Source organism: Gadus chalcogrammus, chromosome 15 (assembly GCF_026213295.1).
Source record: "Gadus chalcogrammus isolate NIFS_2021 chromosome 15, NIFS_Gcha_1.0, whole genome shotgun sequence".
Taxonomy (NCBI): Eukaryota; Metazoa; Chordata; class Actinopteri; order Gadiformes; family Gadidae; genus Gadus; species Gadus chalcogrammus.
The window spans coordinates 25,341,165-25,413,253 of record NC_079426.1 but is presented as its reverse complement, the minus strand read 5'-3'; the positions used below and the strand labels follow the sequence as shown (position 1 = coordinate 25,413,253).

The 72,089-nt window shown below is 42.9% G+C and overlaps 1 protein-coding gene and 1 long non-coding RNA gene across 2 annotated transcripts; one reads left to right on the top strand and one right to left on the bottom strand.

The window, feature by feature from the left end:
- Positions 1-39,627: 39,627 nt before the first annotated feature.
- Positions 39,628-45,208, bottom strand: LOC130404424 (uncharacterized). Its single transcript, XR_008904227.1, has 3 exons — positions 45,063-45,208; positions 43,203-43,287; positions 39,628-41,713 (listed from the first exon to the last, which is right to left on the bottom strand). It is a non-coding gene; the product is annotated as an uncharacterized LOC130404424 (long non-coding RNA).
- LOC130404411 (uncharacterized) lies at positions 42,560-54,773 on the top strand. Its single transcript, XM_056609119.1, has 9 exons — positions 42,560-43,771; positions 47,322-47,428; positions 47,543-47,652; positions 47,767-47,834; positions 51,087-51,291; positions 51,498-52,498; positions 52,621-52,690; positions 53,303-53,468; positions 54,177-54,773. The coding sequence occupies exons 5-9, from the start codon at positions 51,090-51,092 to the stop codon at positions 54,295-54,297; spliced, it is 1,560 nt and encodes a 519-aa protein (XP_056465094.1). The 5' UTR covers positions 42,560-43,771; positions 47,322-47,428; positions 47,543-47,652; positions 47,767-47,834; positions 51,087-51,089; the 3' UTR covers positions 54,298-54,773.
- Positions 54,774-72,089: the final 17,316 nt, after the last annotated feature.

Here is a 72,089-nt window from a genome sequence, read left to right as displayed (position 1 = left end):
GTATTTGCAATGGTATTGAGTAGCATTAGTGTAGTACAAGACATGATGTAATGGCTTGCAGTATTGTCATGCTTGCTCAGAGTATTCATTTAGAATATATTTGTTTGTGAATGCGAGCTTAATTCAAATTGTATTCATGATTGTAATCATATACTCGTGAAAATCTGTTGATTCTTGGTATTGTACGGATAATAAATTGTTGTGTTGGTATATCTATAGTCTCCTGTGTGTACAGGGAAATATGAAAACAGGCAAGAGAGGAGTTTTAACACTGGTTATGTTTGCTGCCATTGTCATCTCTTATTTTACACCACATCAGATATTCTTAGCATTGTTATCAAAATAAACTACTCAATCAATAAATAATCTACACAATTTCTCCTGTATGACTCTGATTAAATAAACCCAATAACCGATAACCAAAATAAACCTTCAAATCAAATCCATTTATCTAATTACATTAATATAAATTTTAAATATAAATGTGACTCTTTACAGATACACTGTAGTAAAAGATAACACTTTCAGTGGTGTTAAATGCTAAGTCTGTAGACCTACCCATTTTAATTACAGTAAATTACCCAAACTAATTAGCAATTCATTATCTCAACTAAAACAATAATAGGTCTACTTTGAGAGTGAATAACAGTATCAAAACACCATCAAAATAGCCTACATTTAAACAACACTTTATCTGTCCTACACCATTATACATTGCTGTTTCAAGTGTTACCTCCACAGCTTCCCTGCTCCGAACCGTAGTTGGGAGCGAGCTGGTTTCAATTCAATTACTTGGCTCGTTGCAGGTAACTTGCTTGTCTAGTGGTCCGGTTAACATAGCCGAAGCAGAAACAGTGAGGCGTTGGTTGGTTGCAGCAATGAATTAGCTCTATTTCTTCAACAATGGTACATTCACAAGCATAAAAGGCTACTATCACGTTCGCACTGTAGACTCCCACTGATTTTCCCGCGCGGTCCTTTGTTTTCACTACCCACAACACACCCGTTCTATTACGTCACACCTAATGCGCCACACAAACGTATTTTCCCCCAACAAAACCACCAGGGGGAAGCAGAGACTGCAACACTACCCCCACTCTGGAGAATGTTTAAACCCTTAACATATCTCCAGCATCACTACACTGTACGCAGAAAAATACCAATTAGACCGTCATTATACAAACATTCAACCATAACATGTGTTTCCCACAGGCCCTGAAGGGGTCCTCTTCCAGTGGAAAGTTAAAGGCCCACTATGCAACTTTTTTAGCCAAAATTACATTAATTATGCTGGTTGAGAGTTATTCTGATGGTTCTTCAACCATTTCTGGGTCGTTTGGGGGGTGTGTCATTGCCCCATGTCACCTCTCCAAGGGAAAAGTGCATATGTAACTTGCTCTGTTCGGACCGACACAATCCGGATGTGACGCAGCGGAAGTATCCAATCGCGCCTCGAAAATGTAGTCAGATTGTAGTTTCGAAAATGCTTTACGGCACAGACACACACCCAAACATGGCACCGGCTAGATATAAACAGCCAGTTGCGAGGCAATTGTTGCATTCATCATGGATCAATCAACTGATAAGGGACCCAAGAGGCGACTGTCGGTGGAACAAAAGAAGAATGGACCAGAAAAGAGATCAGACACGAGTGAAAGGGGAACTATGCAACTTTTTTGGCTTGATTTACCTTAATATAACAGGCTAAGGGTGCGTCCCATTTCTACTTCTTACCCCTCCCCCTTACCCCTCCCCCTTGGTTTGAAGGGGTAAGGGTGTCCCAATTCTCATTTTGGTTAAGGGTTAGGGCGAAGACAAAAGGCTACGTAGCCCTTGAAACGAAGCTATCCAAGGACCACACTTCAAAGGGAGGGCTTCGAGGAAAATCCGTCCGAAAATGCATTTTTACTAGTTGTTATCATTCGGACTCATGATGTAAAGTTGACTGTATATTCAGCTCGAAGTCATACACGGACAATGCGATCTCTGAGCTCGATATAAAACATGACATAACGGTAAATAACCGTTGAACTATACATACAAGATTTTGGCGCTCTCTAGTGGCCAACCGAAATCGCCAAATAAACAAACAGCAGCGATGGCTCAAGCGAAGGACACGCACAAATGTAAGTATTTTCAGCACTTTAATTACGGCAGACTGGTGTAATAATACTATTTTCGAGCGGTTGTGAAGTTAGTTTTGGATCACTAGTCAAGTTTGTTTTGATTCACTAGAAGCCGATGCTAATGTGTTCCGCTATCGCTATTTGTTGAGATAGATATCCGATAACCCTTGACATGACATGTTAAGGTTTCAAGTAAAATTTGTGTGCAGTGGATTTGCTTACTACTACTATTACTTGGTTGATTATACCGGCGCACTGCTTTGATATCGGTAAAGCTGCCACCTAGGCTACGTCCCTCACCTGTCAAACTGAAGATTTCCTTTCCACTTTTACCTCAGGGACACCACAGGAGACCAGACGGCTCATTAATTTCAGGGCGACCAGGGACAATGAGTTCCTAAAATCGAAAATGATCGCCAGAAAACAGTGGGAGTGAGTCTTACGTTGCTCAATCTTTTCATTCTTGCGTCTGTTTTCTGCTTTGGTATTTCTGTGTTGAGCTCAATAGCCCACTGAATGTCTGTGTCGTTATACTGTACGTTGGCTGTGATGTAGGCTTTTTCTGGAAGAAATGGGGGTGGAGGGGAAAGTGACCAGGCAACAGGCTTCTAAGAAGTGGGAGAACCTTAAAAAGAAGTACAAGGTATGTGTCTAGTTTGAAATAAACAATTACCAATTGCCTAATGAATGTATCAACCAAACGAGACCATTGTTTTTGTTGTAATTGAGTATTTGCTGTGTGTGTGTGTGTGTGTGTGTGTGTGTGTGTGTGTGTGTGTGTGTGTGTGTGTGTGTGTGTGTGTGTGTGTGTAAACCTCCATTACTCGACTCCTGTCTTCATCATCCCGAAGGCCCGCTCTATCACAGAACGCACCTTGGATTGGCGGTAATTAAATCGCTGCTGCACCCGCCCAATCACCGGCTCTTTATATAGGGAGTCAACAGACATACGGGCGTCTGGAGGCAGGGGTACCCACCATCACCTAAAAGCATGTAACCCGGCGGTGGATACCTGGCAGTCAAATAAAAATAACTGTTTTTCATTACCCTTGTCCTTTATGTTTCTTGGACGGAATGTAACTGATAATTTCGTTGCTCTGTAACATGTGAAATGACAACAAATAAAATCCTATCCTATCCTATCCTATGGCAATGTTTTGATATGTTGAGGGGAGTGTCTTATGTCTGCATTTATTTGAAAGAGCATATGCACAGAAAAGCAGACGGACGGAGTTACAATGGAGATCCTGCGAGTTTTTAAAGCCATGTGACGCGTCACATCACATAGGGAAGTTAACGCCAGCATTTCTGACGTTTTTATCCACTAATTCATTATGTTATGTGAGGCAACGCAACGCAACGTATGCTTGATCTGAAACATGCCTACTCGTGGCCTCTGTTGACATAGCAGTCAGCTGTCCGCAGTCAGCGACGATGAAGCCACGTAATGGAGGGGCGTCCCATTTCTTAGGGGAACGTTTTACCCCTCTGTATTGAGGGGCAAGGGGAAGGGGTAAGGGGAAGGGGTAAGGGGGAGGGGGAAGGGGAAGGGGTAAGGGCTAGAAATGGGATTGGGCCTAAGAGTCATTGCGATGGTTCTATTATACCTTTATGTTCGATTGTTCGTTGTTTCGACTCCCCCTTGCGCATCTTGGCGGAGAAAAGTAATGTTTCTGCCGGCGACCCGCCGCCCACTCTCGCGGGAGTCTCGGGTCTCGCGAAGTAACGAATTGCTTTACGGCACAGACCCCCAAACACGGAACCGGCTCGATATAAACACAAGTAACTAAGGGATTGTTACATTCATCATAGATCAGCCGACTAAAAAGAGACAGAGAAACTCAATGTCGGAGGAAGAGAAGAAGAGAAAAGGGAGACTGACTGACAGAGAGGCCAGACACGAGTAAACGTTGGGCAAGCTTTTCAGGAATAGCGTGAACTGAAAGAAAAAGAAGACTGCAAATCAGACGCCGACTTGGCCGTGTTGCTTTTGAAATTGAAAGTACCCTTGGGTGAACTTTGTCTTCGTGGTATTCTTGATGTTGATAGTCTCTGTACAAATGTGTTTGCTCAACCATTTTTGTTTCCATGGGTGTTTTGCTGTTCGTCTGTCTCGTCCCCCAGATACAGACTGAACCCCCGAATCCAGGTTCTTGTTTATTTAGATTATTATGTTGGCCAACACTCTTACACAGATTGTTCTGTTCAACCTAAGATAAAACAATTATAATGTAGGGGATAAATTCTCCCCGTCAACTATAAAAAATGATGGATTTATGTTTATTGCAATACAAATTGCAATAAACAGCATTTTAAAGCATTTTAAAAATGTATAACCTTGCCTACACTTTATGAACATCTACTTCGGATATGGCTCCACGCATTCGCCGGCTTCTTTGAAAACAAATGCACATGGCTCGCGTAGAAGTGCATGGGGAAGGGTCGTCAACGAGTTGTTACGACAGTGTTTTAAAATATCTACTACGAAGCTGTAGGGGGCGCTGTGTAGAGAAATGTGCGTGCCAAAACCAAGAAAACAGCGAAGAAATGCCCGAAGTTGCATAGTGGGTCTTTAAGGTGAAAAGGCAATGCCTATAAACATCAATTAAAGCGTATTCCCCAACCCTTTTTTCGTACATGTAAGCAAATGGCATTAACACTCATACATCCAATGGGAAAAATGCGACCAGTTCTACAACCACTCCACTCAACATTAGCGTACTTTACAGGGTGCAGGATTTCAAGTGCAATAGCGTGCTACAGGGTGTAGGATTTCAAGTGCAAAAGCGTACTACAGGGTGTAATTCAAGTGCATTAGCGTACTACAGGGTGCAGGATTTCAAGTGCAAAAATAGGGCAACATTTTTCTTTCTTTCACATCGTTTTTCACATGCATGCCCATTAAGTGCCTCAACGGTTAACATACCCAGGATGCTCCAACAAAACTATGTGCACCATTAGTATTCAAACCACCGACTGGTGACAGCAAACAACTATATCAAACCGTTAAATCGTATAAAACTTCACATTTTTAACCTCAACATAGGCGAGTTACCTTGCAATGACACAACTGGAAATACAATCTTTGTTATTGTCAATACTCAAACTCTTTTGCTTTGACAATACTGGAACTTTCTTTTTGTTTGGACAACACAGGAACTCTTGTTTTTGTTGTCTTTTACTTCTTTTTACTGGAACTCTTTTCCTCTGAGGAGGGCAGCGATCCGCCTACACCCAACCTCAGGCAACTATGCTAGGTGACCAATCCAGTCACCAAACATGTCAGGAGCTCTGCAGACCCTCCGGGGTCGACGCCGAGGGGCGGAGCTCAAAAGAGGACGAGCAGCTTCTCCCCTGGCCGTATGCGAGGTCCCAGCCTCCTCCAGCGAAGAATCAGCGGGGTGGCAAGGAAGCTGGCTGCTGCTTGGTGATGGTGGCGGAGAGGAGAGGCCTGGAAGGGCCTCCACAACAGGGTCCTCCGTCTCTGGTGACGTGCCCCAAAGGTTGAGGGGGCTGATGTCGGTTTCTGAAGAGCTGGGGTCTGACAACGGGGGTGGCGCCTCCACTGGTGCCCATGTTTCAGCCTCCCGAAATGTCCAGCTGTTGTCTAGTGCTGTCCTGGAATGGTAAGCTTTGAGTTTGTCGTGATGAACGACTTTCATCTTCATCCTCTGACCCTTTTTAATCCGGTAGACAAAGTCGTCCAGTACGCCCACAATGAAGTACGGACCCTCGTAGGAAGGCAGGAACTTCCGCACTTTATCTTTTACTCTCTTGGTGCCTTTGACTAGGAACCAAACTGCATCACCGACTTTGTGTTGGACTCTGCAAACATTTTTGTCGAACTGTCGTTTGGCACGCTCAACAGATTTTCCCAGCGCCTCCCGGGCCAACTGGTGAGATAGCTCGAGCCTTTCCCGGAGCTGTACGACATAGGATGGAGGGGTAGTAGTGTTGTCTGGGTCAGGTGGCAACCCAGCAACAAGATCCACTGGCTCTGTAATTTCCCGCCCGAACAGCATCATGTTAGGCGTCAGGCCCGTGGAGCTGTGTTTGGATTCACGGTAGGCCATGACTGCATATGGGGTCATGTGTCGTGGTCCGTGTCTTGTCGATTCCCAGCAGTTCACACATTCTCTGGAACACAGCTGACTCGAAATTGGTACCTTGGTCGCTGTTTAGGCACTGTGGAGCTCCGTACCGGCACACCCACTCGGAAACAATCTTCTCGGCCACTGTCGTTCCTTGTTCATTGGGAACCGGGTAGGCTTCCACCCATTAGCTGAAGTAGTATTGTACTACTATTATGTAGCGGTTGCGCCTTTCGGTTTCATTTAATGGTCCCATTAAATCGACTGCGATGCTTTCGAAGGGGGCACCAACTCGCACTGTGCCCATGGCGGCTTGAGGTGTTTTCTTCGGGCGGGCTTTTGCAGCACAGCTGGTGCAGGTGCGGCACCACAGAGTGACGTCATCCCTCATATTGTACCAGTAGTACCGGGCCTTGAGACGTGCTAGTGTCCTTTCTCCTCCAAAGTGGCCACCGACTGGGCCATCGTGCAATTGTTCTGTGACTGAGGTGCGGTACTCTTGAGGCAACAGGATCTGTGGATGGAACACCTTTCCATCTGTGCAGTAGAATTTCCTCAGCAAAACGCCGTCTTTCTGGTACAGCCTTTTCCACTGCGACCAGTAGGCTTTGGTGGCAGGGCTGTAGGGTGCTATGTCCGCCCAGGGTGGCCTGCTCCTCCCCTCGTCCATCCACTTACTCACTGGTGCTATATCTGGGTCAGCTTCTTGGGCACTGATTAACTGCTCTTGGGTTCAACCACTGAACAGGTTGCTTTGGGCTGGCTCACTCACCCTGTAGACACCTGGTCGGAACAGAGAGCCAGCTTGATCATCACTGAAAACGTCCGCTACCCCCACTGGAAGATGCTTAGACTCAACTGCGGGGCTGCCTCCATAGCTATCTTCAGGCACCACTACTCCCACTGGAGGTTGCTCTGCAGGAGTTTTCACGGCATCCTCTTCATCCTCTTCGGCCATATTGCACTGAATCCCCTTGTGCTGGAGATGGTTACTGAGGCTAGGCTCCGGCACTGTGCATGGGCATGACGTCCTGCAGGGTCTTCTGGAGAGTGCGTCCGCATTTTGGTGGTGTCTCCCTGGACGATGGATCACCAGGAACTCGTACTCTGCTAGTTTTTCAAGCCAGCGAGCAAGCTGACCCTCAGGCTCCTTCATCCGAGTCAACCAGCGCAGGCTGCTGTGGTCAGTCCGTATGATGAATGATTTCCCTAGCAGGTACTGCCGGAAATGAGAGATGAACTCGACAGCTGCCAGAAGTTCCCGTCTGGTTGTGCAGTAATTTTGCTCAGTGGCCAACATTCTCCTGCTCCCATAGGCTAGCACTCTCTCCTCACCTTCTTGTACTTGGGAGAGAACTGCTCCGATTCCCCAGTCACTGGCGTCTGTGTCGAGGAGCAGTTGGCCACTGTCAAGGGGATAACCCAGCACCGGCACTGACGTCAACCGGCTTTTCAGCTGATCAAACGCCTCCTGGCATTCATCCGTCCAGTTAAAACGTGCATACTTTTTGGTGAGTTCGTGGAGGGGCTTGGCAACTGTGGCGAAATCTTTGACGAAGCGTCGGTAGTACGAAGCCAGGCCGACAAACTGACGCACTTCAGAGACGTTTCGGGGTGCGGGCCACTCAGTCACCTTTTGAATCTTTTGGGGGTCAGTGGCGACACCTGTGCTGGAGACGATGTGCCCCAGATAAGCCACTCGCTCTCGGAACAGGAAACACTTGCTTCACAGGTTTTGGAAGAGTCACCTGGTGCGATAGCTGGGGCTATGGCAGCGGTGTCCTCGGAGGAGAGACAGGAAAGGGTGGTTGAGCCTCAGCCTGGTGGTCTTACTCCAGAGGGAGAGGATAGTGGGGATGGGCTAAAACCGTACACGATGCCACGGTTTGAGCCACTCTCTACCTCTCCGGGTTCTATGGCAAGTGCCCGAGTGAAAATGCGTGTGGCTCGTCTTCAGCAGGGGAGGCAGGATAAGAAGGAAGAGCGAGAGTTTCAACTCCGGAGAGAGTTGGAACTAAAGAAGTTGGAGTTTGAGTCAGAGCTCGAGTTAAAGAAATTGGAGTCAGAAACGGCTGTTAGGATGCGCCAGTTAGAGTTACAGAAGAGTGAAGCCGACGCTTCTATCTCTGGTAGACGATCACTGTCAGATCCTGATAACGACGTTCGTAAGAATGTGGCAATGGTTCCTATGTTTCGAGAGACTGAGATAGAGTCCTACTTCGGTGCATTTGAGCGCATTGCCGTTGCTCTGCATTGGCCAAAGGATGTGTGGGCTATACTCCTGCAGTGTAAACTTACTGGTAAGGCTCAGGAAGTGTGTGCTTTTCTCTCCACGGAAGACAGTCTTGTGTATGAGACAGTAAAAAGCGCTATTCTTCGAGCCTATGAGCTAGTGCCAGAGGCCTACCGGCAGCGTTTTCGTAGTCTCAGGAAAACGGTAAACCAGAACTTTATAGACTTTGCCCGGGAGAAAGAGATCCTCTTCGACAGATGGTGTGCATCCTGTAAGGCAAAGGACTATACTTTACTGCGTGACCTGATGTTGGTGGAAGAGTTCAAAAACTGTGTGACTGAGCGTACTGTGATCTACCTGAATGAGCAGAAGGTAGCTACACTACAGCAGGCTGCTACACTGGCGGAGGAGTTTGCTCTCATGCACAAGAGTGTCTTTAGTAAATCAGATCCTCCCTTCCATCGTGGTTTTTCGCAGAGGTCTGATGACGCTCGTATCACTCAGCCCAGAGCAGCCTTGTCAGGTCCTATGGCGGAGAGACAGTGCTTCTTCTGTCACAAACCTGGTCACCTCATTGCAGATTGCGTTTCCATGAAGCGTCAGCAGCAGGTGCCAGGTCCGAAACCAGCTGGGGCAGCTTACAGGCCGACGAAGGGAATGGGCTTAATTAAAACAGTGTCCTCCGATAGCCGGCCCGGAGATAAAAACATCCCTGATGAGTGTTTTAAGCCATTCATCTTTACCGGATCGGTGTCTCTCACCGAAAAGTCGGAGGACCAGCGTTCAGTCACCGTGTTGCGAGACACGGGTGGCTCTCAATCATTCATTCTCTGCCTGTACGACAAGTACCATAGTAAGAGGTATCGGGATGGGTTTTGTACCCGCACCTCTACATTATATCCATGTTACATCAGATTTGGTTACCGGTTTCTTCCCAGTTGCTGTCCGCCCCTGCTTCCCAATCGAAGGTGTCGACTTCATAATGGGGAACGACATAGCGGGAGGTAAGGTTTATCCTGCTCCTGAGGTTGTTAGTGTTCCTTTTCATGACTCTGGACCTGATGAACAGGTTAATCACCATCCGGATGTGTTTAAGGTTAGTGTTTTGACTAGGGCTCAAGCTAAAAAACAGGCTCAAGAGGTTGAGTTGTCCGACTCCTTATTGTCTTCAGTGTTATCTGAGGAAGTGTTGCAACCTGGCGATGGGTTGGTAGATTGCACATCAAAGGAGAGTGAGGAGTTGAAAGAGTTTGTTAGTGCTTCTGAAATACCAGTGTCATTGACTCGTGAAGCACTAATTAGTGCTCAGAAAAGGGATTCTTCCCTATCAAAGTGTTTTGCCGCAGTCAAGGGAGGCGACTGTAAGGGCAGTAGGAAACAGTGTTTCAATGTTGACGATGGGGTGTTAATGCGTAAACAGGTGGGTCGCGGACAATGCGCTAAAATCACCGCTGTGCTGTCCTATCCGGTTCCTACAACCAGACGTGAGCTCCGTCGGTTTCTGGGTATGACTGGGTACTACCGGTGTTTTTGTAAAAACTTCTCTGTGGTGGTGGCACCTCTCACTAAATTGTGTAGCCCTGCTGTGCCTTTTGCATGGAACGATGAGTGCCAACATGCCTTCAACGCTGCTAAGTCTCTTCTCTGCAGTGCCCCTGTCCTGGCTGCGCCTAACTTCTCTCTTCCGTTCAAGTTAGAGGTTGACGCCAGTGCTTCTGGAGCCGGTGCTGTGCTGCTGCAGGAAGGAGGGGGAGATGTGTGCCATCCTGTGTGCTACTTCTCAGTTAAGTTCAAAAGACATCAGATGAACTACTCCACAATAGAGAAGGAGACCTTAGCCATGCTACTGGCGCTGCAGCATTTCGAGGTGTATGTTGGTTCCAGTTCCGCGCCAGTGACTGTGTATACCGACCATAACCCTCTCGTGTTCCTAGCCCAGATGTACAACCATAACCAGAGGTTAATGCGTTGAGCTTTGTTAGTGCAGGGTTACAATCTGGAGATCCAGCACAAGAAGGGGACAGAGAATGTTGTGGCGGACGCACTAGTTCTTTGGCCCATCAATAAACCTTTTTGCTTACCGTTACCTCTGTCCGTGTCTCCTCCTTGTCCCCCAGAACCTAGAAATATTCTTTGTTACTCCCCAGATCCCCCTGGATACTATTTGGGGTCGTAACAAAACCACCAGGGGGAAGCAGAGACTGCAACACAAGTGATATAAATGTGCTGGTTGTATAAAACACTAGTAAATCCTAAACTAAGTCATAAAATCACACTGAAGCGCTTTCCCCAAACAAATTAGCAATTCATTATCTAAACTAAAACAATAATGGGTCTACTTTGAGAGTGAATAATAGTATCAAAACAGGCACCATCAAAATAGCCTACATTTAAACAACACTTTATCTGTCCTACACCATTATACATTGCTGTTCAAAGGGATATAAATGTGCTGGTTGTATAAAACACTAGTACATCCTAAACTAAGTCATAAAATCACACTGAAGCGCTTTGTGGCCACATATCTAGTTCAGGCGTTCTCACGGCGACGTAGGGCAGCAGGCGTCTTTGTGGCGACGAACTTATCCAGACGTCGAGAGTAGACGTACATTTTGTCTGAATTTCCGTATGTACGTCGCCGTGACACCGCCGCCGGTGGGCGGAACTTCCATGCCGTCACTGTGGCGTCGCTGCTGGTCTCTCGTCTGCAGTCCCAATCAATCCTATTCAAAATGTCACACGTTCCCACGGCGACGTAGGGTAGACTGCTCCTTCGCCTCTACCAGGTTATCCTTAGGTTTGGCACTATCCACTCGCCATAAGTGGATAGTGCCAGGATTCCCTGGAGAAGGATAACATCGTGTGAAATGCACGTGTGGAGAAGCTACGTACGCCGCCGCCGTTTGGAGAGGATACGCACGCCGCCTCCGTTGGGAGAGGATACGCACGCCGTCGCCATTATTTATTTATTTATTTTTGTCACGTGTGAGACGTTCGATTCCCAGTCTATATCTATATAATCTTTTTCTTTTTCATTATTATTATTATTATTATTATTATTTTCTGGTATTAATATATCCAATGACTTGTTGATGAATAAGTGACATTTGACATTTTATAAAAAACGTTAGTTTTTATGTGTCAAAAAGACCAAAACTGTTTTTAACCAGATCTCAAAAATGTTTTGGTGATTGTATGGGCATGATGTCACTTCATAGGGCAGGCCTATGACATTTTCTGTTTTCTATCTAGGCTATATTATTCACTTTATTTTTCAAAAGTTGTAGCTAATATATAAATCAATGTAACAATGTAAATGATCACAATGGAATTTCTTTGATGAAACAGAAAACATTTGTGAATTAACAACCACATTTATCTGTGTTTCAAAGTACATTTTAAGCATCCATCATTCAACAGAATCTGTGCTTTGACAGCAGATAATTAACCATACAAATGTTGAATTTGAGAAGGCAAGAAAGAAGAAAAACATTATTGGGCGGATAGAAGACTTGATTGTAGAGTCACTAGTTGTAAGCCAACATGTATTATTTTGGCAGACGACCAAACAAAAGCTTTGATTGTAGTCATCCATTAAGGGTCTGGCAAAGCATAAAAACGTGGAACTGGAACATTCTTTATTTAAAGAATATGCAAAACATTAGCAAGAACATGCAAAAAAAAAGTGTTGGCTTACATTAAGCATACCCAAAACAGGGGGACTGGATGATTCCTGAAATCATGGAATCACTGAATGATTCAAAGGTGGTGTGAAGAGGCAACTTCAGAATCAGTGCACACGTGTTTGCTTCCGGGAAGACAGTGCCAGTGTGCAAAAAGTTTAATGTTGGCTCTCCTGGGAATCCCAGGGGAGGAACCCTGTCCGCCCCAGTGACAAACACGAGGAGCTGGTTCAGCGTCACCCTGTTCTCCGTGTCCTCCACCACAAATACAGCATCTCCATCTGCAATGTAAAAGATAGGACTTCAGTCAATATAATGACTTAAGGAAAATGTTTTTGTACACTTCACCTAGCCGAAAATAATCATTACAGATTAGAATAGAATAGAATAGAAAGGTTTATTGTCATTGTACAAGTACAACGAAATGCAATGAGCAGCTCCATACATGCACACATGTAATCGAATATAAATATATAATAATTACAAAAGCAATATATAAATAAATAAATAAATAAAAATTTAAAATACACAGTAAAACTTAAATACACAGTAAAGACTACCAACAGACAAAAAAAACATCAGTGCAGATCTGAGTTCAGTATGGTGACAGCTTTAGGAAAGAAGCTGTTCCTGAGTCTATTTGTTCTGGCATATATGGACCTGAAGCGCCTGCCAGAGGGCAACAGGTTGAAGAGATGGTAGCCGGGGTGGGTGGTGTCCTTCAGGATGCCTCTGGCCCTGCTGAGACAACGGGAGCCGTAGATGGTGCTTAAGGAAGGCAGAGGGCAGCCAATGATTTTTTGCTCAACGTTTGCCACCCACTGCAGTCTCTTCCTGTCGGCCTCCGTGCAGCTGGAGTGCCACACTGACACAGCGTAAGTCAGCAGGCTCTCGATGGTGGAACGGTAGAAGGTCACCAGCAGCCGTGCGTTTAGATGCTCCCTCCTGAGCACCCTCAGAAGGTGTAGCCGCTGCTGGGCCTTCTTGACCAGCGCTGAGGTGTTGACCGACCAGGAGAGATCAGCAGAGATGTGGACTCCAAGGAATTTGAATGACTGCACTCGCTCCACACCTTCACCGTTGATGTACAGGGGGGCAGGGGGGGGCTCTGTTCCGTCGGAAGTCCAGGATGAGTTCCTTGGTCTTGGTGAGGTTCAGTGCCAGGTTGTTAGAAACACACCACTCACCAAGTTTCAGGACCTCATCTCTGTAGGCCGCCTCGTTTCCCCCTGTTATAAGGCCCACCACTGTTGTGTCATCAGCGAATTTGACAAAGATGTTTTCTGGGTGGGTGGGACTGCAGTCGGATGTGTAGAGGGAGTAGAGTAGTGGGCTCAGCACACAGCCCTGGGGAGAGCCAGTGCTGAGAGTGCGGGAGGAGGAGAGGTGAGTTTCACCTGCTGGGGTCGGTTGACCAGAAAGTCTTCAATCCAGGAGCAGGTGGGTGGTGGGAGCCCCAGGTTGATTAACTTGGGGATCAGAATGTCTCGTATTATGGTGTTAAAAGCTGAGCTGAAGTCAATGAAGAGCATCCTGACGTAGCTTCCCTCTTTCTCCAGGTGACTCAGCGCTGAGTGGAGAGCGATGGCTATTGCGTCGTCGGTGGATCTGTTAGTCCGGTATGCAAACTGGTGTGTGTCCAGGGTGGGGGGGAGACAGGCTTTGATGTGTCTCAAAACCAGTTTCTCAAAGCACTTGGTGATGACTGGGGTGAGTGCTACGGGGTGGAAGTCATTGAGGCTGGTAGTGGGTGACTTTTTAGGGATTGGGAGATGATTGTGGCAGATTTCAAGCAGGATGGGATGACAGCTTGTTCCAGAGACAGGTTGAAAATGTCAGTGAAGACCTGTGATAGCTGGTTGGCACATGCCTTGAGCACCTTCCCTGGTACTCCATCTGGGCCTGCAGCCTTCCTGGTGTTAACTGCACTGAGCACCCGCCTCACGTCCTGTACCTCAAGAGTGAGTGGGGGGTGCTGGAGGCTGATGGGGGTTGTAGTGGTGGTTGGAGTGATGTGGCTGAGTGCTGTGTGGAAGACTCCTAGCGGGCAAAGAAGCTGTTCAGCTCCTCTGCCAATGCCGCATCTGAGTCCCCGGGTGTCACAGCACAGCCTCTGTAATTGGTGATGGTCTGTACGCTCTGCCACACCTGCCGGGGGTTGTTGAGCTGTTCCTCTATCCTCCTCTTGAATTCTACTTTGGCCCACCTAATGCCTCTCCTCAGTGAGGCGCGAGCGGCGCTGTACAATGCTCTGTCACCTGATCTGAAGGATGAGTCACAGGCCCGGAGGAGCGTGCGGACCTGGCTTGTCATCCATGGTTTCTGGTTAGGGAACACCCGGATGCACTTTTCCACAGTGACATTCCCAATGCAGTACTTGATGTAAGACAGTACTGTGTCTACGAATGTAGCCAGGTCTTCATGGTAGAAGGCTTCCCACTGTGTTTGTTCAAAGCAGTCCTGCAGTCGGGGGAGGGCATCCTCAGGCCAGGTGGTAATGGTCTTCTTTGTGGGCTTTGTTTGTCGACAGAGGGGGGTGTATGCGGGGGTGAGGAGCAGTGAGAGGTGGTCTGACCGGCCCAGGTGGGGGAGGGGTACGGCTCTGTATGCACGCTTGATGTTGGAATACACATGATCCAGAGCGTTTTCTCCTCTTGTTGGGCATTTTACAAATTGATAGAATTTTGGTAGAACAGTCTTGAGATTTGCTTTATGAAGTCCCCTGCAATAATGTGGGCACCATTGGGGTGGGCGCGCTGGTGGTTATTGATGGCATTATGCAGCAGAGAGAGGGCCGTGTTTACATTAGCGTCCGGTGGTATGTAGACTGCAGTGACGACAAAAGCAGCTAGTTCTCTAGGTAGAAAAAAGGGTCTGCATCTCACTGACATGAACTCCAGGTCAGGAGAACAGTGTTTGTCCAGAATAGTGCTGTTGTTACACCAACCTTCATATAAATATTAATATATCAACCTAAAAATTCTAAACAACCCTTTCAATCAAATGAATGCACAATGTTTCAAATAGTTTACCGCATGGGTGCTTTGTTGAGGCCTGCAAAATCCTTTCTGCGATATTGGGATTTTACATGAATAGGTCACATAGTTTTGAACACACCATAAATGAAAAAAAATCCCAGAAATCCCACCACAAATGGGATTTCTGTGACCTACATTTCAGTGAAATGCGACCCCTTATTTATGACATCTTAAGGAACTTCAAACGATAGATGACCAAATTCAAACGATAGATGACCAAAGACTTTTGGTTTGTTGGGAGACAGCTGCCCTCAACAACCCAATCTCAGTGTGTAAGAACTCCTGACCACTCAGCGGACTTCTCTGCGGACCTTTAGAGAATGAAGGGAGCCGCAGGGAGAAATCCCACCTGAGACCTCAGATTATTGAATAGTATGCCTGTTTTAGTCTGTTTTGTCTGTTGATGCATGCTGTGATGCATCTTCGTTCGTGATTTTCTTACGAATGTGTATATAAAGATAAAAGATAAATGAAAATAAAAATAGGTAAAAGTGTAAATAAAAACCTTTTTTTTTCATTCAGAAATTTTATTTGCGTAGGATAAACCCCTTGAGAGGAATCCTCTCGTTTTCGAGGGGGTCCTAAAGATACATTACAAGACAAAAAACACTCAACAATTTACAGACATACAACAGTAAAGTCAGTAGGCATCAACACAAACATAGCAGAAATGGGTACAAGAATGATCACAACCTCTCAATGACCACAAATTGGCTATAGCATTAGCATAGTAAAACTGAAGGAAGTAACATAATACTATTGTAAGAAAAAAAAAAAAATATATATATATATATATATATATACATACATAATAATAACTAGAACTGCAAGCAGTTATGCAGGGGTCCAAGAAATGTGCATTTCGCCGGCACAACGCGAAGCATGTGTTCGAAGTTGAGGAACGGCGTATGACAAAAGATGCAGCTGACTCCAGTGAATCTGTGGATATAAAGGTTTTGACTGTGGGAGCTTCGGTGTGGAAGTTATAGCCCAAAACGCGTTTACAGAACATTCCATTGGCCAAATAGGAGATATACAATGTCGTCGTTTTTTGGCGCCGCCCTGTTGGCGAAATTTTCCAAAGACAATTTTCCTTTTCCAAATAACTCCCGCCCACATTAATAATTCTTGACCATATTTTTTATATAGACTCGGGTTTCCCCCTTGATGGTTTCCGTATAGTTTGAAGAACATTCCTTGGGCCAATTAGAAGATATACAATTTCCTCGTTTATTGCGCCCCCTAATGGCGAAAAATTCCGGAATTTTTATCGAACGACATTAAGGTTAGCACCAACATGTGTGTACAATTTGGACTCGATCCGATGTCTAATTTTTGTTTTTTGTGGATTTTTGATTTTCCACGTCAAATTTTGCTAATAAACCAATATTCAAAACGCTACCGTTTCGTCGTCGAAAGTCGGATCAAAAAACGGTCTATCATTTCTTTGCGTGTGCCTCTGAAGATGTCGTGTGCAAAGTTTAGTGTTGATTGGTCAAGAAATGTGGGAGGAGTAGGGAAAAAACAGTTTTGCGGTTTTCGCGATTTAGCGAAAAATATTCATAGACGCAAATGGGCGTGGCCTAGGCCAAAAGATGCAGCAGACTCCAGTGCATCTGTGTGTACAAGTTTTTGGACTCTGGGAGGTTCGGTGTGGGAGTTATAGCCCCAAACGTGTTTCTCCTTGGTATAGCGCCACCTAGTGGCCGGCATGTCTGGATTTGGTTATCTGAGTAGCGGTGCCGGTACTGGTTCTAGTCATGTAATTGGCGCGTGTGCACCATTTACGGTTTGGGCTGTGGTTCCACTTTCACGGGGAGGTAGTATAATAATAATAATAAAAAAAATCCTTACAAAAACAATAGGGATCCAACCTGTTGGCTTGGACCCCTAATAAGAATATTAATTAGAATAAGAATAATAAAAAAAGAAAAATGTATGTAACATTATCTGAAACAAATGCAGTTTAACCCAAAATAAGAAGACAGGGCATTTTTTAGATTATGAGAAGATGTCAGTGATCGTATGTTTGAAGGGAGATTGTTCCAGTCCGATGGCGCTTTGAACATAAATGCTTTTTTACCAATTGTTTTATACACTGTAGGAATGGAAAAGAAGTACTGAGATGAGTGTCATAATTGATATGTTGAGAAATATGGAATCAAAAATTGTTAAATTGTGTAAATAAGAAGGATAATTGCAATGTATTTTTATTTTATTTATTTTTTGACCTTTATTTAACCAGGAAAGTCCCATTGAGATTAAAAAACTATTTTTCGAGGGAGTCCTGGCCAAGAGGCAGCAACAAATAACATATGTACACTCACAATATTACACTCACAACATATAGACAGAAATTAAAATGATAAAAAACAGTTACAAGTAAATTAAAATTCATAAAAAACATCTACAAGTAAAAGAAGTGGTCTGAAATGCTCTCATCGTAGATTTAAAAGCGTTCAAAGAAATAATTTCGGTTAATTTAAATTTTTCTTTTTGCAGCCAGTTCCATGTGGTGGGAGCAGAGTGGACGAATGCCCTTTTTCCTAATTCTGTGCGGGCAAATGGAACTGACAGAAGCATCTGATTGTTTGAACGCAGACTGTAAGAAGCAACACTTTTCTGTGTGATTAAATTACAAATATATGATGGCAGTAGCCCAAGCATGGCCTTATAAATAAAAGTGCACCAATGTCCCAGCCTCCTGGTGGACAAAGAGGGCCAACCCACTCGAGAATACAATTCACAGTGATGGGTCAGGGCTCTACAGTTAGTAATAAACCTCAGAGAAGCATGGTAAACAGCATCAATCTTACATAGACATTTAGCTGAGGCATTCATATAAATCAAATCTCCATAATCTAAACTGGATAAAAACGTTGCAGTGACAAGCCGTTTTTTCACCTCAAAAGAGAAACAAAATTTGTGCCTGAAGAAGAAGCCCAATTTAAGTTTCAATTCCTTCACAAGATTGTCAATGTGGGGTTTGAAGGAAAGGGAATCATCAAGCAAGACACCAAGATATTTATAGATATGAACCACCTCTATGACATTTCCCTCAAGAGTGGACACTATGGGGACAGTTTGAGGTACTTTCTTAGAGTTTGAAAACAACATTTGTTTAGTTTTTTCAGTGTTGAGGACTAATTTTAGTTGCAGGAGTGTGTGCTGGACTACATCAAAAGCTTTCTGCAGAGATTCAACAGCTCTAGCAGGAGTTGATCCAAAACAGTAAATAATTGTGTCATCTGCATAAAAATGCATGTAAGCATCTGACACGTGTTTTCCCAAATCATTAATGTACATAATGAACAAGAGGGGTCCTAATATTGAACCCTGTGGCACGCCCTTGTGGACACTCACAAATTCAGAACACAGACCATCATATTTAATACAGTGAGTCCTGTCACTCAAATAATCTGTGAACCAGGAAACTACATGATTTGACAAACCCAAGCAAAAAAGCCTGTGCTTTAAAACAGCATGGTCCACAGTGTCAAAAGCCTTTGACAGATCAATAAAAAGTGAAGCACAGTGCTGCTTCTTATCAAGAGCAACTAATATATCATTGATCACTTTTGTAGCTGCAGTGATGGTACTGTGTTTTTTCCTGAAGCCTGATTGCAGTTTTGAGAGAAGATCATTGAATGTTAGAAACACTTTTAACTGATCACACACAAGAGATTCAAGAATTTTTGACAAGGCACACAGATTTGATATTGGCCTGTAGTTGGTTAAAGCTGCTGGATCACCTCCTTTTAATAAGGGGGTAACAAAAGCTGACTTCCAAACAGATGGAATTTCTTTGTTTTCAATTGAGAGATTAAAAAGGATTGTAAGAGGCTGTGCTACAAAATCAGCTGCTATTTTTAAAAAGTAGGGCTCTATTGAATCAGGTCCAGGGGATTTTCAGCTATCGACCGTTTTGAGGGCTTGATGCACTTGCTGCACAGTAAAAGGTAAGAAATTAAAGGGTTCTCTTGAAAACCTTGGAGCTTCTGTGCAGGGAGACACAGGGGCAGCTCCCGAAGAATCAAACAAAGAACCAGATAATACAAAATGATTGTTAAAACAATTTAGAACCTCAGTTCTATCATAGACTGGGACCGAGTCTTTTAGAACAAATATCGGAAGAGCCGGAGGACTTTTACTTACAGATATAGATTTAATTACTTTCCAAAATTTCTGTGGATTATTAAGGTTCTCAGTTGTGACAGATAAATAATATTCAGATTTAGCCTTTTTAATAAGAGTAGTGCATTTGTTCCTTAGTTGCCTGAAAAAAGACCAGTCAGAGGCAAAATCACTTTTTCTGGCTTTGGCCCATGCCACATTACGTCGATGGATGGTATCTGACAAGTCTGGGGAAAACCAGGGATTATCTCGTCCCTTAACCCTGAATTTCCCGATGGGGGCATGTTTATTTACAATTTTCACAAAGTGTTCCTTAAAGAATGTCCAAGCTAACTCCACGTCCGGCAAAAGACCTATGTGTCCCCAATTTAGACAAAAATTGACAAAAAGACAAATCATGATGAAAAGCCTGTTCATTAAACATTTTTAAATTCCTCTTGAAAATAATGCGTGGTTTACGTTTGGGGATTTTTGTGTCCCTGCAAGTAGCAACAACACAATGATCACTCAAATCACTGCAGAAAACTCCCAAGGATAAGAATTTATGAGGAACATTTGTGAGAATTAGATCAATCAAAGTGGACTTTTCAGAATTTTTAAGATTTGGCCTTGTAGGTAGGTTGACCAGCTGGATAAGATTAATAGAGTCACAGAAAGATTTAAATTCATCCGAAACTGCATTTAGCCAGTCCCAATTCAGATCTCCAGCCATTAAAAGCTCATTATAATTTAATTTGGACAAAAGATGCTGCAATGACGATAATGCCTCCTTTGTGGCAGATGGAGGCCTATATCACCCGACAACAGTCATAGAGAGGGACTTTGCTATTTCCACCTTCAATGCCAAAATTTCAAATTGCTTAGAGATAGACTCAGGCCCCGTTTACACGAAGGGAAAACGCAGATATTTTCACACGGTTTGGCCTCTCATTTACACGAAAACGCAGTTTTTGTCACAGAAAACGATCATTTCTAAAAACTCCGGCCAAAGTGGAGATTTCTGAAAACGCCGGTTCCGTGTTGTCGTGTCAACGGGTAGAAACGGGGTTTTAGGTTCTGAAACGTCACATTATGCGCCAGGAAATGCTTAACGTCATATGAGCGCCCTATGTTTACAGTTTAGCTGTGTTCGAAATCGTTCCCTATCATGGATGTAGTGCACTAAATAGGGTGCACGCCATTTTGTAGGGTGTTCGAATTCTCAGTGGTCCACTATATAGGGCACTATATAGTGGACTTAAAATAGGGTACATACGATGTTCCCTACATGTTACTCCCGTATACCACAATGCAATGCGGTCGTGTTTTCCCGGAGGAGAAGAAGAAGCTGAATAACCGCGAAAACGAATACATTTAATGATGGAGTCTCCGGCTTTCGTTTAGAAATGTCAACAATTTATTTGGGATTTAACATAGAATATTCAACATTCAATATTAATTAAACAAGGAAATGTAACATTCAACATCAATACAACCTCCAGCTTTCGTCATGAGTGCCCGGTTTGTTTACATGATGTTGGCGCATCTGTCTGCGTCACACAAATACCCGGCGCATTTACTGACGCAAATGACGCTTAGAAATCTTAAGCGTAGTGTCCGAATTCTCGTTTGTTCGTTCCCTAAATAGTGCACTATATCATGAACACTATATAGGGAATAGTGAGTGAGTGGATAGGGAACGATTTCGAACACAGCTCACGTTTGTTACAGGAAGACGCTCGTGTTATTCGTTGTTGTTGATTCTGAGGATTCTGATTGGCTTGCATGGCTTTATCCTTCTCCCTACACTGCCGCCCATAGGTTTGGCATAGTTATAATGTCCCAACGGCGTATTTATCCGTTTTGATGTAAACGACAACTTTTTTGAAAACGATGTTGTGTGCACAATGTTATTTTTGAAAACGGAGGGGGGGAAATATTCGTTTCTATAAATACCCTGCTACGTATAAACGTGGCCTCAGACAGAACAATTGAAGCATCAAATCTTGATTTAACGAAAATGGCTACACCACCGCCTTTCTTGGGCCTATCACTACGATAAACATTGTATCCGAGTATGTTAATGTCTTCATTTGTAATAGATTTTGTCAGCCAAGTTTCTGAGATGACCACAATGTCTGCATCTGTTGATCTAACCCAAATTCTGACCATGTCCATCTTTGGTACTAAGCTGCACACATTAATATGAATACATTTGAGACCAGACATTAATTTAAAATCAGCGGGAGTCTGGATACATTGCAATTCAGGACCAGGGTTCGATTGCACATCTCCAGACAGAAGTAAGAGTAGTACAATTATCACTGCTCGTCTCACATTACATTTTGATGTGTTAAAGCCAGGCAATGCCTTTCCTTAAGGGAAAGAGTAAGGTTATATAATGTAAAAAAACGTAGAAGTTTAGGTAAGTCCCTAGGTGGGTCCGACCACAGGTTTGAGGCCCAGACCAAATCAGACTGTGGTTGCTGAAAATGCCCGGCAACATTAGCATTAGTGCCACTATAATAAGTTTCTTGCATGCTCGACACATAGCTAGTGGTACTCACCAAGGGGCAAATCCTTGGAGTCAGGTCCCAAAATGTCAACAAACATACTAAAGTTAAGAAAAATGCCATTGTCTTTAAATTACTGAGTTTACTATGCTAGCTGTTGCTGCTGGGGCCTTGAGATGTTAGCAGGGCTGCTGCTGCTGGGGCCTTGAGATGTTAGCAAGGCTGTTGCTGCTGCTGGGGGCTTGAGATGTTAGCAAGGCTGCTGCTGCTGGGGCCTTGAGGTGTTAGCAAGGCTGCTACTGCTGCTGCTGGGGCCTTGAGGTGTTAGCAAGGCTGCTACTGCTGCTGGGGCCTTGATGTGTTAGCAAGGCTGCTACTGCTGCTGCTGCTGAGGCCTTGATGTTAGCAAGGCTGCTGCTGCTGCTGAGGCCTTGGGAGTTAGCAAGGCTGCTACTGCTGAGGCCTTGGGAGTTAGCAAGGCTGCTACTGCTTGTATGCAATGTATACATTTAAAGATAAACTGTAGCCAGTGGATATGTCTTCTTATATTGAGTGTGGGCCATTTGAGTGTGTTATACATGATACAGTGATGAGTGTAAAATGAACAACCAAGAACAAATCTACAAAGACAGTTAAATGATGTGTTGAGAGGTAGAAGATTGGTTTTAGATGCATTTAGATATACTACATCAGCGTAATCAAAAAACGGTAAAATAAGTTGTAAGGCAAGTTTCTTTCGAACATTAGATGGAAAACAGTTCTTGGATCAAAATAATACAGCAATACCAAAGTTGATTTTACGAAGCATATAGTCAATGTGAGGTTTGAAGGTAAGTTCTGAGTCAAGCCATAGACCTAGATATTTAAATTGTTCAACTCTAAGCAGATTCATACATGTTATTATTAAATTAGTAGATTTTGTTTTTAGATTATGTTTTGTACCAAAGACCATGGAATACGACTTTGTTTTATTGAGCAGAAGTCTGTTAGATGAGAGCCAGTTTTGAACGATATGAAAGTCCAATTGAAGAGCATTTTGTATCTGTGAGATGTTAGATTTAGAGGTATAAAGGACAGTATCATCAGCATAAAGTTGAACTGAAGTATTAGAACAAATCAAAGGAAGATCATTCATACAAATGGAGAAAGGAAGAGGTCCAAGTGTTGAACCTAGGGGTACACCCCTTTGTTGTACAAAAAAATCAGACTTACATCCCTGAAGAACAACACATTGCTTTCTATTATGAAAATAAGAATTAAACCAGAGAAGTACATTTTGCGAAAAACCAATTGCATAAACCAATTGCAAAAAGCCTTCTTCAGATCAATAAAAATAGCTCTTGTTAGATCACCAGAGTCAGATGCTGAAAATATATCATTAGTCAACTTAACAAGTGCAGTGGTTGTCGAGTAATTAGGTCTAAAACCAGATTGAAAAGGGGAGAGGACATTGTTTATTTTAAGATAATGTGATATTTGATTGAACATTATTTTTTCAAAGACTTTTGTGACTATTGATATTGGTCTATAATTACTTGGATCAAGGACGTCGCCTCCTTTGTGAATTGGCGTAACAGTGAGTATTTCCACATTGTTGGTGAGGGGAAAAACGGTCTGTCTAGTTACTGGACCAGATGAAATGAGACGGAGAGGTAATAAAGTCTGTCGGCACGAGGACCTTGGATTTATTAAGTAAAGTGGCAACGGTTATACAGAGTCATAAAGCGTGAGAGATCGAATATGTCTAAGTCCCTAATCAGCGCTGATGGTTCGTCCAGAGCTTCGCCTCCGTGGAAGGTCTTCTTCAGAAGAAGATCCAGAGTCCCTGTGTGATACAGTTTTATGCTGTATCCTCCTCTCGATGAGGTGTGTGCGTTTGAGGTGTGTGTGGTTCTGTGTGTTTTTGCTTGGCCTTGGCTCCCAGGCCCTGGGAGAGCTTCGAAATGTCTCCTGTGTGATAAATTAAAACGGGGGAGTGCCCCCCCGAAATGTCTCCTGTGTGATAATTTAATGTGGCTCTCCCGTTCTTGAGGATGACTGGTGCATTGTCTGAGTGTCTACCATTTGCCTGCTTGGGAAATGGGGCCTTGGCTCTGGCCTTGACCTGACTATATTATCATGTTTGTGTTATGTGTTAAAAGTTTAGAGCAAGAGTTGACTATATTGTAATGTGACTGCCATGTGATGTGCCCATCAGGCTAGGGTAGGAGTTAGCTATATTTGTAATGTACATGTGATGTACTCAGCAGGTTATTTTTCACAACATATCCCCCTCAAGTCGTCGCAAGACGACTTTTACTCATTAGGGGTACGAGGGATAGGACTCCAGCGCGGGACTACCATTATAACACCATCAGAAATAACAGAAAGAAGGCAAAATGATCATAAAAACAAACAACCATGAGCATGGGACTAAAACAACTCGCTGGACCGGGTGTATGGGGAACCACGTGGGAGAAACGCTACCCATGCTTCAGACATGGGTATGCCATACACACCCCACCTAGGGGGTGGCATCCACCCCGGCCTTACATCGCGAGCAGACAATACCAACAATACTGGCAGCAGATGATACAAAACAAACATACAACAAGCATACAACAATACAAAAACAAATATCAAACAATACCAAAAAACAACAACCAACAACAAAGCTGGCCACACAACAAAACCAACACCAAACCATAATAATAACAACAAAATGCAACGATAAAACTAACAGTAGACAATAACGATATAACAAAAATGCAACAATCACACAGACACTACACAATAACAATCACAGGAAAGAAATGCAACCATGAAACGTGTCCCTAAATAACAATAATAATATCAGAAAGATATGAGGTACACAACGAATGGCAATCCCCCTCAACCCATCCCTAGATGACCACACACTAAGGATGTGAGGAGGAGTTAACCGGTCGTGAAACAATAAGCAATCACACGCATGGGGTATTCAGGGTAGGCCCGGGGCACGGGAACAACTAAGAAACCATGGAATAGTCCTGAGCGTCAACACGGGCAGGTGGACGCAAGGCGCCACCTGAGCATTAGACCCTTTTATTCAACTGCGCTCAGGACCTCATCTGATACACGGGCAATCAAGGCCCCTGGAATCTCGCCCGTGTGTATCCCCGAGCTCCATCTAGTGGGACAGCGATATAAACAACAACATTTGCGTTCCCGGCGTCGGTTGCGTAGACGCGGGCATAGATATGGGAGCGGCTAAAAACAGTGAAGCGTACAGAAGCGAATACAGCCAGGGGCGCCCTCAAGCCTTAAGGGAACGGGCCGCAACCCCTGGTAGCGGAACGCAGATCCCTGGTCCGGGCGACGTGGGTGCATCAGGTGGGAGGGGGGTGGTGCCGTTGGCGGGGACGGGAATGGGGCAGCCCACCTGGAGAGGTTACTAGCACGTCACAGCAGTGGCGATTTCTCTAAGACTGCAAGGGAAGCTCAGCTTCCCCTAAAATTTCGAACATTAAATATTCAAATATGTATTGTTGTGTTAACATTTCATTGACTACAAATTCGTTAAAATACGTTCATGTCGAAGAATCTTATCCAAGACTGACTCGATTTTGTTAACTTCTCATACATTCCCGTAATGTCAATGCATTAGACCGTAGAAGCCGAGCGTCCATTCACTTCAATGAGACTGCATGGAACAGTTTTTTTCATTGCCTCGAAACTCGACGGTCATTGGATAAATGCCCAGATTTGTCCCGCCCCCGGACGCTCAGCGTCTCTGGGGGTGGATGGAGCAGTGGGCTGGCCTGTGCTAGCCTGGACGCTGGGCTTCCGCGTTATGATTGGAGGATCAGTCGAAAGTCTGAATCACTTTTTGATTGACAGCTATTTTGAGATATACACAGTCACTTCACTATCTGAGTTCAGTCCCATCGCGGATTTTGCAAGTAAAGTCTCATGACAAACTGCAACACATTTCTTGGTATTTGCTTGGCGAAATTGCTTCCATTATTAATTTCTTACACTGTGAATAAAACACATTTATTGTATTTCCTTGTTTCAGTTTAACATACTTTCCGCATTTCCTTGTTCCGAGATTAATATCGTTTCGTTAGTTCGTTCATTTATACTGTTGGCTAGGTCGGAGTGAACTAGCCAGCTAGCATTTTCTTGAAAAGGAACGGAGGGCCGAATTGAGGTATAAATAAATTGACAACTATTTTGATGTAGGCCAAAAATGAGCTTCCCCTCTTTAAAAGACCAGCAGCCGCCACTGCGTCACAGGCGGGGGGGCGGAGGGGGGTGTGGTGGTGGGGTTTGCTTGTAGTGGCTGGGATGGGGAAGGGAGGGGGGGGGGGGGTCAGGTGATCTTCATGTATTGGCGCGCTGCATTGCGTGGGGGCTCTTGGACAGTGGGGCAGGGGGGTCTATTCTATGTTCTCCAGCCAGATCAGGTCGGGCCCCTCTGGTGGTCCCGCGTCCAAACTCTCCGGTGTATACTCGATCCCCAGGTAAGCTTGGATGGCACCTGCTGCACCTGTAGCGCCCATCGCTCATTGGGCTCTCCATCCATCCTGTGAAGGGGTCATTAATGCCGGAGCTCTCTGCCAAATCTAATCTGAGGGACTGTAACCCTGCCAGCACCCTGGCCACCGACCCATCCGGTGCTGTGTTATTGGGGATAAAAGTACAACATGTCGTCTTTATCATCCCACACACCCCTCCTTGCTCTGCCAATAGCATATCTATATCTATATAGTCCCTTGACCTTATCCGTGGAAAAATTGACAAAACGTTGCTGATTATAGTATATATTATTTATCCAATCAACATTTTTGTTAATAGTGGACCACCAAAACAGGACTGATTCAAACCCTGCCGAAATCTGATTGCATCATCCTTGGGTAGTTGGTCGGCTCCGGGCGTGTCTGCATCTGGCTCCTCCTCCGGCCCTGGAACTTTGTGTTTCTCTTGCTGGAATTACAAACTTATGTACAACAGTTAGATGTTCAAACATATTTCCCTTAATTCTATTTCTAATTACTCTAATGGAAGTCCCTTTTGGCACCCTCGAATGTTAAGTGAAGGCATGGGTCGACCCTTAAGCATTTCATGCGGGGTTAGATGCGTCATTCTGTTAGTTTTCATGCGATAACTCATTAGTGTCAGTGGTAGTGCATCAATTCAATTTAGTGCTTGCACAAATGTTGTTAATTTTTTGTCTTGAGCGTCCCATTCACTCTTTCCACCATACCTTGTGGTTGAGGATTGGGGCGTAATCTAGTCTTTATTTGACATGCAAATGTTGAATCACTTGTTTGAGTGTTCTCTGAATAAACGTTTCGTCTGAGCTTATTTCTGACGGAATTCCAAACCTTGTCATGACTTCTCTAGTCCGAAACTTGATTACTGTAGCCGCACTTTGGTCTTTTGATGGGACTGCTTCTACCCATCTGTTGAACACTGTTTTGTTTTGTTTTATATTTCACACTCATTTAGCTGGATGTCAATCATTGTTTGCAAGTATGGTGAAAAAAAACAAAAAAACCTTGTTTTCTTAATATATATATATACATTTTTTTTATTATTATTATTATTTATTTATTTATTTGTTTATTTTATTTTTTAATACCTCCCCCCTTGGGCAATGGTCAAAACCTTGCGCATTAAATGATAAGCAAATCTAAGAACGCCGTTGGTGCAACCAATGTCGAAACGTCTAACCTTAACCATCAGCAAACTAAAACCAATCTTTTGGGAAGGGAAATCGAAACCAGTATGTCCAAAACCAAAGCCCAATATGGGTGGGTTTACCATCAGCCGCCTGAAACCACGCTGTTCCAAAGTCATGCACTAAACCGAAAAACGTACATGCGTTAAATGCGGTAAAATAAAATAAAATAAAACGCGACATGCCCCGTTCCAAGACCACCTCTGCTGCCAGAGCTGACATATCTGACGCCTGTTCCTCCTCCACCTTACACCCCACCCGGCACTTCCTATGATTGTTGCAGCTCGTGACTTCATGATCAAGTAAGCCAGTGCCCACAGCGACTCTGCCAAGTAATCGTGACTGTGCCTGCCTTAGGTCGTCCCGGGTGTCAAGGTGGGATCTTACCCGTCGTTGGCTAACCAGCCTTCCATACTGGCTCGCTGCAGGATGCCATACCTGGGATACAATCAATCCCCACCCATATGGTGGTATAGATCGCAAAGTGGAGGGATGGAGACAGAGTCTTCAGCCCCGTCTGTTCTATGCAGCCAAGTGTGTGCGTATTGGATACACATCAGGGAAACTATAAAACAAAAGGTAATTTATCAGAGTTAAAATTATTAAAGTGTTGCAGCAGCAGTAGTGGCATTTGAAAGGTAAACCCACTACTTCCGAATCCAAATTGACAAAATAGCATGTAGGATCCCTTCCCAGCAGATGTAGCGCTAATCCCCGTCATCCTTGACCAAAGAGATTTACCCTATATTTTAATTGGTGTATTCCTATTGTACAGTTTATCAAGATTACGTTTTTACTTTATGTATATTTTTTAATTATTATCCTCATCTTTATCATATCCATATTTATTCAATTATTCGTTCCTGTGTGAAAATAATAATGAATCACTTAGTTAATAGCAACACCTTCTTTAGTCCAATTGCATTAGATTATCATCACTGTTGCCCTATTAAAGTATCAACGTTATTGTCCTTATAACCTCCTCATGAACTTTGATGTTCTTCATCCTGAATGATAACTGTGTCAGGATGTTCATCATCCTGAATAAAAAACAAAGCTAAAACTAAACTTAAAGAAAAACAAATTAGCCATAATGTGAATATCCGCTGCGTGTCTCCCTGTGACTCTCTCCCTCCTTCGGGAGAACACGCTCTCTCTCCCTCCTCAGTACGGGGTGCTGTTTGGTGCAAGACAACAGATAAGGGTGGAATGTGGCTTCTCTCTCTCTCTGCGTGTCTCCCTCCCACGTTGGGTGCGGCCATAACGCCTTGAAAGCGAGCGTGCTCTGGGGGCTGGGTGTGAGAGAAACCATGGGTAGTTCCTTTTCTCGGCCAGCAGAGGGGTTGTTCAGGTGAAACCTATGGACAGCGACTACAAGGAACTTCAAACATGGCAGACAGAACACACTCTATTTCCTTTCTCTGTACTGTGTGTTAGTGTGTCTCTCTGTACTGCCTGAATGGTGTAGCTCGACAAATGGGGGGGGAAATGTGTTCTCTCTCTCTCACCCTTCCTCACTCCCCTTAGGGTCAAGCAGCAGCTAGGACCGTTAACAGATAAGCCTGGATTGCAACATCCTCAACTCTCCATAATGGAACAAGGCCTAATAACTATCTCTCACACACAAAAAGATCCTTCTGTCCCTTCATTCACAAATAACTTGTCACTTTATTATATATAACTTAATACTGCTCCCCCTTTCCAAATTTCTATATACACAAAACTAGAAGCTGAACACCGAAATTGGTACAGGCCTCGTCAGGCCGAACCAAAACACCCTCACAGGTTCTAACTTCCATACAATTCTAGGGAGGGGAACTACAACATGAGGTGGAGTAGAGGACTTCAAATATGGTGGACGGGGACCTCAAATGGGAGGACTACACATATGGGAAAGGGGATTACACTCTGGGCCTGAAAACCATACAGAGTCCCTTCTCGTGGTCCTGAAACAACCGTTCATTGTTACACACCTAAACAGACCTTTCTCATTCTGTCTCCTCCAAATGCACACACAGAAACGTCACCTCTTGCGTACACGCGCACAGAGACGCACACAGCCTTTCTCACTCTGTCTCCTCTAAACGCACACACAGAGACATATCAACAGACTTCTCTCATTCTGTCTCCCGCAGACGCACACAGAAACATATCAACAGACCTCTCGTTCTGTCTCTCGCAGACGCACACACAGAAACATATCAACGGACCTCTCATTCTGTCTCCCACAGACGCACACAGAAACATAACAACAGACTTTTCATTCTGTCTCTCGCAGACGCACACAGAAACATATCAACGGACCTCTCATTCTGTCTCCCACAGCCGCACACACAGAAACATATCAACATACTTCTCATTCTGTCTCCCGCAGACGCACACACAGAAACATCTCAACGGACCTCTCATTCTGTCTCCCGCAGACGCACACACAGAAACATCACCTCTTGCGTACACGCGCACACACAGTCGCTCACAGCCTTTCTCTCTCTCTCACGCGCATACACACACTGTCTCTCTGTTTCTCTCTTTCACCCGCACACACACACTGTCTCTCTGGTCGTGAAGGTGGGGGTGAGAGGTCTCTGCTATCCCTAGTCTGCGTCAGTTCAGGTGTCTGTCCGTCAGTCCCCGCATATGCAATGAATATATGGCCAAGAAATCGTTGTGCTTCTTCGGGCGCCTCAGATTCACTTATCAAGGGCGCCGAGCCTTAGGCCTCGAGGGTGTTCTTTCACCACGCAACGAGCCTAGTTTATCTTATTCTCTCTGTGTGTCACTCATGCCCCAGGCATACCGTTTCCTCTGCAAAGGGACTCTAACCCTGATAAAGGACTCTAACCTTCTTACCACATAGAATTATTTAATACACAAACGCCGGTGGGGATCACAACCCTCTTTAAAACGCCGGTGGGGATACTAAACCCTCTTTAAAACGCCGGTGGGGATCCTAAACCCTCTTTAACACGCCGGTGGGGATACTAAACCCTCTTCAAAACGCCGGTGGGGATACTAAACCCTCTTTAACACGCCGGTGGGGATCACAACTCTCTTAAAACGCCGGTGGGGATACTAAACCCTCTTTAACACGCCGGTGGGGATACTAAACCCTCTTCAAAACGCCGGTGGGGATACTAAACCATCTTTAACACGCCGGTGGGGATCACAACTCTCTTAAAACGCCGGTGGGGATACTAAACCCTCTTTAACACGCCGGTGGGGATACTAAACCCTCTTCAAAACGCCGGTGGGGATACTAAACCCTCTTTAACACGCCGGTGGGGATCACAACTCTCTTAAAACGCCGGTGGGGATACTAAACCCTCTTTAACACGCCGGTGGGGATACTAAACCCTCTTCAAAACGCCGGTGGGGATACTAAACCCTCTTTAACACGCCGGTGGGGATCACACACATCCTTTACTTGGCCATCGGTAGTCTTGTATCACTATGCCCGATTCTTATAGGCCCTATGGTCTCGAGGGTATTCCTTCACCATGCAACGAGCCGATATTCGATGTGTCACGCGTTCAGGGTCAATCGGGTTTATGGGGAAATGCTGGGATGCAGTCCTATTCGTCCCCACGAGATATCCCGTAGCGAACCGCTCTCACAGTCTCACCTCCTAATGTGGTTCCTATACAACTATGCAGAGTTTGGATTTTATCAACAGGTTCTGCCTACCTTTTGTTGGGCGCGCGCGAGGTGAGACTGCAGGAATCGGTCCGGTGCTCCGGGGTCCCGAGGTCGTGCCGCTCTCCGTCTCTCGTTTCCCAGTTGCGGTCCAATTCAGAAAAAATCACGTCGGGGTCACCAAATTGAGGGGAAAAACGGTCTGTTACTGGACCAGATGAAATGAGACGGAGAGGTAATAAAGTCTGTCGGCACGAGGACCTTGGATTTATTAAGTAAAGTGGCAACGGTTATACAGAGTCATAAAGCGTGAGAGATCGAATATGTCTAAGTCCCTAATCAGCGCTGATGGTTCGTCCAGAGCTTCGCCTCCGTGGAAGGTCTGCTTCAGAAGAAGATCCAGAGTCCCTGTGTGATAGTTTTATGCTGTATCCTCCTCTCGATGAGGTGTGTGCGTTTGAGGTGTGTGTGGTTCTGTGTGTTTTTGCTTGGCCTTGGCTCCCAGGCCCTGGGAGCCAAGGCCAAGCAAAAACGAAATGTCTCCTGTGTGATAAATTAAAACGGGGGAGTGCCCCCCCGAAATGTCTCCTGTGTGATAATTTAATGTGGCTCTCCCGTTCTTGAGGATGACTGGTGCATTGTCTGAGTGTCTACCACTTGGGAAATGGGGCCTTGGCTCTGGCCTTGACCTGACTATATTATCATGTTTGTGTTATGTGTTAAAAGTTTAGAGCAAGAGTTGACTATATTGTAATGTGACTGCCATGTGATGTGCTCATCAGGCTAGGGTAGGAGTTAGCTATATTTGTAATGTACATGTGATGTTATTTTTCCCAACATTGGTATCTCACAGGGAGAAAAAGACAGGTTGAACAAATCAGCTAGAGGAAACATAAGGATATGGGAGGCCAATTTAATATATCTTGATTCAATCCCATCAAGGCCAGCACCACTACTCAGACTAATTTGTTTAATGGCGTTCTGGACTTCTTGAGGTGTAATTTTATTAAATGAGAAGGTACTATGACAGGCAGACATATTATTAGAACACAGATTATAAGAGAAATCTGATATTGAGTCAGAACAGACTGGAGAAATGCTGACTGAACACTTGAGCAATTGAGAGAGGGTCATGAATTATCGCATTATCGTCACGTATTTTATTAATAGGGCTTTTATCAGAGGTATTTATTATGGATTTTAAAGCGTTCCAGAATTGTTTAGGATTTTTAAACTAGTTGTAGAGACATTCCTTATAGCAATCAGATTTTGCGTTGCGGGTCATTGTCTTAGAAAGGTTTCTTAGTTTCCTGTATGTTTCCCAGTCAGCGTTATCCCTTGTCTGCCGAAATTTGGCCCAGGCCTTGTCCCTCTGTCTAAAAAGGCTTAGAAGATCAGCAGTTATCCAAGGAAGATGTCGTCCCTTGACCTTTGACATTTTCCATGGAGCATGTTTATCAAGTACTTGTGTTAACTCAGAGTTCAGAACGTCCCAGGCATCCTGCGCAGTTGGAATTAACTGATACCTGTCCCAATTAATAGAAGTTAAATCATGGATAAATAGGTCTATATTCATTTTCTTATGTTGTCTGATTTTTACTAATTTGGTGGTGCTTTTGGGATTTTAATTTTCCATACACAGTATATAACAGAGTGATCACTGAGGCAGTCTGACAATATACCAGCTTCAACAGATCTTTCAGGATGAGTGACAAGTATCCAATCAAGTAGGAACTGGGACTTAGGAGTAATTCAAGTGGGTTCCTTGATGATTTGTGTTAAATTTAGTTTTTCAAAGTTATTTTTATCTTTACCAGAGGACTTATCTAGCCAATTTTTGTTAAAATCGCCCAGAATGATCATTTAATTTTTAGAGGGGATAGCATCAAAGGTAGCCATCAAGCACTTGGAGGACTCTACCGGGGCAGAGGGTGGTCTACATACATTACCAACAGTAATATATTTATTCTGATGAAATATAATTTTAACAAAAAGGCATTCAAAGTGTGTTGGTTTAACTGTAAGTGTAATTAGCTCAGCAGTTAAATTAGAAGAAACATAGGTAGCTACACCACCTCCCCTGGAGCCTCTATCAGCTCTATATAATACGTAATTTTCTAGTTTTATTTCATTGTCTGAGATGTTGCTCAGACAATGAAATGATGAGATGTTTCGGACAGAGTAATAATATTGGGATTGTGTTGGGGTACCCATGAACAAAGTAAATCAATTTTTGGCACAAGACTTCGAATATTCAGATTTATGATTTTAAACCTTTACTATTATTCATTTGGGATATTTAGGTTGATATGGATAATAACACTGTTCAGGGCTAGGCAGATTAAATCATCAGAAAATGTTGTAGAAGGTTGTGACAATATAACACAAAAAAGTAGGCCTGCAACACAAACACACAAATCTGACAAGAAACAAACACAATACAAAACAGACAAACACAAAAAACATTAATGATGACCCAGCAGCCCCAGCCATTCTAGGCCAAGGCATCTCCGTGAGGGGGCAAATTAAATCAATAGACGAAGACCAAAAATAGGCCGCAAACAGGTCGGTCTGCATCAAAGGAAAAATAAAAAATATAGTGATAACGATAGCTCCGCACCTGTTATCTGTCAATGGAACTGAAAACAACTGGCATTATGACAGTTCAGTTTTACGACTACCGAATGACAGCCGGATGTAAACAACAGCTTCAGTTTACGGCAGTTACAAAGAAAATAAAAAGATGCCAGCGAAGATAATCCATGGATACAGGCGAATAAGTCGTTAAAAAGTGAAATAAATCAAGCTATATGTTACTCCTAATTAGCGCGATCCAAGCAAAAGTTCAGTTCATTAAATAATAATGGCAATCGACGCTGCTCCTGTATTAAGGATTGAAATTAAATGTGAACTTTAATTATGGGGAAGAGGCGTTCATGGGGGTCTCAGGAGAGCTGGAAGAAGTCATAAAAGCTGCTTCAGCGGCTCTGTGACATGTAAACAGCTGTGGTTTCCCGTTGACAATGACACTCAACATGGATGGATACCGAAGGGAGTATTTTAAATTTAACTCCCGAAGACTCCGTTTAACAGTATAAAAGGAGCGGCGTTTCTTCATGAGATCAGCACTGAAGTCAGGATATATGTATATTCGGTTACCTTGAGACACCAGCTCCCTCTTCTCTCTGGCAAGACGGAGGATTTTTACCTTATCCTGGAAATTGAGGAGTTTGATCAGGATGGGTCTTGGACCTGCTCTGTCGTTGTGGCGGAACGCAGGCGTGCGGTGGGCTCGCTCAATGACCGGAGGAGACATCCGCCCTCCGCGGATTCAGGAATCCTTACAAAGCGAAGGTTAGAGGCTCGGCTTCGGTTCTCCAGGTCCTGGATCTTGTCCATCAGGTAGGCATTGTCTTTGGTTAGTTCCTTAGTCAGCGTGCTGAGATTTGTAACGTCGTCCTCGTTTGCTCCGACCCGCTGCTCTAGTGAAGCCACATGTTCTCCAAGAATGCCTACACTGTAAATAATTACCAGGGTTTCACAATATTTAACTGTAATATTTGACAGTAAATTACTGTGAAATCACTTCACAGGTGCTAAATGTGATGTTCCCAATATAATACTGTAATTTCAAATGTCACTGTTATTTACTGTGATATTTGCATTACAAGGATTTCACAACATGTTACTGTACTTTTCCCCAGTAAAATACTGTAATCAGACCATTTCGTGTGAAAACACAGTAAATTACATTAACGCACTGCAGGCGCGTCGTTAGACCTGGGCATTCGGGGCTATAGCCCCGGATCTTTTGGGATCAGCCCCGGATCTCTGCCGTAAAAAAAAAAAAAAAAAGTATATATATATATATATAGCTGCTTTCATACACGTAAGTACTGGCTGCTCTTCTGAATATATGCTGCATCGTTGCAGCAACATTGAAGACGATCGCGTTGACTTCTGCGGTCTGTTCTGCCTCCATGCTGTCTGCGTCAAACCAAAACAAACCTGAGTGACAGCGGCCGCACTTATCCCGCCTCCTGCAAATGTACATAATATCCCTCCCCTTGCAATGCCGGCGCTTGCACTGGCCGCGGGAGCAAGATGTTATTCAAACAAAAATGCATCAATCATTGTTTTATTCTTCCATTACACAATTTCTTTCATTCTTATAAATAAAAAAATAATATAAATACATATGTAAATCTAGCCAACTTGTCAATCAAACTGAGTCTTGTCTCTTCTCTCTGGTGGTTGTTCATTCTAAAACACTACAATCTTTTGAGAAGCAAATGGTTGCAGCCTCTATAGGCTTACTGTGGCGCTGATGTGAGTACTGTATGCATGCAATACTACTACTCATAGTAATAATCGGAGAGGGTTGAGAAACAGTGGGTTGACAATCCCTTCTGGTACCTCATTTTGAAAATCCCCCAAAAAGAAACTTCACATAGGACTGTCTTTCAATTTTTAATACATTGCTTTGGAGGTTTTCAATCTAACATCCCACTGGTTTGATTTTACCTAAGAGAATTTTTTTTATTTTTTAAAGCATCCACAGCAGCCATAATAATGAGATTATGAGACAATGAGAATGAAGCGGCAACAGTGTGACTGTGCAGAGTGAGAGAGATGTCTTCAATGGATGACCAGGGATTGGTGGTGGCGTTACCCAGGAAGGGCGGCTGTAGTTAACTGCAAGCAACAGAACATGAATAAGTGGAGGAAGGAGTCGAAATGAGACTTCATTAACAGATTAATGTACAGCTCAGATTTATATGGAGATAAGGTTCTTAAACAACTTGCATACAGCATAAGCAAGTAACAGAAAGTCTGATTATTTTTTCATTATTTAAATCTACAACCTGGTTACACGTCGCGCGATAGCGCATATCATTTCATGCAAGCGAGTGTTTACTTCCTGGTTACAGGTCGCGCGATAGCACATATCATCTCATGCGATCTTAAAGAGAACTTGACGTGAACAGTTTAGGAATGCATATTCCGGGAAAACATTAGAACTCTGAAATGCTGACTAAATATAAAGCATGTTTTTATCTGTAACATTAAACCTACACGGACAATAAGTAATAACTTAAAAATGAAACATAAAAGCAGACCACTACTTACTTGCCGTTGCCTGGTTGGGGGAGAAAGGTCCGTCGGAGCAGCGATGGCTTCTTGACATCGGGTAGGTGCACGAAGGCTATATAGGCTATTCTAATGTCTTATTTTTGCCCTGGCGCTCGGCATAGGCGACCTATGTGTTGGGGGCGCCCTTAATTAATTAATCGATACATTAATTAATTAATTAATTATTTAATTAATTAAGATACCGTAGCACGCAGGAGTCAGGATGGTGCTAAAGCCCCGGATGATTTCAATAGGCCTATCTCACAACTTCCTGGTTCGGCGTTCGATTTTGCCTTCACCGGGTAAAGTGACTTCCGGTCGCGTAGTCCATGATATTTGACAATGGCGCAGTCAAAAAACAAAAGCTTCTGTTGTCTACCTCAATGCGCCAATTCAAAACAAAAACAACCGTATTTACATTTCCACGACTTCCCAAATAATACCCAATACAGCAGTGGCGATCAGACGGAATGAAGGAGTTAATTTCGTAATTCAGAAGGGGAGTACACTGGTCTGTAGTCGGCATTTCTCAGCGGCTGATTATGACGACGGGAGTGCTACGCTGAATACTGGAGCTGTTCCTAGTCGTTTTGACTGGAACAGCTACACCACAGCCCCGAAAAAAACACCCGTGTATAAACGGGTGTCAGCTCGAAAAGCTGAAGGAGAGGACAAAACAAACGGACCGGAGAGGTACCGGGGAACATGACTACGCGACACGCCCCCCTGCCGGTAAGTAGATGTGCGCTAACTAGCTGTTATGTCTGTTATTTCTGTTCAACACTTGTTGGGCTATTGTATAATTTTGCCAAACATGGCATGGTTAACGTTAAAACATTCAATCAACATCAGACGCACTGTTAAACTGGGGTTACATATTAATTCAGATTCAGCTTTATTGGCCAGGTTTGCGAACAAACGAGGAATTTGACTTTGGTGTGTACAACACTCAACCTATAGTTAATACATAAAAAAGAAAAACAGAAAACAGTACAAATAAATTTAATAATAATAAATAAAAATAAACTTAAGTATACAGAATAACAATACAATAAAAAGAAAGGGTGATTACGAATGAATGGTAATGAAGACTGATTTGTCTTCTTTTTTTGTAGGTGCACTGGATGATGCCCTGGAGTATATTGCTGAGCTGGAGGCAAGGCTGCAAGAAATGTCCATGGGGCCACAAACTGTCCTCAACAGATTTTGTGTGTCTGATCAGACCATGACATATTATACTCGGTTTCCATCTCAAGAAGTGTTTCAAGTGTTTTGGGAGTCTGTTTTGCCCCTCAACACAATATATTCTTTATTGGAGCAAAGCACAGAGGATTGGACAAGAGGCGATTCCAACACCAAGCCCTTCAAGGAAGATTCCAGCCATTGATGAGTTTTTCATCTACTGTTGTAGAGTAGCAACTGGCCTTAAAGAACAAGTCATTGCTGACATCTTCCAGGTCAGCACAGCTGAGATGGTACCAACTCCAAGCTGGATATTCCCTCTAGGATGTGGGACATCAAAGGGCGAAACGTCAAATAAAAATGTGACTTTTTTTTTATATTGTAGTGATAACAGATGTATTCTAATATGCATCTTTTCATAATGAGCAAGTTTAACCGAGTGCAAATTGCAAAACAAATGTCTTACCAGCATACGCTCTGTAGAGTGTGGACTTGACTCCAGTCTTCCCCACCGACTTGGGTTTCTTCACCACCAGGTCACTCACAGCCTCTGGATTGATTCCCTGAGGCGAACAACAATACAGGAAATGTTCATATACTCTAGACAAATACTGAAGTGTATGATTTGAACAGAGGACACAACAGCACACGTGGGTTCGAGGTCGATGCCACATCTGTGGTTGACTGGTACAGGCCAGGGAAGGTGGAACCACATCAAGGCCCAGCTGCACATAATGCGCTGTCTGGAACAGCAGAGCGGTTATATGGCTACAGAAGCCTTTGCCCGCAGCAAAGCTACAGCTCTGAGAGACCCAGTTGTCCAACAGCCTCCAGGGTGATCTGTGAACACCATAAGAATTGAGTTACTGAACTTAGTAGGTAGGACCTTGATATAAGGCCATTGGAAACTGGCAAGGAGCCTGCAACCGCAGAAAAGCCATGTACAGTTCCGTGCAAAACTCTTGGGCCACCATTACATCTGTTGTTTTAGCAATGTTATAACATGAACTAGATGTTTGTCCTTTTAATGCACACAACAAATTTCCTTTATTTACGGCTTGTGCCTTAATGAAGAGGAAGAAAAATACATAGGTCTGTACAGCCACAACATTGCAGCAAGCTAGGTGGGCCAAGTCTTAAGCACGCTACTGTTTGTAAGAAAGAACAATGAAAATGATCTGAACTTCAGAAGAAGAGGAAAACTGCAACTGCAGTTGTTAGTACAGACAGACTATCAAAACTAACTCAGCAGAAACATGTAGTATGTGGGGCTCCTCATTCCTCCTCATCGAGCGGTTGCATCTACCTCCATCAACTATATTTGACACACGTATGCTAACGCTACACACGGAGACTTCATAGCCACCATGGCTAATTATATTCATAATATTATAGTCTACACGTAACAAATATGATCATTTTACACACATTTCACACACAGACAATATTTCTGACGATCTATATGGATCGTATATGGTTTGCTTGTCATCACAAAACATGAATGAGCAAGGCGGCCATTGAGTAGCCTACTGACAACAACAAAACACCTTAGACAACTTACCTTGATAATTGTGTACAAACTCCTCCACAAAAAACTTGTACCCCTTTGACAGCCTGGGCTGTGGTGTTGCTGAGTGTGTCTCCACAATCTTCTGCACATCTTCGAATCGCAATTTCGGAAAACCCACCAGGGAAGTGGCGAAGAAACGATCCATTTGTGCATTGACGGCAATACAAAAATGACTACGCCGGAAGAATGTTTACCCGGTGTGACGTCATTTCCGATTTTTGTGAGATAGGCCCATTGCTAACGACGCGCCTGACGCACTGCATTGTGGGAGATCCCTTTGATCCCTTCACTTTGAACTGTCAACCAGCAGCAGAACCCACAGCCACACATAACACACATAAATGTTTTTTTTAATAATTGGTTAATAATTGTTTTTAACATATCACCGCAAATCCTTAGGTTGAAGATGTACTGTGACGTTAAATGTGACGTTTATATATTTATTTATAATATTTATTAACCGCGCCCGGCCGGTAGGTTATTGACACGTCATTTGATTCACGTCATCTGAGGTGGTTAAGTAAGAACGGTCTTCCGAACGTCGATTACTCAAATGGATTACTCAATCATTATTTAAGGATTCGAGAAGTAAGCCAAGTATTGAGTAGGTAGTAAGTAGTAATTAGTAAGTCATTTCGAACACACCCATGGAGAACGCCATCTCTCGTTCGGTTGTTTAGAACTGAAAACCCGGTTGCCAGGACAACGTAACGTTTTCACTTTAGTAGGCCTACTCTATTTGAGTGGAACAACTTAGCAGGTGTCCATATATATAGGGTTAGCCTGCATAGTTCCCCGTAGTACAATAGATAAGAGATGAAGATAAATACCTTACAACATTAGAGTTACTGAGTGAAATGAGTGATGGAGTCCCGATAGTGGAGAGAGATCAGAACTGAGCGCTGTGTTCCAGAACACCGTGGCTCGTCCAGCTCAACTGACAGTTTATTGAATTTAGGATTTTAGCTCTCTGTTCTGTCCGAGCCTGGCCCGTTCTATTAATAATAAATAAATAAACTGATTTATTAACTATTTTTTTATAGGCCCAAGCCTGATTTAAAACCTCACACAAACAGCTCACACAAACAGCTTTCACAAGTGCAATAAAGATCACTGGTTAAGAAAACCCCATTACAACAGTAGCATTTGAGAGGGGTTAAAACACAGAAGCTGCAATTTAGAAATCCTAGTAAAGCGATGTAAACACCATGAGATCTATCACAATTCACATTAGTTCAGATCCAAAGTTAGTCATAAGATAAGCCCCAAAACCCACTTACCTCATTGATTTCCACGCCCCTATTCTTTGAAATAATTACTCAAGAGTTTGGCTTGACAAAGATTAAGGTTTTAATACCCATTTGAATAAACAAACTACATTAATGGAAATGTGTTGCAAGGTTGTAATAACACAGAAAAACAAGTTAACTTGAAATAAACGAACATACATGTAATGGAGCGGGAGAGGGAATACAGTAACCAGGGGTCAGCAACCTTTCAACATTCAGTGCCAGTTTGACATTCTCGTTAATGTGCCATAAGAAACAATATATTAAATATTAAGCTGACCAGCGACCAAAAATATTTCCAACATATTAAATGTTTGTTATCTCAAACATCTCAAAGCACTAGTTTCAGAAACTTATTCAAAAACCCATTTGCACTGAGAAATGTAAATGTGGAAATATCTGCATCAATATCTTTAAAGACATGTACAGCTTAGGTAGTCATACATCATACACATTGTTGGTACACCTGTGTTAAAACAAAAACTTGAAACTGACAAAAGTAATGATACATCAATATTTCTTAGTAATCAGACTTTTTATGGAATTTGGGAACAGAATAATTAAGCAATATCACACGAGAGTGCTGTTGTACTGAATATCAGCACGGCTGTGATTCTCTTCGGCACTCGGCCAACGGCCTCATACCTACGACCGAATCCCAGCCGTAGTACAAAAGCACTCCCTCCTGAGTGATATTGCTTTTATACAACAGTTCTACAAGCACCAATCATTAGTTAACAATAATAATTAACAACATATTATGATCAGATTTCTTTGGTTCATTGATGATTTATTTGGCTCCGCCAACACAAATAGATCCGCAACTGGTCAAACTGTTGCCAAGCAACACATTAACACATTAGCATTACATTAGGTTCCCTTGGTCCTCTTCTGGCGACCATTCTTAATTCAACTCCAATGTTATTCCTGGAAACATGTTCATATTTGCTGTGCAAAGTTAGCTGCAATCTAAGCTACAAAAAGATTGTTAATAACATTAACGGTTATGAGAACACCCGTAAAGGGGAGCGATACGTGTATAGTTAAAAGACCCAGTGCTGTTATACTCTATATCAGCACTGGAATGCCTCTTGTCCAATCAAATTACTTGGTCGGAACTGACTTGGATAATTTGTAATAATCTTCATCTTCTGCCTTAACTTCTTGTAGTAGAGCTTCTTGGCCTCTTGTGGCACAAAGAACTGCAGCATTTCTTGGAGTGCATTCAGATTCCATATATAAATAGTTAAAAAAAATATATATATATCAGGTATCCAGGACCATGTGCCCGCTGAGCTACAGCCTTGACAACCTGATAGTGCTTAATTTCATAATGCATTTGATGGTGTTGCCTTTGATTCACGAATTCTCTATTCAGCCCACTGCACGCATTCTCCTTCATCTTCTGCAAGACACAAATGCAAACATAAGAAATGAATGAGAGAAATCATAACAATTAGATTTATCTGCCAGTTTACGTCTACCCGCCGGTCCAAACAACAGTGGCGGTTGTCATATTAAATCTAGGCACTAAGGCCACATACAGCTGATGCTCATGAAGTAAGGCAGATAAGAAACTGATAACTACTGATTTCTCCTTTCCTGGCAGAGTCCTTAACATATGTAATGAGGCTAAAAACTTATAACATTACATAACTGATGACCAGTCTAATGACCGTGAAATTTGCAGGCAGTATCGTATGATGTATGCACAACCTAATATACTTATCAGAAAATTTGGTATGTGTTCATCTTCTGTGAAAATAACACTTGCTGCTTCTTGCTACAAAAGAAGCGGCATTCAATTATGGTATGAGGCTACAACTCAAAGTGCCTAGATGGAGTAGCGCAAGCCTTCCGTTTGTGAATGTTGATGTGCCAACTTGTCCTGCTGTCCTCAGAAACCTTATGTATAGATGTATGTGTAGACTACTGTGTCTTGCAACAAGTAAGGGATAATGGACCACGTTAGACTATCAAAAGTTAATACACGTTCTAGATGATAATGCGGCCACAAAGCGGAGGGCCGATCCAATGTGTTGGGGGCGCCCTCTGGAGGCGCCCTTAATTAATTAACTAAAATATACGAAACAAGCAAAATTAAACCAAACATGTTCCCAAATGGAACGGAGAAGGGAGGGGGCGGGGGATTTAAGTTAGGGCGCACTGAAACCCTCACCGTAGTACGCAGGACAATGCGACAAAGCCATCTATCCCACTCTATAGAAAATATCGAGATGTATATCGCCATTCAGCCAAAAAATATCGGGATATCATATTTTGCCCATATCGTGCAGTCCTTATCTGAATACAGACGTCGCAAAACCTCTACATCCAGCTCTCCAACAAGAAGTTGACAACGAAGACCTTACGGATGGCACAAGCAGGCGATTTGTTCACTGATGCATTTCCAATGCAAAAACCCTGACAACCAATTGGAATACAGACGCTGCAAACCCTCTCCATCCAGCTCTCCGAGAAGCTGTTGACAACAACGGAGACCCTACAGATAACACAAGCCCGTGATTTTTTCACTTGCTCCAAATTAAACGGTAAGGGAACTCATTTCAGACAAAGCATCTTTGCACTTTTGTTTTTTTCAAAGGCATCTGATGGGTTTGCACAAATAGGAAGTAGGCTAATTATATTTGAGGTTATCTGGCACAACATTGTATTGGTTATTGTTGGTGGAATCATTGCATTTTTTTTTTTTACAAGCAGTCGCAGTTGAAAGAACTAAAATATTACTGACTGGCTATGCAAACTGCAGCTTACTGATGTTTCATGAATGGTCTTAGTGAGTTAATATTTCTTTTTATGGAGTTTCTACAGAATTTGCCTGTTTTGAGTAACCTTTGCCCTTAAGAATTCAATACACGTCAACACAAAATAACCTTGTTGTCCTGGAGATGTTTTGAACAGGCATGCCAGTTTCAAGGCCCTCGGTCAGGACTCGAGTGTGAGACACTGCTTCAGAGACTAAAAGGGAAGGTGCAAGAGTAAAAGAAAAACATCAGTTACACCAAATATGTCAAACCACTTGGGTGTCTTGATCACAGTACACATAATCATGTCTTTTATTTTCTCTCTTACTACAGGCTTTTTACAATGTATAATGGACTGCACAACTAATTGCCCAAACAAGTTCTAGCTTTTGTGAGGGAAAATAACCTTGAAATGACGGGTACATGAATTGATCCTGGCAAAAACATCAAAATGGCACCCAAGCAAAATACACAAATAAGGTAAAACGAACATGAACCTTGACGTTCCAGTTTCTGGGGAGCCTCGAGCGCGAGGTTCAAGAGCAGTTGACTGCTCGAGCAATACACTGCTCCTGAACCAGGCGCACGAGCCTCCCCAGGGAAGATGCTCATCTTCCGTTGATGTAGTTGGCAACTACGGTCGTACTGACATTTACAGCAATAAGCTAATAATTATTTCATATTATATACAACTCTTGGTAAGTAGACTAACACGAATAGCGATCATGTTTGACTGTCGGTCTGTGAGCAACTTTAGTTAGACCATATTCGTTCATAGATGACTAACTAGATATACTAACTAACGTTAGCTTTATCATCAATGACATTCAGCTAGACTCTGTGCCAAATTGCTTATGGCTACTGCTATGCCAGGATAAGTTATTGCGGTTATCACAGCTGTGTATATTTACTTCACATTAACGTAGTCTATGTTTATATTAGGCTACGTTCATATACGAGTAACATTAAGAAACAACATTGCTCATATGGCCAACTTAAAATGTAAAATTGCCAAAGAATAGCAGCTAAATGTCCGTTATATCAGAGACAGCTATTCCCCGCAAAACCGTCGCGGGGAAATCCAAATCATTAAAATTATAAATTTACTCGGGAAATCGACCCGTGGACATGTCGGCCCATCTACATATTGTACCATAATACTAAATAAAACCATAATACTAAATAAATAAAATGTCAAATTGCCAAAGAATAGCAGCTAAATGTCCGTTATATCAGAGACAGCTATTGCGCTCGAGACATCGTTTGATTTGATTATCAAAGTTCATGACAGGTTCTAGAAGGACATTGATAAAATATTAACGATTTCTTGTTTACAAAATTGTTCGTTTGCTTAATGGTAATGTAAGTAATGGAATTTTTATACCAATAATACTATGAATGTCATCCATTATATTCGTTTTAGTCCCATTTCCCAAGAAATAACGTTGTCATGGTCACGCGCTGCGTCCCTGACTAGCAGCTGAACCCCGCGAAACCGTCGCGGGGAAATCCAAATCATTAAAATGATCAATTTACTACGGAAAATCGACCCGTGGACATGTCGGCCCATCTACATATTGTACCATAATACTAAATAAAAACAAATATTAATGACCCCCTACACCCAAGCCTCCACAGGGGCAAGAAAAAAAATCGAATGTATGAAGTAACGCGCTCACTAACTAGACTTCTTTATATAACTTAACTGCGTGCTGAATCCAACGTATCGTAATATTTTTTCCTGAAAGAAAGGACAGCACTGTTGCATTCAAAACTTTTAATCGCCAACCACGGACGTTTCCCTTTTTCAGCGTGTAATGGCCTTTAAGAAGCCATTACACGCAGAAGGGCGCGCGGCCCGAAACGTCCGTTGTCGGCGATTCAAAGTTTCGAAAGCAACAGAGTGCTGTCCTTGCTTTCATGAAACCATAATACTCAACAACTCCATTTCTAAATTACGCTTAATTGGGAAACAATTCTGCTGCTTACCTTGCTATGCCACATGTAAATCCCTTGGCTGTCGGGTGCAGCCTGCTGGCAACGACGACTAATGTGCACACTGCACAGAAGTGCGCCCCCTCATTACAAATGCATTGAACCGGAACTGAAATCACACGCAGCCTCTATTTTTTTAACCAATCTGATCACAGTTGATTTAGTATGCCAGGTGTGGCCATAATAAGAATGCATGTGCTTTTTCAACTTGAAGGGACTTTCAAATGATTACATAACTAAAAACGAAATGTTAACATTCAAATACACATTCACACAGAATGCACGGTTTTAATCAAAAATTAATTTAATAAATAGATTTGACCTCCATCTGTTTATTGGATAAACGCATTTCCCAATCCCATGAGCCTTTGCTCCATTCTACGTCAATTCAAGAACAAACAAAGAAATTAAACTGCAGTTCGTATTTTTTATTTATGACCATGAAAGTTCTGTAATGCCTGAATTATGAAGAATTAAATGTAAAGTAAAATAAAAAATTATAAATATAAAACCATGAATGACATAAGTGGTATAAATATTGGTGGGACGTTTGTCTATACCAAAGAGTATATCTTGTCGATTTTCACGGGGTGTAGAGCCTAACCCAGGGTATATCTTGGAATACTTAAGAATCGGGCAAGTGGCACTTTTAAATTCCCCAAATGATTCAAGGTGGCCCAGATTGTACATTATGAAAAAGCGTTTCCATTCTCAGGGATGCAAACTTGTCACCTTTCGGCGAAATTCGCCGTTTCTGTTCCGAAAAAGGTCATTTGTGTGATTCATGGAGATCTGCAATAAAAATATTTCGGGGGGGGGGGGCGTCGTCCAAGTAATCGGCGAACGCAAGCTGTCATAAATATTTATTCCAAGCTTGTTCGTTTGGCCAACCCGTGTAAACATGTCATCTTCGGGTCTGTAGCTGCCTTGATTCCGTACTAGACAGGAGTGACGTTGGTACGCTTCAAAAACGTCAGGCTTTCTAACGTAGGCTAACGTGCTAATGAGAACATTTGTTTGACCGGCTGCCGGTTATATCCGTGTGGTTAATTTGCAGTTGCGGTGTTGTCAGCTTACTGTTACATTAAACTGCAATCAGAAAATGCGGTTATATGCTATAGACCCTATAGTGTCTGTGGTGTAAAGGCTGGGACGAATTAAAAAATATAAATACACTTTATGTTGAAACTATAGACCGTCCCGATTCCCATTGAAACGAATGGCGCGGTGATTATTCTTCAAAACGAGATCTGTTAAATTGTGAAAAATAAATCAAACTGTAATCAGACAACACGGTTATATGCTATAGACCCTAGAGTATCTGTGGTATAAAGGCTGAGACGAATTTCGAATTATAAATATGTACAATCCATAACGTTAGCTCTCTGGCTCATAGCTCAGCGGACTAGAATACCTCCTAGAACCATTGCCTGTAGGCCGGAAACGGAAATGGGGGCTGTTTACGTTTGGTTGTAGTCTTTTCGCTCGGTTCTCCGACTCAACAGTAGGGCTAGAACCGAGCGAAAAGACTACAACCAAATTTGAACTACAACGAAACGAGTTCCCTTTCCGCTTCCGGCCAACGAGCAATGAGTCTTCCAACAGAAATCAACGGGATTTACAAAATGCGCTAAATGTACAATAAAACACGATATAAACTGTATTTCGCTACGATGCTTGATTCAACCACTCTATTTCATCCTAGACAAATCACGAAGTGGGCTCGATGTTCAAAATACCGAAAAAAAATAATAGCTCACAGCAACATTTTGAAAAAAAAAAACTATGAACTAGTTCGTTTTTTGGAACTGTGAACTTACTTCAAATCTTTGAATTATGAACGCTGAACTGAACTAGTTCATTTTAAAATTTGTGAACTGAACTTTGAACTAGTTCACGTAGAAAGTGAACTATCACAACACTGTGTGTGTGTATATATATATATATATATTGTGTGTGTGTGTGTGTATATATATATATATATATATATATATATTCCGCGAGGGGGTTTGGGTCCTTGTCACCTTTTTCATCCCTGATGAGTTTGCACCCCTGCATTCTTTAACTTTTTTTCATAGATGAGGGTTTACTAAACGAGGACTATTTTGTATAAAACACTTTTTTAGGGTTAAGGGTTGTCCAAAAAAAATTAGCCGCTCACACTTATATTTTAGAGTCTCACTCCAGCCAAAGTCCCAAAGTTGGCAACCCTGCTATTATAGTATTAAGATGTGTTATTTTTCTCTTCCACAGGTTTTGTTTGTTATTGCTGCGACCGTCAACGGCTGTCATCCCATCCTGGCCAAAAGAGGACGAAGGTTAAGGTTACTGACTGCAAGTCATCGGCCTACAACTTAGAGGTGCAATTAAGCTTTAGCAGTCCATTTTACAAATTTAACAAGCCGTAACCTAGTAGGCACCCACAACACACAAACAATTATAGTATTAAGATGTGTTCTTTTTCTCTTCCACAGGTTTTGTTTGTTATTGCTACGACCTTCAACGACTGCTGTCATCCCATCCTGGCCAAAAGAGGACGAAGGTTAAGGTTACTGACTGCAAGTCATCGGCCTACAACTTAGAGGTGCAATTAAGCTTTAGCAGTCCATTTTACTAATTTAACAAGACGTAACCTAGTAGGCACCCACAACACACAAAAAATTATAGTATTAAGATGTGTTCTTTTTCTCTTCCACAGGTTTTGTTTGTTATTGCTACGACCTTCAACGACTGCTGTCATCCCATCCTGGCCAAAAGAGTACGAAGGTGCGAGAATATGGCCCATCCCCCTTCTAGCTAGTTAATTTTATGCTTTTGGTGAACAATGTTCCAATGTAAATTTAGTCTGTGCGAGCATGTGTCTGAGACTACTGTTCAGTTTATTCAGCACGCAAAGTTGCACAGTAACACTCCAAATTATCACTATCTGTGTGGTGTGCCTTACTGTACTCGGATGTACCGCAAAGCCACTGTTCTGAGAGCACATGTTTAGAGAGCACAAACAACCAAGATATTGCAAGCCGTTGTCCACACCCTTAAAGTGTCTGGCTCAGTCTTGTGCATTCAAGTGTGAAACTGTAAACTCCCTTGTAAAGCATTTGAATTCACACTCAGAAGAAGGATTGGAAATCAAATGCCCATTCAGAGGTTGTGACTGCAGCTTTACAGTTGCGTCCAGTTTTGCCTCACATGTTTCCAGGAAACATCGAAGTAGAGGTATAGAGGACTTAGATGATTCGGTTCTAGATACGTCTGTTCCCACAGAAACTTTGAGTCGGTCTGTTCTTGCAGAGCCTTTGAGTCAGCCTGAACCCAGTCACTCATGTTTAGATATCTCTGATAAACAACCTGAACAAGAAATGCAATTGGCTGTGGATGAAACCCTCTTTTTACAAAACCTTACACTTCTCTACTTGAAATTACAAGCCAAGCTATTGTTACCAGCAAGTACACTACAAACAATCATTGAGGACTTTCAAAATGCCCATGAAATTGGCCTGTCACATGTGCTTAACATTCTAAGTGAGAAATTGAAGGTACTTGGTATTCCAGAGGCCACCATAAGCAACACTATTGATGAACTGAGCAGAGGGGATCTACTCAAGCTCTATAACAGGGGAGTTCTGAGCACAGACTTTAAGAGGAAGGGTGCTTTTAAAGAAAGTTTCAACTACGTTGAGCCTGTTCCTGTGTTCTTGGGAAATGATGAAAATGGCAAAGAGTGCTTTGCCCAGTATGTACCTGTACAGGAGACATTGGCTGCACTGTTTAAAAGTGAGTCTGTACGAGAACAGTATGCTGCAACACGTTTGCAACCCTCTGTTGTTAACGTCTATCAGGATGTTAAGGATGGGGAGGGAGTTCAAAGTAATCTGCTGTTAAAAACTGAGCCTTCCTCGGTTGGTTTGATGCTATACCAAGATGCGTTTGAGGTCGTTAACCCTCTTGGATCAGGGAAAAAAAAACACAAAGTGTTAGCTGTTTACTCAACTCTGACTGACATTTTACCTCACAATAGATCCACTATAGATCAGATGCAGCTTGTCCTTCTATGCCGGGAGAAGGACTTTAAGTACTTTGGGATGAACAAAGTTTTTGAACCACTCATCAAGGACCTCAAAGTCCTGGAGGAGAGAGGTATTGTGCTAAGTGAAGGCAATGTTGTAAAAGGCACTTTGGTTGCAATTTCAGGAGACTACTTGGGATCGCATGGCATTGGGGGTTTTTTAGAAAATTTCAGTAGGGCTGATCGTTTCTGTCGCTACTGTGAGGTAGACAGAGATACATTTATGAAAGAACCACATTTGTGTGGTATCACAAGAACAGTACAAGCCTACAAAAGTAATTTGCAACATCTAAAAACAAGTGGCACTGACTCAGTCTGCGGCATCAAGTCTGACTCTCCTTTCAACCAACTAACACATTTCCATGTTTGCCAGCCTGGCCTTCCACCATGCCTTGGCCATGACTTGTTTGAGGGTATTGTCTCTTATGACCTTGCTTTGTTTATTGGTCATTTAGTCAAGGAGAAGCATTTTACTTACCTGCAGTTAAATCGGTGTAAGAACCAATTCAAATACCAAGGAAATGATGGCAAGGACAAGCCGGCTGACCTCTCTGCTGGAGGCGAGAGATTAAGTGGGCATGCAGTTCAAAACTGGTGCTTTCTTAGATTGCTACCTCTATTGATAGGTGACAGGATTAAAGATCCTGCTGACAACAAGGTATGGCAGCTCATGTTGCAGCTGAGAGAGATGGTGGAACTTGTCTGTGCACCAGCCATTACAGCAGGCCAAGTAGCATATCTGAAAGTCATCATTGAAGAGTACATATGGTACAGGAAACAGCTCTTCCCTGGTCATCCCCTGAAACCCAAGCACCATTATTTATGCCACTATCCAGAGCTCATCCTTCACTTTGGCCCACTTATCCGCCTGTGGACTCTAAGGTTTGAAAGCAAACACACTTTTTTCAAGCAGTGTGCCAGAAAATTACACAACTTTAAAAGTATTTGCCAGACTCTGGCAGAGAGACACCAACTTCTGCAAGCCTATCTTAGTGCAGGCAAACTTTTCCCTCCAATTATCCAAGTAGTAAAGGGCACAGAGTTGTATGTAAATGATTACAATGACAAGATCAGGGCATCTCTTGCCAGTTATGAGTTTGAGTCACAGTCTGCACTGGCTTGTAACAATGTCACAGTGAAAGGCACAGTGTACAAAAAAGGGATGATGGTTTTGCTTGGGAGCAACGATGAAGAACTTAATGTTGGGAAAATTAACCTCGTTGTTGTTCTCCAGGATTCTGTGCACTTTGTAATGGAGAAACACACTTTCGTGAAGTTGAGAGACATGGGCATCTACTGTGAATTAGGAGTAGCTGAAGAGGATTATGTTTGCATCAAGCATGAAGATTTGCATGATTACTATCCTCTTCCAGCTTACAGAGTTAATCACCTTTCACTTATTGCTCTCCACCATTCATTTTTAGAGACGGTTTAAACCAGGGAAGCATAGAAATGAAATTTCTTGGCCGAAATCGAAAATTTTGAAAGTTATTGAGGATTGAGTCGTGTCTGCAGGAGCTACTGATAATGCTTACTTACAATTGTTATCTTCCCTTGTTTATTGTTAATCATTTGTAAATAAATATTAAACATTAAGTAAATTTAGTAAATTAGTTTGGGGGATTCACACAGTCATTTGATCTGCTGTTGGGTAAGGAGAGTGCAATAATAATAATGTATTTGATTTATTTGTTATTTGTTTATTGTTTGTGTATTTGTTTATTGTTTGTGTTGATATGGATCCTCCTGGGTCTGAAATAAAGAATTATATATATATATATATATAGCGCTTTTCTCACAATCAGTCCTTGGTTACCTCCAACATAGGTTTGCAACGGTGCTGGTATTTTTTTATGGCCTTGTGTTTTTGAGTTCTGCTCCCCTGGTAGGTTAGTTTAATTAGTTTAGTTTGGTTACTTTAATATTGATTTGATTCTGGCTTGTTATTTTAGAGAATGGATCGGGAAGACGTGAAGGAAGAAATTGCTTCATTTTTACCGGGCCTCTCTCTTGAAACCCTGACTTCCCTGCTGGGAGTGTTGGAAGAGATTGGCGTGGAGAGCAGAGCAGACCTTGCCTTTGTAGAAGCGAAGGATCTGGAGAAGTACCTCAGTAAAATCCAGTGTCGCAGACTGCTGAACGGCATTAAGAATAAAGGTAAATCCAACTATGACACTGCCATGTTTTTTATTATTTTTATAGTTGAATCGTTAAAATAGCTTAAGACTTCAGGGGTTCTAGAGGTGGTTAGAGTGTCCCCCTAGAGGCTCAGTGCTCTTCACAGCAGACCTGGATTTGAATCCGACCGGGATCTACTTCTTGCTGTACCTCTATCTATAATAATTTTCCTTTCTCACTTCTAGGTCTTCCACCAGTTGAAGTAGAAGATCCTGTTGCTGTCGAATCTCCACCCCTCACAAGTACTCCCTTGTCAAGTTCCGAAAGAACTTCCGAAAGAAACTCTTCCTTTTCATCACCCACCTTGCCTGGCAGGCCATGGTATACTGACTTCCGGGTCCGATGGGTAGAGATGCCAGCAGCTATTGGCAAAGCGACGGCAGATGCAAAAAGACCATCACCAGGGGACAGAAGAGACATGATAAAGACAGTGGTGGACCAAATGTTAGCGCATGAGCAAAACCCAACAAGAGCAACATGCCACACGATCGCCCGGATGATTGTGAGAGACTGGCCAAAAAGCTTTGCCGATGTCGGACAAAAGGGAGATATGCTGGGAGACGGCTGCTACTCCCTTTTGCAACAAATAAAAACAAGAGTGGAATACAAAAATAGGAAGCAAACTCTTCAAACTCGGCGACGCAGGCAGCACAGGCCCTCCAATGTGGCGGCAGAGGGGGCAATCGCAATGGCCAGAGGCCCAGTAGACCAGTACGGTTGTGTACGGTGGTGTCCGGAAGAACTTCCTGCTGGAGAGACGGAGGCAACCTTGGAAGAAACAAAACAACAACTACTGAACATCTACGCAGAGGGAGGGATGGGAGGGGCAGAAACGGCTGAACATCTGATGGAGAAGACCTACATCACCCAGCGCCAGTTCATAAACGGGGTGCCTGCACCAGCCATTCATGAGATAAAGGAGGATTGGCCATTCCTATTCTCGCAAAGAGGCCTTTTCTCCCACTTCAGTCTGCTGACGGATGTCTCAATACAAACCAAGTATGAAGAGGCTATGAACAGCAAGGGCAGTACCATCATTCGCTTTTGCCAGCAGCTCAACCGTCCAGGGATCGGGGACGTCCTCGCTAAATACGAGCCAGAGGCGTCAGACAAGGCTGCATGTGTCCTTCTGCTACTGATGGCATATTTCAAAGAACCGAAGAATGCCATCATGCTTGAGGCTGATGTAAGTTGTTTAAAAAATAAAAAACTTCAGAATCAGTGGGACCAGTGGAACGTCTTATGCACCATGTTGAATCTTTGCTACAATATACTGTATGAATGTAACATTTACTTTTTACTTTACAGCCGTGTGCAACTGCCGCTGATGTTGAGAGCACAGTGCCATTGCCGAGCAACCCCTGCTTGATTGTCCAAGGTACTGTTGATATCTGGATTTTATATTGATATTTCTAGCTGTAATAAATGTACCATGTGTTTTTTAAATAAACAAGGCGCTACACAATATTTTGACAGAACATGCTGATCAGTGATCTAACCTGTTTTTCCAATAGTGTTGCTTGTCTCGATCTTTTCGATTCAGCATCTTTCAACAGTAGTGCCGGTAGTTGGTGTAAAGTCGATGGTTTTAGAGATTACAGATTGCTTTTATGCAGCATTCAAGGGTAGTGTATTGACTTAGATTTGCTCTGGAACTGTGAACCAAATCTTGGAGACTTAAAAATGGGGAGAGCAAAGAAGGGCATAATGGTTTGAGTTGTGCAATAGACAATTAATTACATCAGTAACAATGATGCTTAACGGTGTTTTGTGCACCCAACAGAGTCTTCAAGGCAGCGCTGCCTGGTTAAGGTTAGGGCCTTCCAGGCAGTGCTGCCTTGCAGACTCCGTCAGGGGCACAACACCATCGAGCATCAGTAAGTGGGTAACAATTTGTGAAAACATTCAAGGTTACTGAAACTTCTTTCCTTGCTCATAGCACCCAACTTCTTTACAATAGCGCTTTATGTGTGTTCATTGTTCTTTTCAGGTGACATGATGAAGCCAACCGCATGGATGCTCAGCATTGAACAGAAGGTTGTGATGGGACCACACCACTCCTTCAGCAACGGAATAGCTGCAATGTTTGCAAGCTATTATTGCTTCAACCTGCAGTATCCTGAGGAGGGCTCCTCCACTTTGGAGTTTATCCAAAGGTATTTTAACTTTCAAATGAACATTGCAGGGTTTCCCACAGTGCTTTCTAGTTAAAGGTGAAGTAAGCGGAAAGGTCAGTTTAGCTAACTTCCTGACACTGAATGCAGTTAGCTGTCCCCTCCCTCGTCCCTAAGTCACCACATTAATGCACTGCGGTCTTCAAGCAGCGAGTTATCTAGAACCATCTCAGATCCATAAGTGTGATAAACATGATAAAAACCATCAAAACAGACATTGGGAAGGTTTTTTTACCTGCTCCGCCATTGTAGTCACTTAAAGATCTATTGCTCTAGGCGTGCACCGTCAGTGAGACGTGCCGGTTTGTAGCGTTCTGTCTTCTGATTGGATATCAGTTGTGGGATCCCCGAAAAGTTTATTTGCCGATTATATTGCAGAGCAGGTGACTGAGAGATCAGAGTTATGAAACGCGCACACTATATAAGTGATCACTGTATGAATATAGAGCGATTTAACACATATATTAACATAAATAAATCGCTTACTTCAATACAGTTGAACCAAAAAATTTGAATTTACTTTAAAAATGGTCTTTCATCTCTGTGATGAACAGCAGCCTCTAGTTGTTGATAATGTCACTGTGCCTGTGACGTCTTTGGTGTAAGGTATACTGCATCTGTCTTTGAAAAAAAGTATGCAATATATAAATCTATGTAAAACTGAAAGTTGTTTTCTTGTTTTATTTACAGGTGCTTCTTGAGCATCAATCCAGAGAGGGGCTCCAAAGCCAAGAAAAAGCGTGGGTTGATGAACCCACATGTGAGCACACTCTTGAGGAAGATATTGGACTTTGAATGGATTTCAATGTAGGGTGAAATGTGCCGTGAATAACGGGTTGTTATTGGTTAAATGTATTAATGTTGATTCATTGTATAATTAAATGTTGAATTGAACAAATTGCATGTTTTCTTTGTTTTCCTTTTACTTTGGATGCATGTGTATGAAGTTACAGTATATTGCATGCAGGATATCCCTATATCACAGTAATTCCATGGGAAAGACAACTGTGAAGCTATAGTAAATTACTGGCTACCTAATTGCATTAATTTCACAGTGAAAATGTAAAAATACAGCCATTTAGTGTAATGTATGTACCGCAAGTTACTGTTATAACACAGCGACATATTGCTAAATCACAGCTTTTTAATGGGTATGACAACTTTGAAGATACAGTATGCAGTTGTACTTTTATTGTAATTAGCTGTGATTTATCTACTGTAAATTACTGTGAAGATAGAACAAATTACTGTGAACTATTTAATGTAAATTACTGTGAAAATAGAACAAATTACTGTGAACTATAAAATGTAAATTACTGTGAAATTATAACTAATTACTGTGAACTATTTAATGTAAATTACTGTGAAAATAGAACTAATTACTGTGAACTATTTAATGTAAATTACTGTGAAAATAGAACTAATTACTGTGAACTATTTACTGTAAATTACTGTGAAAATATGTACAGTAAATTACTGTAAAAGTACTGTGAAAGTAATGCAATTTATAGCCAGTAATTTACTGTAAATTTACAGTTGTTTTTTTTACAGTGTAGAGAAACCTGAATGCTGCACAATTTTGTTTGAATGGGATCCACCTTTGAATCTAGATGAGCGAGCATTTCAGTTTTGATTTGTTGTATTCCATCCCATAAAGTTTGTAGGGAGATCTGGCTTTGTTGATCAGCTGCCATTGTTTGTGTTATCCAATGTTGTGCCAAACAACAATATGCAGGTGAGAAAACGGGACTTAAACACTACGATGCGACAGAGGTATGAACATTGTAAGTAGGATTGTTTGTTGAGCTATCTTAAGAGGGCAGACCTGCCTGCGTTGCACACCCTCACGCTGCGACCATCTTGGATGATGATGAGGAAATTAGGATAAATATACCATGTGTGAATGTTCTCTCGTGTGTGTCAGGGCCACCGAGATAATGGAGGTTACTACACGAGGGGACATTGAAAGCATACTTCAGATAAAACTATAAGATAATTTGGAAACAGTTTTTTATTGTAATTGATTTGCGATAACATTTGTTTCAAACAATAACTAACTTGTGAATTTTTCCTTTAGGTTCAGTTTTTGTTTTGTTTATTGTATATCATCATACCTTTAATACCTAGAAGAGCATAATTGTTGTGAGTTTGGATGACTCTTTATTCTACCTAGTTTAGACAGTTTTGATTGACCTGGCTCAGAATTCCCCCCATAGACTTGGTGTCAGACGTAGGATTGCCGCACTCCTTGGGAGCCTCCGAGCCACACATCAACTGACTAATCGTTCCTGCGGGTTCTGGAGTGGTGACGGTGGAGCTCATGGGGAGGCTCCGGGAGAGTTGGCAATCTTGGGCTCATACAGGGAGAACTCAAGTAAATCAGGATTACAAAGTTGAATTAATGTTACGATTTGATGTTGACCAACAAAAAACTTGATAATTATAATAATAAATACTGTTTATGTAATGGTATAGTTAGGTCTGGGACCTGCGTAGCTAAAACAACTGTTTTGGATACAGTAATTGACGTGTCCGGGACATGTATAGCTATAAATAAGTAAAGATAAAACTCGGTTTTACTTTACTTTAATTTGCTAAGTCATATGCACGTTTGATGTGGTATGCAATAGATCAGGGTTCAGCAACCTTTTCAACATGCAGTGCCAGTTTGACATTTTCTCGTTAATGAGAGTGCCTTAAGCAACAATATATTAAATATTAAGCTGAATTATGACACAGCGACCAAAAACATTTCCAGAAGACCAGGAATGGTACTATTTCCATATAGTCCACAATCATGCATCAACATTTTAGGTTGTTATTTTGCAACATGGGCTTACAAATTATAATTACATATGTCTCATCTTAAAACACCGTTTTCAGAAACTCACATATTTGCACTGTGAGGAATGTAAAAAACGAGAATATATGAGAATGTTGGAACCATCCCAATATCTTTAAGAGCCTACCCTTAGATGCATAAGTGGGTCAAAAATGACCCGGTGAGGTTGTTTTCTTGAAATATCTTCATAATGAAAAATTCTTATCATTTCATGTTCCAGGTATTCCTCAAAAAACATGTTTTTGATATAATGCCATTAACATTTTTAACTTACCCTCTATACATTTTAAGAAATTGTAGTTTTTTGTTTACTACCCCAAGCTTCCATAAGTGGGTCAAAAATGACCCCCATGCATTTTCTATGGAATCCAATGGGAACCTTTAAATTAGACTATATCAGAAGTGTCACCCCTCAGGAAGATTATTTTACAATAATCTATATAGCAATCTATATAGCAGAAAGACAAAAACAGAAATAATCACATTTTACAACAAGACGAAAAGAGGTGTAGACACCACTGACCAGATGGTTGGCACCTACACCTGCAAGCGCCAAACACAGAGGTGGCCCATGGTGCTGTGGTACAACATAATTGACATTGCCACCCTGAATGCCTACACCTTTTTCTCGGCTCAGCACCCAGAATTCAAGAGCGGCATCACCAATGCACGACGGCTCTTCCTCAAAGAGCTGTCAAAGGAGCTTGTCACACCACACATGAGAAGTCGACTGGAAGGATGCCCCAACTGAAAACCCCGATTATTGAAGCAATGGAAAGGTGTGGGGTGACAAAAGCCACAACCCAGCCACAGGAAAGAAGCAGACAGGGCCAACCAAAGAGAAAGAGGTGTCAGTTCTGCCCAAGTAACAAAGATCGCAAAGTAAACAATAGGTGTGGGAAATGCAATGTACGTGTGTGCAATGATCACAGCCAGAAACAGGTAGTTTGTCTGAACTGCATACAGTGATGAGACAAGAAGGCAAAACAGGGAAAAGAGAGAGGAACTGTCAATGACTGGACAGTTACAGACAGACATACGGACGGACGGACGGACAGACAGTGGATGTTCACATTTTTCTATTGCTGTTCTGGGTAATTTTATTTTTCAAAAATGTTAAAAAGTGAAAAATATAGATATTTCAAACATGAAATAATTCTTGTGTGGTCCTAAATATAATACTAAATATTGTACAAGTGATTATTCATGACAAAAATGGCATAAAAACACATTGATTCTAATATGGGTCATTTTTGACCCACTTATGGAAGAGTGTAGGGTCCAGTCACTCGTACATCTAAGGGTTAACAGCTTTGTAAAACCATGTGAAGGCGATGCATACAGGCCACTTGCAACAATATTTGAAATATCTTCTCTATTACTCACAACATAGGTTTAAAAACTATTAATTGATCACATTTCAGACCACTGCTTTCTGTAACTATAATTTAAACATATTTGCACTGGGAGGAAATGCCCAAAACAGAATAAAGTGCAAAGTTAATCGGTAGTAATGATTAAGCTGCCGCATTGTGCTGTAATTTTTTTTAATAATAATAATAAAAAAAAATATATATATATATATATATATATATTTTTTTTTAAATATATATATTTTTTTTTTAAGTGTGCCAATGATTATGCTGCTACATTTTTCTTTTTACATCTCTTTGATTAAGGATAAAGGATGGATTAGCGCTACATATGCTGGGAAGGAAACCTATATGCTAGGTTCTCAATTTAGACTCTGAAGTATAGGGGGTTCACTTTTCAAGTGCCACTGCTACTGCTGTAATGCTTTGATACGTCGTTAGCGTTTGATAGTATGATATTTTTAACTCTGATAAGTTACGTGTAACCTCGGTAAAAATAGGTAAAAATAGATATCCTGTCACTTTAACAAAGTGCAGTGGATTCAGCCAATCAGAATGGCTGTAATGTTGTGATTGCGTTAATTCTCAAATCGACGCAAACTTTCCAGAGAAGCAAGACGCTATTGAACTAGAACCAGTGAGCGACATAAAGTTAAGAACCAAAACCTTGTTGTTAACCTTTACTTTCCATTTTTGAAAGTGTTTTATGTTACCGTTCCGTCTATAGAGACAGACTGTGTTTTATTTTAACTTTGATATTGTTTTTGGACTGAGAAATCATCGAGTGACCTGAGAGTTCTGAAGCCACGTTACGATCGACGAGAGAAGATAGCGAGCCTTTCCCAATAGTCCTGAACTACTATCGGTTGACATCTCCCAGATTCATCTGCCTTCCGGAGGACACACGCTGTTCGAATCAGAGTTGCGGTAGGACTGTTTGGTGCCATCGTTATTTCGACCACGAGTGGATTATATTTTTGCGACATTAACCCAGTGATCTGGTGAAAGTGGACGAGACATCACCTGAGGGGCCTGACCCTATCCAGCTGCAATATGTAGAATAGTCAACACCAGTAGTAGCGCCTGTATCTAAGATATTATTTATTTATTGACAGAGCAAGGAGGGGTGTATGCGATGATAGGCACAACATGTTGTACTTTTATCCCCAATAACACAGCTCTGGATGGGTTGGTGGCCAGGGCGCTGGCACAATTACAATCGCTCAGGTTCGAATTGGCAGAGAACTCCGGCATTAATGACCCTTTCACAGGATGGATGGAGAATATGTTTGGGAGGTGGAAAGGCATGATCCAGTCAGTGCCCGTCGCGGGAATAATGGCAGTAGCCATGTTAATTGTAGTCGGCTGCTGCTGTGTTCCCTGCGCACGAGGGCTACTGCATCGGCTGATCACCACAGCAGTGGGCGCTACAGAAGCGCCAGGTGTCATTCAGGCTTACGTGGGAATCAGATATGATCCGGTGAAAGTGAACGAGACATCACCTGAGGGGCCTGACCCTATCCAGCTGCAATATGTAGAATAGTCAACACCAGTAGTAGAGCCTGTATCTAAGATAATTAATATCCTGTATTTACTTGAATAACAAATTATTAAACAACCAATGCGGGTTGTTACATTGTAGTATTGTTTGGTTGCGAGTGCAACCTGTTATTTCTGAACCACTGCATTGATAATGGGACTGTTGATTTTCTTTGACAGTTGTTTACAGGTTTCCTGTTGCTGACACGACGACGATTGAATGCCTGAAGGAGGCTCACATGATGTGAAAGTAACCTCTCTATGTGAGCCGAGCCCTTGACAAGGAGGGATGAGCGTTGGGTTCATGAATTACAGGTCCCGATGGCGACAGATGAAACAAGAGCTGCGACTACAACAATGCCCAAAACCACCCACATGCACCGACCCACCAATCCATGAAGATCACCTGATCCATCCAAATCTATGCGAGCCTACAGATAATCTAGAATTTTTTACTTTTTCACTAGATATTGTATTTTTTACTATTTACTTTCAATGCATGCTGTTAATATACGACACCTAATTTTTTACTTTTTACTTTCAATGCATGCTGTAAATATATGTCACCTAATTGTTGTACCTTTCACTTTTATGCATGCCGAAAATGTTATAACTTTGTCACTGCTGAGTTCTTCCAAGAAAGGGTTTCAATTCAGGATAGCTTTTAACACTTTATTTGTTAAAGTATTTCGGTATGGTAACTACGGAGCAAAAGGAGGTGGAAGCGTGTTGAGCACGTGCTGAGCGTCTCCCAGATGATCAAAAACATTAACCCTATGTCTACTTGCAGCGAGAAGATTCTGACGAGCTCTAGCTCGATGTTGACTAATATGGTAGGATCCACATGGCCTGTGTGAAGTGGGCGGAGCCGGTGTGACGTATTACCCTCGGCTTCCTCACTTGTCTGTGGTGCTGCCTTCTGTGGATGGAGCAGCTATTGCAGCCTTCAGTATGGTCCTGCTCCCCTTGTGGCTATGTATAGTATTTACGGCTTATATGTTTGGTCCTGCTTCCTAGGGGCTATGTGTGGGTAGCTCAGGTTCTTAAAATACAACACAGTCTCACTCCCTACTCGTCAAACGTGTGACGCATGGCCAAGGATCCCTGGCGTCAATTTCCGACGAAAAAGTGGTACCCTTTTCGTCGTTTTTCAACGCGGGGTCCGTCAGATAGACATTCATGTTAATCCCTCAGCGTCGGATATAGACGAAAGGAAATCGATGTTTATCAACGGTGATGCCGTAGCTATTGTCTATTGATTTGTTTGACAGATTCACCATTAAACGTGTTTCTAATGCCATTTCTAGCGAGAAATGTACCTTTTCCTTGAATAATCTTCAGTCAGTGAATGTGTATGATCTTTATTAATATTTATTATCTGAATGGGAAATGCAATATTTTAGGACCGATTCACCGTTAAACGTGTTTCTAATAACATTTCTAGCGAGAAATATGCTTTTTACTTGCATAATCTTCAGTCAGTGATTGTGTCTGATCTTTAGTTTTATAGTTATCAGGAACACTTTATCGGCTCGCTCGCATGTTTCAACGACGTCAGGTTGCTAGGGACGCTGCTTTCGCTAAACTAGCAGCTCACGTGTTTCCTGCGTTTGTGTTATTAAACCGTTACTTTATGTAACTTTTAATGATATTGTAATAACCACAGGCGAGGTAGTGAGCGAAGTAAGCTTGATAGCAGGTTTATTGGATTCCACAATCGGACAGGCAGGCACAGCTCCACCGGAAAACTACAACAACCAAAACTCCCGCCCGGAAGGAAACCCCCGGAACCCCCTCTCAGAAGGCCCGCCCCTTCCCCCCAAACCCTGTGACGCTACAATACAGGCCCCCAGGACTGGTGCATATTTCCGGAATCCACCAGTGCTCAGAGGCCACGCCTGGTATTGCAGTCGGTTTAGTGGGCTGTGGACGGGTCCCGGAAGTAGATATCCTCGTTCACTCCAATACAAGTGGGGAGCAGGAATGTGTCTCCGCAGAAAATGTGTGGATATCAATCAAAGGTTCATAATTATCTTTATACCGTGTACTAAAAAAATGTACGTTTCTTCTTTTCAAAACGCCCCCTCAAGCGTTTTATTAGCCGTTATCTCGCTGGGGAAGAGGGGTGTGCAGCTGAAAGGAGTCGTAGTGAAACAAATGGCATCCGAGAGGGCCTAGTTCAGTGCTCCGTTAACGTGTCCGATTTTTGGACTGGTTCATCTGCTGCTCAATAACTCTTACGGTACTCTGCTTGCAATCATTGTGATTCATCATGTATTGATCCATTTATTCAAACGATCCAAAGACAAAGAACAGGTGCATTACGGTATAATTTTATATTGTTGTTGGACCGGAGTTGGTGGATGGGCACGGATCCCTGGCGTCGATTTCCGACGACAAATGGGTACCTTTTTCGTCGTTTTTCAACGCGGGGTCCGTCAGATAGACCTTCATGTTCAACACGGTCTCACTCACGTGCAGGCCCCCACCCTCGTGTTCTTCCAAGGCCCTCCCCCAGCTGACCTAATGATTCGCCCCCACACTGATTGACAAGAAGAACATTACAATACAAGCGCATAGAACAACTGGCATAACGGACAACGAAATACAATGCAACACATAACACACAAACTATTTAACTGTCCCAGGGTCGCTACAATATCGTAAATACGAATTCGTTCTCAGCCTATTTTTGCCATTTATTTACCGTGTTACTATGGCAGAATAAAGAATAAATTCATGCATCATCATTCAACTTGAACATGTGTTTTTACAGTATAGAGTGGTGGAGAGGGACGACGTATGTTGGCAAACCCGGAAGTGAGCGTCGCCCTCGGTTCCCTTGACAAAAAGCCAACGGGTTTTCCTTTGGATTAGTGCAGAAAAATGTGCATCTTTGAAGCAACTCCTCAAAAATGGAAAATAAATAAATAAATAAAAATAACCGTGCTCCAAAGAACGAAGTGTAAACCAATGCATTCTGAATGGGAGTGTTTCTCCAATTTTTCCATGCTACACAGAACGAAATGTAAACCCATGCAAATAAAGACTTCATGTTCATAATAATTTAAATATCATTAATCTACAGAGTGTGTAGGGAGGTATTATATTTTTTTCAACGGGGCTGAATCCAGTCACTTGACCGTCATGGTTGCTATGGTGGTTGCTATCGACCGCCCCCTCTAATACTCGTGGCTCTAAAAACCACGCGGCAAAGGAGCTGCCGTAAATTGTGTTGTTTTTGTCGTAAACTAGGGTCCGATGGTTGAAAAATAGACAGATATTCCAAGGTATCCTTAAAAGGCAGCTTGGATGTGTTTATTTTCTGCAGTTTAGACTTCTATAACTCATTTTTGAAAGCAGAACACCAAGCTCATTGATTTAACAAGGGAGGGTTATTTGAAACAATTTATTAAATAAATATTTGTGAGAGGTCATTCCTTCTCCTGATTTTACTTCCTATTTATGTCTAGGGTAAACCCCTACTGTCCACAAGCATCCCCCCCCTCCCCATATGGATTTGGAGAATTGTTGCCACGTCCCAGTGGTGGAGGTATCATATATATATGAAAGAGGGCATTCAATTATAGCCTACTACAATGATCAATTAGGAGGCCGAAGCCCTAAAGGAAGTGATCCAATAGGTGACTGAGTCGACAACATTTAAGTAAGCTGTATAGGGTCTCTTATATATCAAAGGGGGTCTCAAAGGACGCATACGCTTCAACCTGTGGCTCCAGCACTACAGGAAATGACTCTGCAAGTGCTCCATCTCGTTGCAACTCACCCAGCGGCTCACTTGCAAGATTTTGGCCTGAAGTTCTTCCCAGACCTACACCCTAGCCATCCAACATGCATATCTGAGAATCAGGCCTCTCTTTAATAATGACAAAAAGTTATGAGAGAAACACACATTAACTTTTTGTTATCTGCATAAGCGGCGTGGTGCCGGCTCCTTTTGACCTTTTGACCCCAGACTTCAAAAACGTGGCCACAGGCCAGCTGTGTCTACACACCTTTAGCCACAAATGTACACCTCCATCCCACAAAAAATGGGGACTAGAAACTAACCTCTGTCTTATGTACATTTACTGTACTGTTGGAGGTCACGCCCCTTTGCCGACCTTTTCGAGATAGCTAGGGATGTTAAAATGTTTACACACATTTCCCGGGGCCCCGTGAACGACATATCCGAGATTTGGAGTTCTAGCCCTTAGAGAAAAAAAGTTTTCCCAAATGGAGTGTCATTTGGACAAATCCCCTCAGAAGTGTAGCCTGCAAGACCTAATGGTTCAGAATGTGGTGGAAAAACAGTTTTTGAGATAGGAAGGTCCTACCGCCCTGAGGGCAGGCCCCACCCTTCCGGCCCTCGGGGTCCGACCGGGCCAAGTTTCGGTGCGGAGGTCCCAGTTAGGGCCTAGAATAAGGTATTACAATTTCAGGGCGGTAGGACCTTCCTATCTCAAAAACTGTTTTTCCACCACATTCTGAACCATTAGGTCTTGCAGGCTACACTTCTGAGGGGCTTTGTCCAAATGACACTCCATTTGGGAAAACTTTTTTTCTCTAAGGGCTAGAACTCCAAATCTCGGATATGTCGTTCACGGGGCCCCGGGAAATGTGTGTAAACATTTTAGCATCCCTAGCTATCTCGAAAAGGTCGGCAAAGGGGCGTGACCTCCAACAGTACAGTAAATGTACATAAGACAGAGGTTAGTTTCTAGTCCCCATTTTTTGTGGGATGGAGGTGTACATTTGTGGCTAAAGGTGTGTAGACACAGCTGGCCTGTGGCCACGTTTTTGAAGTCTGGGGTCAAAAGGTCAAAAGGAGCCGGCACCACGCCGCTTATGCAGATAACAAAAAGTTAGTGTGTTTCTCTCATAACTTTTTGTCATTATTAAAGAGAGGCCTGATTCTCAGATATGCATGTTGGATGGCTAGGGTGTAGGTCTGGGAAGAACTTCAGGCCAAAATCTTGCAAGTGAGCCGCTGGGTGAGTTGCAACGAGATGGAGCACTTGCAGAGTCATTTCCTGTAGTGCTGGAGCCACAGGTTGAAGCGTATGCGTCCTTTGAGACCCCCTTTGATATATAAGAGACCCTATACAGCTTACTTAAATGTTGTCGACTCAGTCACCTATTGGATCACTTCCTTTAGGGCTTCGGCCTCCTAATTGATCATTGTAGTAGGCTATAATTGAATGCCCTCTTTCATATATATATGATACCTCCACCACTGGGACGTGGCAACAATTCTCCAAATCCATATGGGGAGGGGGGGGATGCTTGTGGACAGTAGGGGTTTACCCTAGACATAAATAGGAAGTAAAATCAGGAGAAGGAATGACCTCTCACAAATATTTATTTAATAAATTGTTTCAAATAACCCTCCCTTGTTAAATCAATGAGCTTGGTGTTCTGCTTTCAAAAATGAGTTATAGAAGTCTAAACTGCAGAAAATAAACACATCCAAGCTGCCTTTTAAGGATACCTTGGAATATCTGTCTATTTTTCAACCATCGGACCCTAGTTTACGACAAAAACAACACAATTTACGGCAGCTCCTTTGCCGCGTGGTTTTTAGAGCCACGAGTATTAGAGGGGGCGGTCGATAGCAACCACCATAGCAACCATGACGGTCAAGTGACTGGATTCAGCCCCGTTGAAAAAAATATAATACCTCCCTACACACTCTGTAGATTAATGATATTTAAATTATTATGAACATGAAGTCTTTATTTGCATGGGTTTACATTTCGTTCTGTGTAGCATGGAAAAATTGGAGAAACACTCCCATTCAGAATGCATTGGTTTACACTTCGTTCTTTGGAGCACGGTTATTTTTATTTATTTATTTATTTTCCATTTTTGAGGAGTTGCTTCAAAGATGCACATTTTTCTGCACTAATCCAAAGGAAAACCCGTTGGCTTTTTGTCAAGGGAACCGAGGGCGACGCTCACTTCCGGGTTTGCCAACATACGTCGTCCCTCTCCACCACTCTATACTGTAAAAACACATGTTCAAGTTGAATGATGATGCATGAATTTATTCTTTATTCTGCCATAGTAACACGGTAAATAAATGGCAAAAATAGGCTGAGAACGAATTCGTATTTACGATATTGTAGCGACCCTGGGACAGTTAAATAGTTTGTGTGTTATGTGTTGCATTGTATTTCGTTGTCCGTTATGCCAGTTGTTCTATGCGCTTGTATTGTAATGTTCTTCTTGTCAATCAGTGTGGGGGCGAATCATTAGGTCAGCTGGGGGAGGGCCTTGGAAGAACACGAGGGTGGGGGCCTGCACGTGAGTGAGACCGTGTTGAACATGAAGGTCTATCTGACGGACCCCGCGTTGAAAAACGACGAAAAAGGTACCCATTTGTCGTCGGAAATCGACGCCAGGGATCCGTGCCCATCCACCAACTCCGGTCCAACAACAATATAAAATTATACCGTAATGCACCTGTTCTTTGTCTTTGGATCGTTTGAATAAATGGATCAATACATGATGAATCACAATGATTGCAAGCAGAGTACCGTAAGAGTTATTGAGCAGCAGATGAACCAGTCCAAAAATCGGACACGTTAACGGAGCACTGAACTAGGCCCTCTCGGATGCCATTTGTTTCACTACGACTCCTTTCAGCTGCACACCCCTCTTCCCCAGCGAGATAACGGCTAATAAAACGCTTGAGGGGGCGTTTTGAAAAGAAGAAACGTACATTTTTTTAGTACACGGTATAAAGATAATTATGAACCTTTGATTGATATCCACACATTTTCTGCGGAGACACATTCCTGCTCCCCACTTGTATTGGAGTGAACGAGGATATCTACTTCCGGGACCCGTCCACAGCCCACTAAACCGACTGCAATACCAGGCGTGGCCTCTGAGCACTGGTGGATTCCGGAAATATGCACCAGTCCTGGGGGCCTGTATTGTAGCGTCACAGGGTTTGGGGGGAAGGGGCGGGCCTTCTGAGAGGGGGTTCCGGGGGTTTCCTTCCGGGCGGGAGTTTTGGTTGTTGTAGTTTTCCGGTGGAGCTGTGCCTGCCTGTCCGATTGTGGAATCCAATAAACCTGCTATCAAGCTTACTTCGCTCACTACCTCGCCTGTGGTTATTACAATATCATTAAAAGTTACATAAAGTAACGGTTTAATAACACAAACGCAGGAAACACGTGAGCTGCTAGTTTAGCGAAAGCAGCGTCCCTAGCAACCTGACGTCGTTGAAACATGCGAGCGAGCCGATAAAGTGTTCCTGATAACTATAAAACTAAAGATCAGACACAATCACTGACTGAAGATTATGCAAGTAAAAAGCATATTTCTCGCTAGAAATGTTATTAGAAACACGTTTAACGGTGAATCGGTCCTAAAATATTGCATTTCCCATTCAGATAATAAATATTAATAAAGATCATACACATTCACTGACTGAAGATTATTCAAGGAAAAGGTACATTTCTCGCTAGAAATGGCATTAGAAACACGTTTAATGGTGAATCTGTCAAACAAATCAATAGACAATAGCTACGGCATCACCGTTGATAAACATCGATTTCCTTTCGTCTATATCCGACGCTGAGGGATTAACATGAATGTCTATCTGACGGACCCCGCGTTGAAAAACGACGAAAAGGGTACCACTTTTTCGTCGGAAATTGACGCCAGGGATCCTTGGCCATGCGTCACACGTTTGACGAGTAGGGAGTGAGACTGTGTTGTAAAATACGTAACAATCCCTCCTTGGTCATCTCAGATGACCATACAATAATATTTTAAATCATAAACACCATTTACCACACCGAAAACATAGTCAAAGTAGGATAAATCATCAACACCACCAACCGAGTGGAAAAAACTCCATATTGGAGATAAACCACCACGGATTACCATAATACTGAAACGGCATTTGCCTTGATGGGTCTCATGGGTAATACAAGTCATATTAGCAATACAACAATGAACATATATCCTGGTTATCATACAATCATATGGTCAAACAGCACACAAACAAAAGTATCCATAGAAATCCTAAGCTAATACTTTTTGGTTATGTGTAACAAGGTCATACAATTTTCAACATGTGCAAAAGTAAAGTACACAATTAGCAATAATAATAATAAATAATTTATTTATTATTATTGTGAAATATGAAAAAAAATATTATCTCACAATATTTATAATAAATATTAATAAATAAATACAATTAATAAATATTATAATAAATTATTATTTATTTTTATTATTTAAAAATAATCAAAATTTAAGAAATTCAAGATTATTGATAGGCTGGCATGGATTTGGGTGGTTCAGGTGATCTTCGTGTATTGGTGCGCTGTTGCATGTGGGTGGTTTTGGACATTGTTATTATCGCAGCCATTGTTTCTTCTGTCGCCGTCGGGGCCTGTAATTCATGAACCCAAGACTCGTCCCTCCTTGTCAAGGGCTCAGCTCACAGAGAGGTTACTTTCACATCATGGGAGCCTCCTTCAGGCGTTCAATCGTCGTCGTGTCAGCAACAGGAAACCTGTAAACAACTGTCTCAAAGAAGATCAACCGCCCCATTATCAATGCAGTGATACAGAAACAACAGGTTGCACTCGCAACCGAACAATACTATATAATAACAAACACAACCCGTCTTGGTGGTTCAATAATTAGTTATTCAAGTATATACGGGATATTGATGATCTTAGACACAGGTGCTACAAATGGTGGTGATTATTCTATATATTGTAGCTGGATAGGGTCGGGTCCCTCAGGTGGTATCTCGTCCCAGTTCACCGGATTATATCTGATTCCCACGTAAGCATGAATGCCACCTGGCACTTCTGTAGCGCCCACTGCTGTGGTGATCAGCCGATGCAGTAGCCCTCGTGCGCAGGGAATACAACAGCAGACGACAACAATTAACACGGCTACTGCCATTATTCCCGCGATGAGCACTGACTGGATCATGCCTTTCCACCTACCAAACAGGTTCTCCATCCATCCAGCTATTGGGTCACTAATACCGGAGTTCTCGGCCAACTCTAACTTGAGGGATTGCAGTCCGGCCAACGCCCTGGCCACGGACCCATCTGGAGCTGTGTTATTGGGGATAAAAGTACAACATGTTGTCCCTATTCTCCCGCACACCCCTCCTGGTTCTGCTAATAACATATCTAAAGCTAGCCTATTCTGATAGGTCATCCGGGAGGTGGCATCCAATTGTTCGGACAGTCCTTTGACTGCCTCTTCTGTAAAATTAAAAAAACGTTGTTGATTATAGTATATGTAATTTATCCAGTCAACATTTTTATTAATAATAGACCACCAAAATAGAACAGTTTCAAATCCTGCCTCTATCTGATTCCGGGCTTTATGTTCGTTGGGGACCCCTCGGGTACTCCTATTGCGTCTATGTATATGTTTTTATCAAAACTACCCGGCACTGGTGCATACCCCCGTTTCCAACGGGTCAAATCCAGGAGACCACCGCTCCTGGATAATGTGAGATCCATCACAGTCTTGCTATCAGGTAAAATGTAGATGGGTATTATTAATTGTATGATTGCGCATGTTCCTGAAAATTCAAAGGGGAGAACTGAGGATCTGTCCTCCACAGAACCACCATATATCACTACGGGCATGGGTCATATTGGACAACAATTTTATTTCTCTAGTGGTGTTACAAGACTCAGGAGGAAATGATCCTACCTTTCTCCCTGTTCCCCTTCCTGTGATACAATGATAGTCCGGAGTTAAATTAACTTCAAATCTGGGGGGTATAGCTCTAATCGGGGTCTGAGGATACATGATATGTAGTTGGGATTTTATTGTAATTGAGCACCCTGGGATGTGGCCGTCCACGAACAATTCCAATAGAAAAACAAAACCTTGCGGTGAATTATGCGGGGTGATTCTAGCGGGGGCTGTGGTCAAGGAGGGGCGGCCGGCGGCACAGATAAAGCAGTTGGTCTGCTGGTGCACTACCGGGGGTGGTGAGAGATGTGGCGCTTCTAAGAAATCATACGTCCCTTTAGGTGGAAATTTATTGGGCCCGCATGCATATCCTGATAGAAGGACAACTATTTTTAGGTCCTCCCCCCAAATATCCGCCCTTAACACTAGAAAGACCAGGCCTTTGTCTGTCTTATGAGATCTGTTTTCGGGAACGAGTAAATCTGCGTTATGAACATCGACTCCCACTTGACTGCTAGACCATTACTGGTCCAGATTTCCTTATAGCCATATACTCTTCTGGTAAGGGAGATTCCCTTTTGGAGTACCTTGTAGCTGGACGTCGGGGGATAATAGCCCTCCTTGTACCCAGGATGGGTAAGCCACGATGCCTGAGACCACGCCTGGCAGGCATAACCTCTTTGGTAGCTTCCGTCTGGTCTGGTACCTACGCACATGTACTTTTCTGCCTGGTAGACCCGGTCCGTCCTGGTCCCACACGGCAGTATCTCACAAAAATCTAGCTCAAAGATACTTTCTATCCCTCGACAGTACCTTAACGAGACCTGACCTGTTGTTGTTGGTGGTTTGGTCGGTGGGTAGCTGGCGATGTTGTCTCCCGCTCCTTCTTGGAACAGGACTACCAGAAGGAATCCTACCAGGTACCTTCCCAGGGGCACGCTTTGGCCAATCGTCTTGGAGTGGGGCGTGTTTGTCCTTGGCTTGGAGTGCAGCTAGGTCGGTCAGGGTCTCAGTCCACGATCTGCCGGGGGTATCTGCTTTGCGGCACCGGCTCAGGTGGTGCCACTGGGCCCAACGTCGGTCCTCTACAGAAACAGAAAAGGGTGTGGCCAAGAGTACCTTGTATGGCCCCTCCCACCGGTCTTCTAGGTTCTTTCGATGGTGTTTTTTCACCCAGATCCACTCGCCAGGTGTCACCGACGTCGGTGAAGGGTCCTCTGGATCAAACGGCTTTTGGTCTGTGATCTGGGAATACAACCTTAAAGAAGCTTGAGTTAGTGCTTGCAGGTACTCCTGCATTACTTCATCAAACCTGTCAGATGGGGGTCCTTTGGATGGTGGGCTGTATGGTCCTTGCATGGGACGTCCTGTGACTAATTCATGGGGGCTGAGAAGGGTGGTGTTAGAGGGAGAGGATCGTATGGCCATTAATGCTAATGGCAGAGCTGTCACCAAGGTCATCTTTTTCCCTGCTGTCTTTTCTTTAACTGTCCCTGTCAGCTGATTCACCTGCATGCGTCCTAAGGTTCGAGTTTCTACCTCCTCGGTGCTGTCTCTAGATTTCTCCAGTCTATTGCTTCTGAGTATTTTTGCTAATTGATTCTTAATTGTCTGGTTTGCTCGCTCTACCAGGCCTTGCGATTGGGGGTGATATACTGAGCCGAATCTGTGTTTGAGTCCTATGTATGTTTCCACTTCCTGAAGGTGGGCGTTGGCGAAGTGGGTACCATTATCTGAGCAGATAAGCTTTGGGTATCCCCAGCGGTGAATGAGTTCCTGTGTTAACCATTTGATGACTGTTTTCCCGTCCTCCCTTTTAACCGGAATTACTTCTACCCATCTAGTGAACCTGTCAACGGCTACTAACATAAACCGTTTTCCGTCAACTCTGTTCTCTTGTCCCATATCTGTGAAATCAATGTAGATTTCTTGAAATGGGAGCTGGGGCACGGGGAATTGTCCTTTGGTTATCTTGAATCCCCGCCTTTGGTTACAGGCTTGGCACGTTTGACAGTCCTGGACATACTGGTCGCACACAGCTTTGAGTTCTGGATGCCACCAGTATCTTTCAATCCTTTGCCGGGTCTTGGCCTTTCCTTCGTGTGCCAATCCATGCTCCTTCCTTAGGAGGAACAGCAGGGCCTTGGAGGAGACAACCGGCTTTCCAGTGGAGGAGTAGTATATTCCATCCGGGCTCTCTCTGGCCCCTTTTCCTCTCCACGCCGATTTCTCATAAGGTCCTGCTCCTCCTTGCATTTCTTTGACCATCTGTTCATCTGGGTCCAGGACTGTTTCTTCATTGACCATCATCTGGTGTACCACCAGGGTGTATCCTCCTTCTTTTAGATGTTCTACTGGGACGTATCCGCCTGCCTTCTTAGCTGCTTCATCCGCCGCGTGGTTTCCTCTTGCCTCCGTTGTTTGTGTTTTCTGATGTCCTTGGCAGTGCATGATGGCTACTTCTCGAGGTAGTTGGGCTGTTTTGGCTAACAGCAAGATTAGGTCTGTGTGTTTTGCTTTGGTATTAGCACTGGTGATCATCTGTCTGTTTATCATTTGTTGTCCGTTTAGGTGGGCTAGCTCGTATGCATAATTGGGATCGGTGTAGAGATTTAGCGTTCGCCCCTTGGCTATCCGTAGACCTTCACACATAGCATATAGTTCGGCTCTTTGTGCTGAAGCGGGTTGTTCTAATATGCCACTAGCCAGAGTGCTGCATATTCCTTGTTTGGTTTGTTCCACTACAGCCCATGAGGCCAGGTTTTCTCCATTGGCGGCCCTGTAGCAGCATCCATCGGTGTACAAGGTCGCGTCCACTGGCTGAAGGGGTTCCGCTCTCAGTCCTGGTCGAATCTTCACTGCCTTTTTTATTTCTTCTGAGCATATGTGGGGTTCTCCATCGTTGGGTCTGGGCATGTTGTCCGTCATGTTGGCTCCTTGGGTGGTGAAGGTGACCATGGGATTTCCCAATATTCTCTGGAGTTTTGTGTTCCTGGTTGCTGTGGTGATTGTGTAGTCTGAACTATCCAGGTATGCTTTTACCCCGTGGATAGTGTGGACCACAACTGGGTGTGTCATTACTATGTAGGCCGTCTTGTCCAGGCTTTTGGAGATGGCGCATATAGCTTTTCCACACTCAGGGAGTCCTTTTTCTGG

Coding starts and splice junctions, on each gene's coding strand:
- LOC130404411 (XM_056609119.1), top strand. CDS start 51,090: ATGGATCGGGAAGACGTGAAGGAAGAAATTGCTTCATTTTTACCGGGC. Junction 51,292..51,497: donor GAACGGCATTAAGAATAAAG/GTAAATCCAACT, acceptor TCTCACTTCTAG/GTCTTCCACCAGTTGAAGTA. Junction 52,691..53,302: donor CCCCTGCTTGATTGTCCAAG/GTACTGTTGATA, acceptor TGTTCTTTTCAG/GTGACATGATGAAGCCAACC.